Here is a 72,089-nt window from a genome sequence, read left to right as displayed (position 1 = left end):
GGTGTTTCTAGCATAGTTGCCAATTGACCTCATGAGTTGCAATTTGGTCCTCCAGCTGTTCCTTTTTTGTACCTTTAACTTTTCCAGCCTCTTATTGCCCCTGTCCCAACTTTTTTGAGATGTGTTGCTGTCATGAAATTTCAAATGAGCCAATATTTGGCATGAAATGTCAAAATGTCTCACTTTTGACATTTGATATGTTGTCTATGTTCTATTGTGAATACAATATCAGTTTTTGAGATTTGTAAATTATTGCATTCCATTTTTATTTACAATTTGTACTTTGTCCCAACTTTTTTGGAATTGGGGTTGTATATGAATCATTTTAATTGTAAAAATTACTATATTAGATTTATTGTTAATGCTTAAAACTATTCCTGTGTCATCCTTGAGGTGTCAAGGTGTTCATAAACAAAAAGTGAGGCCATGGTTCTCTGTATATGCTTTAAGAGCATTTGATTGGATAATTACTGCAGTGATTATGTTTCAGCTGTAACAATTCTTTTAACTCTAACTGATGCAGTGAGTAGCTTCTCATTTCTTACATAAACATGTCAGAAGGTGTATCCCACAATCATGGAAAAGATGTTCCTGTGTTTCAGAAGGTCAAATTATTGTCCTGCATCAAGCAAAGGATTTTTGAGCTGAAATGACTGGAATTGGGTGAAGAACTGACAAAGACATTAAATATGAGAAATATTTAAAAATGGAAATAAGAGACTGTTTTCTCTTTATTGCGTTTTTATCCTGCAACTATATTTTAAAATATCAATGACATTACATTAATTTTCATGTACTGGCTGAAAGGTGGAATCACTGCACCAGCTTCCAGGGATGATGTGGTGGTCTTCGTCCTCTGTGCCTCCCACAGCTGTAGGTGTCTGTGGCCTGGACTCACAGGTGATTGTGCAGGGACAGAGCAGTCAGGGTTATTCATTAATAGCACTGTTACAAGGGCTTGATTGTTACATAACGTCACTGTTTACCACTGTAGTGTTGCAGATGGAGAACACACACTTTTAATGGTTTATTCTTGTATATTGACTTGTCATAGCCCATGATGCAGTAGTCTCATCATCGTACAGTCTATACACATCAAACATGATGTACTCGAGTTTATTAGATCCATGTCACAGTTTAGCTTGCAATAAATGTATACGATTACTAAAATCTGTAGGAACCATAAAGATGTTAGCCAATCAGACTGACGCTATTTACATACAGTGGGGCAAAAAGTATTTAGTCAGTCACCAATTGTTCCAGTTCTCCCACTTAAAAAGATGAGAGAGGCCTGTAATTTTCATCATAGGTATACCTCAACTATGAGAGACAAAATGAGAAAAAAAATCCAGAAAATCACATTGTCTCATTTTTAAAGAATTTATTTGCAAATTATGGTGGAAAATAAGTATTTGGTCAATCACAAAAGTTCATCTCAATGCTTTGTTATATACCCTTTGTTGGCAATGACAGAGGTCAAACGTTTTCTGTAAGTCTTCACAAGGTTTCACACACTGTTGCTGGTATTTTGGCCCATTCCTCCATGCAGATCTCCTCTAGAGCAGTGATGTTTTGGGGCTGTCGCTGGGCAACACGGACTTTCAACTCCGTCCAAAGATTTTCTATGGGGTTGAGATCTGGAGACTGGCTAGGCCACTCCAGGACCTTGAAATGCTTCTTACGGGAGACCGCTAGGGGCGCATGATGAGGTAGATGTGCGAATCACGAGGTCCCGACATTTTTGTAAAAAATACTGAATAATTTGCACAACTGACGCAAGACAATACGTGCTTGGCGTGTGGAAGAGGAACCCGGTTATTTTTGAAAGTCCGTGGATTTTTCTCCAGTAAAATGACTCCAAAAATCGCCAAAACTCAAACTAGCCTCTCGGATGCTAGCAAAACAGCTACACAAGCTAATGCTCCAGGGCTAGAAGCTACTATGACTAGTAAGGTTGCTATTGATACGAGCACTCTTCAAGCCTTCCGTGACATTGTAAAGGAGGTTATTAAAGAGGAAAACGATGGTTTACGGCAAGAAATCATACTGGCTGTTGCGCCTATTAACAACAGGCTTGATGAGTATGGAGAAAAGTTGAACGACCATGACAACGGCTTGACCGAGCTGGACACTCGCGTGGTAACCATGGAGACCAACTATACGGAGTTGAGCAACAAGTATGAAAAAGTTTTGGCTAAGATGGATGATCTGGAGAATAGAGCAAGGAGAAGCAATCTTCGCATTTTAGGCGTACCTGAGGGAATGGAGCAAGGGAATCCAACAAGATTCGTCGCTGGTCTGCTACACGAGGTGTTCGGTGGTTCTGATGGCCTGGACAAACCCCCAGTCCTGGACAGAGCTCACCGGACCCTGGGTCCTATACCATCCGAGGGGGGAAGACCACGTCCATTCATCATTTGTTTTCACTATTACCAGGAGAAAGAGCGGATACAATGTCTCGCCAGAGAGAAGCACCGACTGGACTACCGCGGAAAACAGCTGCTCATCTTTCTGGATTTCAGCGCGGACCTAACCAGACGCCGTGCTGCCTTTAACGAGGTGAAAGGGGTGCTTCGGAAGCAAGAAGGTGTCCGCTATGGTCTTCTTTACCCGGCTAGGCTTCGTGTCTCCTACGAAGGGGAAACGAGGGTGTTTGACAATCCTAAGAGCGTGAAAGACTTTATTGATGCCAGGTTTGGTAAAGACAAGTGAAAGTAATGGTGCTTGTGTTACCTGGGCTGGCGGGTCCACGGTGTAGTTGCTAAGGGTAAAGTACATATTACAACTGTGCAAATTGTTTTAGACCCATCTTCAGCAAGGGACTGGTTGATACTGGTGTGTTGGAGTCTCATTGGAAGTGGGCAAGCTTCGGGTATCTTGTGTCTGTCAGTTGGGGACAACACAGGGGTGGGGGAGGAGGGTGGGGGGGATTTGTTTGCCTTTTTTTTGTTCTTGTTTTTAGTCAGTATTTTTGCTTTTATTTTTTATGTGCAATATTTCAAACAGCAGCTAACTTTCTTTTCTTTTTTTATGCCCAGTATGACAGGAAAGCGGATTCTCATGTGAAAAATTTACAAATTTGGATAGTTTGATGGCAACATCCTCTGATAACACAACTTCCCTTGTAGGTAATGGCTGTCATGTTAATTTTGTATCTTGGAATGTGAAAGGATTGAATAATCCAATTAAATGTAATAAGGTATATTCTCATTTGCATCACCTTAGAGCTAATATAGCCTTTCTGCAGGAAACGCACCTCAAAACTTCACATCATTTAAAATTAAAAAGAAACTGGGTTGGGCAAGTATTTCATTCAAATTTAAATGCCAAAGCAAGAGGCACAGCTATTCTTATCGATAAAACCACTCCATTTATTGTTTCTAACACAATATCTGATTCTAACGGTAGATATATAATTGTAGTTGGCTCATTGTTCAATATTCCTCTTATTTTGGTGAATGTGTATGCCCCTAACTGGGATAATTGGAAGTTTTTTGATTATTTTCTTCACGCTCTACCTCAAGTTGACACCCACCATATACTACTTGGAAGTGACATGAATATGGTTATGGACCCAATGATAGATCGTTCCTCTGCCAAAAACATCTCAATTTCTAAATCTACCCAAACTTTAAAGTCTTATCTGCATACGTATGGCATTGTAGATATTTGGCGACATCTTAATCCTTCCACCAAACATTACTCCTTCTTCTCTCCGGTGCACCAAACATACTCGCGCATAGACTATTATTTCTTAGATAAAAAACTTATTCCATTTGTTAAATCTTGTAGGTATGACGGCATAGTCATATCTGATCATAGTACGTTAACTTTGAGTTTATGTTTTCCTAATGAACCGTTTACGTATTCTTGGAGACTTGATCCTTTGCTATTGTCAGATGAGTTATTTGTCCAACATATTACCACACAAATTGATGTTTTCCTAGAACTAAATATTACCCCTGATGTGACCTATGCAACAATTTGGGAAAGTTTAAAAGCGTATTTGCGAGGGCATATAATATCATACTGTTCTTACAAAAAAAAGCAGAAACAAAACCGTATTAGTGAATTGGCTAACTTAATATCGCATGTGGATAATCAGCATTCAATAGCCCTATCCCCAGAGTTATATCAAAAACGTCTGATCCTACAAACGGAGTTTAATTTGATCTCTACACAGCAGGCTGAACATATGATTAATAAATCTAGAATGATGTGGTATGAGCATGGGGAAAAGGCGTCTAAACTTTTAGCACATCAGTTGCGCAAATCGGAATCTGCTCAGTTAATATCCGAAATAAAGATCCAAAACGGACAGGTTTCCACTGATCCTACTAAAATAAATCAGTGTTTTCAATCATTTTATTCTGATCTCTATCAGTCTGAATCTTTACAATCACCCGAACTATTTGAGCAGTTTTTTGAGAATATACATGTCCCAACCTTGAAACCAGCGTCCAAGGCTCAGCTCGATGAATTAATAACTGTTGAGGAGGTCAAGACAGCCATTGGTTCGATGCAGAGTGGGAAGTCTCCAGGACCAGATGGCTTCCCAGTTGAATTTTTTAAGGTTTTTAAAGATAACCTCTCCCCTTTCTTGAGGGACATGTATCTAGAGTCTTTAAATTTGAAATCTCTCCCCCCTATGCTTCGGCAGGCAACTATTTCTTTGTTGTTGAAACCGAATAAAGGACCCACGCGAATGCTCCTCATATCGACCAATATCTCTATTAAATGTGGACTTTAAGATTCTATCCAAACTACTTGCTCTACGTCTTGAGGGATGTTTGCCAACCTTGATCTCATCTGACCAAACTGGGTTTATTAGGGGGAGATATGTTTTTTTCAATTTACGTAAATTTTTCAATATTTTACATACCCAGTCAACATCTACTCCAGAGGTGGCACTATCACTTGATGCCGAAAAGGCCTTTGACCGGGTGTAGTGGGACTATTTGTTTTATGTTCTTGAAAAATTTGGCTTTGGACCTACATTTATTTCATGGGTGCAATTACTTTATTCCTCGCCCATGGCACGTGTTAGGACAAACTCATTGTTTTCCTCCTACTTCCTGCTCCACCGTGGCACACGGCAAGGCTGTCCTCTGTCGCCTCTTCTCTTTGTCCTATCCATTGAACCTCTGGCAATCAAGTTACGGGCAGAGAGGCGAATTATGGGTGTTCATAGGGCAGGTCAGGAACACAAATTATCTTTATACGCGGATGACCTTTTGTTGTATCTGTCTGACCCTTTGGGTTCTCTTCCTTATGCTTTTAACATATTCAATCTTTTTGGTAGGATCTCGGGGTACAAAATAAATATACATAAGAGTGAGTTGTTAAGAATTAACTCAAAAGCAGATAGTATCTCCTTTACAAATTTTGATTTTAGAGTGAAAACTGATTATTTGACTTACCTAGGTGTCAGGGTTACTCGAGAATATAAACTACTCTATGAAGAAAACTTCTTGTCAATGCTTGATAATATAAAAACCGACTTGCAGAGATGGAACACTTTACCACTATCGTTGGTTGGTCGTGTCAATTCTGTAAAAATGAGCATACTGCCAAAGTTTCTTTACCTTTTTCAGTGCATCCCACTGTTCATACCCAAAAAGTTTTTTATGGATCTTGACAAAACAATTTCAATGTTTGTTTGGAATGGTAAACCCCCACGGATCCACAAAGAATTCATGCAAAGATTGAGGTCATCAGGTGGTCTTGCCTTACCAAATTTTCAGTTTTATTACTGGGCAGCAAATATGCGCAACATTCTCTATTGGCTTAAGAACTCAACTTCTGAGACTGCTTCATGGATTCATATTGAATCATCCTCCTGTGGGAAAACATCCTTATCAGCTCTGTTGAGTACGGCACTTCCCCTGGAATTACAGCAATATAAAAGTAATCCTGTACTGTATGACTCTCTTAAAATATTAGTGCAGTGTAGGAAAAAGTTTGGTTTACACACAATGTCGAGTTGCACCCCACTGTATTCAAATCACATGTTTCCGCCATCTATGGTTGACTCTGCCTTTAAGATTTGGAGCAACAATAGCTTAAATACGGTGAAGGATCTCTTTGTTGATGGAATCTTTGCCTCATTCTCTCAACTAAAGGAACCCTATAATATTCCCAGAACACATTTTTTTCCGATATCTACAAATCCGGCATTTCATAAGTAGTAGATACCCTTCATTTCCAAATATTCCAGAAGTAACAACTTTGGATGTCTGTGAAGATTCTCAATCATCCAGGTCATAGTAAACTGTGGGTGGTAGAAATGGGCAACTGGACTTGCTTGAAAATTCTTGAAAATGTTTCACCTCTCGTCCAAAAGGCTTCCTCAGTTCTGTCTGACTAATAGGGAGTATCAGATATTTATCTTCTCCTGGATCAGAATCAGAATTCTGATGACCAGCTCATCTAAGGTGTCATTGAGGCATCATGTTGGTGTGGGTCACTGGAGGCTGGGTGTGAATGGCGAGTCATTAGGGTGATCAAAGGATTGCCCGTTAGGGTGATCAATGGCAATCTGACTCCCTCTGTCCTCCTGTGAGTCACCGAAAACAGCTGGGTCCGTTCACACCCAGCCTCCAGTGACCCAGATGGCTGGGTGTACGCCAGGACCCAGCTGTTTACGGTGACTCACAGGAGGACAGAGGGAGTCAGATTGCCATTGATCACCTTAACGGGCAATCCTTTGATCACCCTAATGACTCGCCGTTCACACCCAGCCTCCAGTGACCCACACCAACATGATGCCTCAATGACACCTTAGGCCAAGTTTACATTAGACCATATCTGTCTTGTTTTCTTCGCGGATGCACTGTCCGTTTACATTAAAACGCCTGGAAACGCCGGGAAACGGGAATCCGCCAGGGTCCACGTATTCAATCCAGATCGTGTCTGGTCCGGTGCTGTGTAAACATTGAGAATACGCGGATACGCTGTGCTGAGCTCTAGCTGGCGTCGTCATTGGACAACGTCACTGTGACATCCACCTTCCTGATTTGCTGGCGTTGGTCATGTGACGCGACTGCTGAAAAACGGCGCGGACTTCCGCCTTGTATCACCTTTCATTAAAGAGTATAAAAGTATGAAAATACTGCAAATATTGATGCAAATACTGCCCATTGTGTAGTTATGATTGTCTTTAGGCTTGCCATCCTTCCACTTGCAAGTGGTAAGTGACGCGCATGCCCGATATGCACTGAGATCACACACACAGCGGCTCAGTCCCAAATCACTGCTTGTGCGCTTCACTCGCGCTGTTGTAAAATAGATTAATGCATGTCCAGTAGGATGCTGTGTACGCGGGTGTGGGCGGGGCTGGAGTAGGTTAGCGGAAGGAAGATAAAAGAAAGAAAAAGGAAAAAAAAAGGATATGTAGTCAGCGCGGCAACCGGAGCAGTTGTTGTATTGCGAGTTCCTCCCAATAAATCCTCGGAAAGAAGCCATCGTGTGAAGCCTTGTATATAAGCTTATATAAGTTTATCCAGAGGGAAGTTAACCCCGGAGTAGGTCATTACTCCGGCCCTGGAGACCCAACGCACCAGTAAACTGAGATTTCTCTCCCCTGATCTCCTAACTACGGTTGGGAAAACATCAGGAAAGGTTAACACTGGCGACCATGAAGGGACCGTTACACATACAACACCGGTGAGCATATTTATACCTCATGGGACCGGAGATATTGGCAAAATAGTAAAGTGGCATTTATTTTTCTTAACGACGAAAACAAGATGGCGGCCCCCAGTCAGATACACCTGAATAAAAGTAAACACGAACTCGGCAACGTAACCAGCCACTCTAACCCTGCGATGTCGCTGACTATGGCGAATGAAGGAGAAATAATGAATGTAGACAAACATTATGGTCGCAAGACACAAAATAACCCTTTTTCATGTGATGAGAGGATGTTACATGCAAGTGCCACGAGCTATATACCCATCCAATCTCTGAAATTATCCGATTCTAATCCGTTTAAGACTGATGTGGAGAGAGACTATAAAGCTGAAGTGCAATGCAAACCACCCTGCACTCACATGCATAACATTGATAGTTATGGGCAGGTAGAAATGCCATCCACAGCTACTGTTGCAACCCCCAGCACAAATCCCTTTGCCACTGTTCACTCAGGGAGTTTTATTCATAGCACTCCTGTTTTCAGTCATGCCCCTCAGTCAAAGCCATTGCCCCACTCTGCCCATCTTAAAGCATCTAAAGACTCTTATCAAGCACACTTATCGCAAGATGGCAATACAGTTATGCAATTAATGTCTCATTCCCCAAAATGCGAGCAACGCCAACTCCGTAGACATAGCCGCCGCCCCTGCTCCGTACGCTACCAACCCTCATCAGAGAGTGAGGATGATAGCGATGCTAGGGAAAGAATCCCCACCCTCCGTCCTGGCCAGTATGATGGCACCACGCCGTGGACAGAGTTCCTGCACCGGTTTGAGAGCTGTGCCAAGGCAAATCATTGGACTGAAAAGACTAAAGCTGTCCAGTTGAAGTTTTGTCTGGTTGGCGCAGCAGGGGCAATCGTGCATAAGAGCCCTCGGTCCACTCAGTGGGACTATAGCCGCCTAGTGGAGGAAGTCGAAAATGCATATGGCTCTTCATCAGAGCATGCAGCTGCCATTGCCATCGAACTAAGACAACGTGTTCGCAAGTCAGGCGAAGCTCTCCATTCATTAAGGGATGACATATATGGTAAAGTGTCGGTGGCATACAGTGATAGGACTGAGAAAGAGCAAGATGCAATAGGCGTTGAAGTTTTCACTCATGCCATAGGAGATGCAGAAGTTGTACAAAAGCTGTTAGAAAAGCGACCGCAGACCCTAGCTCAAGCCTATGACATTGCTCACCGTTACGAAACCACCAAGCGAGCAGCGTCACATGTCACCACCCTTATGCACTCAGGGGCACGGGGTCTTTCTGAATGCAAACCCCGCACTGCAGCTATGGTGAGGGAAAGGACTGAAGGGGGGGAAATGGATATTCTCACCACCATCCCGGGGGTCAACAACAAACCTGCTAGCCCTGAATTTCAACAAACACTCCCCCGAAAAACATATAAAAACACTAAGTGGGAGGAAATTCGCTGCCACAACTGCTCAGGTATTGGGCACATGAATTGCCCCTCTCCCAGGAAAACGAACAGGACAGTTCATCAGTACCCGAACACCTCTCGCGAGAGCTCCGGGCCCACCGTCCTTCATTTCAAAACCCACGGTCATGAAATGAGCATCCATCTGATGGTTTATGAGTTGGATGTCTGTGATGTGCTGGACAGTGGAGCACGGCGGAGTGTGTTTCCCCTGCGCTGTTACAACACCATTCACCCCGATGTTAGGCCTGTACTTCAGCCATCTACGGTGAAGACGCTGCTGGGGGTCGGGCTGGGTGATGTTCTGGTGATAGGGGAGGTCCAGCTCCTTGTCCAGATTAACAACCGGCAGGTGAGCGTGAATTTCCTGGTGGCCGATATTGCTGGTGAAGAGGCACTCCTAGGCCACCCATTCCTCACTCAAGCCCAAGCGCGGCTTGACTTTGGCACTAATCGCATCATCCTGTTTGGTGAGGAAGTGCCTTATTTTAGCACTGTGAGCCAGTCAAAGATCCAGGCTGTAAGGGTTTCTCGGACGGTGGTGGTGGAGGCCGGGGCAGAGTATGTCATAAGAGGCAAAGTCCCTGTTAAAAGGTGCCTGGAAGGGGAGGTGATGCTAACTCCTACCAGGGGTTTCGTAGGGAGACACAAAGTGCTAGTTGCTCGCGTGCTGCTTGAAGCCCAGCCCTTTAAGGGTGTGCCCCTCCGTGTATTTAACCCTGGCAATACTTCTGTCACCATCAGGAGAGGCACTATTGCAGGTGTCCTCCAGCCTGCGCAAGCTCTGCCGCCCAGCAGCACCACGGATATGGCCGAACCACTAGAGCACCATGAGGTCCCCCAGCATCTGCAAGAGCTTTACCAGCGGAGCGCTGCTGAGCTTGAACATGAGCAGCAGTTTCAGCTCACCCAGCTTCTATGCAGGTATGGAGCGGTGTTCTCGACAGGGCCTAATGACCTCGGCCGTACCAGCCTTGTGCAACATGACATCATGGTCCGGCCAGGTGCCGCCGTGAAGCAGCAACCGCGTCGCATGGCCTGGGAGAAACAACGGGATGCTGACCAGCAAATAGAGCAGGCCCTGGAGGCTGGAGTGGCCCGTCGCAGCAACAGCAGCTGGGCCTCGCCCATCATGATGGTCCGTAAGAAAGATGGAACGTACCGCCTCTGCATTGACTATCGGGCACTGAACGACTGCACTATCAAGGATGCCTACCCGCTGCCCCGTATCCAGGACACGTTGGACACTCTTTCCACTGCCAAGTGGTTCAGCACACTGGACCTCGCGTCTGGATACTGGCAAGTGGAGCTGACACCACGAGCCCACCGAGCTGCCGCTTTCTGCACCAGAAACGGATTGTTTGAATGGAATGTCATGCCATTCGGGTTATGCAATGCCCCGGCAATGTTCCAATGTTTAATGGACCGGGTGTTAGCTGGCATGCAGTGGGAAACGTGTCTTGTATATTTAGACGACATCATAGTGCTAGGCCGAGACGTGTCCGAGATGTTACACCGTCTCAGTCAAGTGTTTGACAGGCTACAAAAAGCAAACTTGAAACTGAAGCCAGCGAAATGTTGCCTCTTCTGACGACAGATAGCTTACTTGGGGCACGTCGTCTCCGAGGAAGGAGTGGCTTCAGACCCTGCCAAGATACAGAAGGTACAGGATTGGCCTACGCCCACTTTGGTTCAAGAAATTCGCCAGTTCATCGGGTTGGCATCGTACTACCGAAGATTTGTCAAGGATTTTGCAACAGTAGCTGGCCCCCTCCACGCTTTAACTAAGAAATACGCTCGGTTCCAGTGGACTGTGGAATGTCAACAGGCTTTCGACCAACTCAAACACCTGCTGACCGCCTCCCCAATCCTGGGCTACCCATTAGACGAAGGGAATATGGTACTGGACACTGATGCAAGTGATGTCGGCATTGGTGCCGTACTTTCTCAAGTGCAGCTAGGCAGAGAACGTGTGCTGGCCTATGGGAGTCGCTGACTGTCCAAAACTGAGCAGAATTATTGCACCACCTGGCGAGAATTGTTAGCGGTGGTTGAGTTCACATCGCATTTCCGACAGTACCTCCTTGGATGGTCATTCACTGTCCGCACCAACCACAGCAGTCTCCGTTGGCTGACAAAGATGAGGGAGCCTGAGGGTCAGCTGGCCAGGTGGCTCGAGAGACTCGGTGAGTATAACTTCAACATTGTCCATCGTCCTGGCTGGCTACATGCTAATGCCGACAGCCTCTCCCGACAGCCTTGTAGACAGTCATGCCCATGTCAACTGCCAGGGCCATCTCCTTACCCGAGGAAGGTCTGCCATCAGGCCGTGCAGTGCGATCTGGACTCTGTTCAAAGTCTGATGGTGCAAACTCCAGTGGGGGTGGGCGGACACCTAACCATGATAAGAGCAAGTTCAGTGGGGGTAAATGCTCCACCTCATGACTCCCCACCATTCAGTGGTTGGTCTACCCAAGAGTTATGACAGGCACAGGTGGCTGACCCAGACATTTCACCTGTCAAGGCATGGCTAGAGGCTGGTGGAGAGCGGCCTTTGTGGACCACCATCTCATCCCATAGTCCAGCCACCAAGGCCTATTGGAGCCAGTGGAAGCGCCTCTTTGTCCGAGATGGCATTTTGTTTAGGCAGTTTTACTGCCTGGATGGTGCCCAGTTTTATCCCCAAGTGATATTACCACGTGTATTTCGTTCGGATGTCCTAGGGCAGATGCATGAAGGTCCCGTTGGAGGGCACTTTGGAACGGAGCGCATGGTGTCACGGCTTCAGACACGATACTACTGGTATCGAATGCGAGAAGACGTTAGTCTATGGTGTCAGACATGCACCAGCTGTGCATCCAAGGCAAGGCCCCATAAAACACCCCAGGCTCCTATGGGAACTGTCCGAGTTGGAGCACCGATGGAGCGGGTAGCACTAGACATTATGGGTCCGCTGAATGAGACCAAGCGCAGAAACTGCTATGTGCTCGTGATTCAGGACTATTTCACGAAGTGGGTGGAGGCTTTTCCTCTGCCCAACGAAAAGACAGAGACGGTGGCGGAAGTGCTTGCCTCCGAGTGGGTGAGCCGTTTTGGTGCTCCACATACTTTACACAGTGACCAAGGTAGAAATTTCGAATCTGAAGTGTTCCAGAAGATGTGCGCTCTGTTCGGTGTCGAGAAGACACATACTACCCCATTCCGACCGCAGTCGGACGGCCAGGTCGAGCATTTCAACTCTACCTTGCAGAAGATCCTGGCCATGACCGCTGAGCATTGCCACTGGGATTGGGACCTTATGATTCCCTATGCAGTTATGGCCTACAGATCAACCAGGCACAGTGCAACCGGCCTCACTCCCAATTTCATGATGTTTGGCCGGGAAGTGTGTGAGCCAGCAGACCTGGTGACCAGCCTTCCTCCTGACTCAGAGGACGCTCCTACTGCTCCTGAGTATGTCCAGCGCCTCCGTGAACGACTGGAGCTAGCTCATCAGATTGCTAGGGACGCACTTGGGGAGTCAGTGGAGCGCGCAAAGAGACAATATGACAAAAATTGCTGTCGTACACAATATCGTGTTGGAGATGCTGTGTGGTACCTCATCAAGGGCGCACGGAAAGTCAAGAACAAGGTCAAGAAGTTCCTTCCATCATATGAGGGACCTTTCTTCGTCTTGGGGCAACTTGATGATCTGGTGTATCGCATACAGAAGAGCCCAAAGACCAAAGTGAAAGTGGTTCACCATGACCAGCTGAAGCCCTATCGGAGTCGTGATCCACTGGATAACGCCTGGGTTGTGGTGCAAGCCCAGGCATGGGCACCAGTGGAGGTACCCTCCCCAGCCTTGACTGCAGATCCTGTGGACCCCGACCTTGCCAACCTGTTCTCCAGCGCGGACCAGGAGGAGGTCCTGGATGCAGCTGGAGGTGACTCTGAGGCAGCTGCACCGCTGTCTGGTCATCGCTCTCAAAGGCCGAGACGTCAGCGAAGATCCCCAGTCAGGTTTGGGGATTGGGTAAATTAGATAGAAAGCTGTGGTTCCACAGGGCAGAATAATCCCTGCACGGCTTGGGGACCCGGGCAGTCTACCCCGACCCCTAGAGTAGGAAAGTTATGACTGAAAAAAAAAAATTTATTGTTTACTGTTAACAATGTCTGCTGTTCACTTGCTCTTATGCTCCGGTTGCTCAGGTAGTATAGGGACTGTACCTTGTTGCTGTAGGCCAGCACTCATGTAACTGTAATGCCCTGTTTATTATGAATGACCTGCAAGGACTATGCCTCCCTATTGGGGTATTTTGCTTTTGTTTCCATGTATTTAAAAAAAAATGAAGTAAAGAGATGTTTGGTTATGCTGTTGTACTGGATTAGAATTAGTTGTAATTGCTATCCAGAGTGGGGGTAGTGTTGTAAAATAGATTAATGCATGTCCAGTAGGATGCTGTGTGCGCGGGTGGGGGCGGGGCTGGAGTAGGTTAGCAGAAGGAAGATAAAAGAAAGAAAAAGGAAAAAAAAAGGATATGTAGTCAGCGCGGCAACCGGAGCAGTTGTTGTATTGCGAGTTCCTCCCAATAAATCCTCGGAAAGAAGCCATCGTGTGAAGCCTTGTATATAAGCTTATATAAGTTTATCCAGAGGGAAGTTAACCCTGGAGTAGGTCATTACTCCGGCCCTGGAGACCCAACGCACCAGTAAACTGAGATTTCTCTCCCCTGATCTCCTAACTATGGTTGGGAAAACATCAGGAAAGGTTAACAGCGCGCTCTGTGAGCTGCGCAGGGTCGGAGTGCGCACCCTCCAGAGGGCACTCGCTGTTCAGGGCGGAGTGATTTGGAGCGCAGGATGCCTGCGGAGCCGAGCGTATCCGTGTATTGGCGTTGCTGTGTGCACGCGAATCGTGTATTGGCATTGCTGTGTGCATGCTAATCATTTTAAAAACGTTAATCTGATGATCCACTGATATGGTCTAATGTAAACCCCACCTTAGATGAGCTGGTCATCAGAATTCTGATTCTGATCCAGGAGAAGATAAATATCCGATACTCCCTATTAGTCAGACAGAACTGAGGAAGCCTTTTGGACGAGAGGTGAAACGTTTTCAAGAATTTTCAAGCAAGTCCAGTTGCCCATTTCTACCACCCACAGTTAACAACTTTGGATAAAATTTTGAAAATAAATATACATAAGAGAGGGGCCATTAGAGAAATTTACAACATGTTGCTAGATTTGCAGTCCACGTCCCTAAATATAATAAAATCTCACTGGGAAAATGATCTGGCATTGAATATTACTGATGACCTTTGGGAAAATATACTTCGAAGGGTGCACTCATCTTCCATCTGTGCTAGGCATGGACTTATTCAATTTAAAATTCTTCATCGTCTGCACTTTTCAAAGGAAAAATTAGCAAAGATTTACCCAGGAACTGACCCACTGTGCAATCGTTGTAAATCTGATATTGGTTCACTAGTGCATACTTTCTGGTCATGCCCTAATCTTAATAATTATTGGTCATCAATCTTTCAGACATTCTCAAAGGTATTTACAGTCAATCTTGCTCCCAATGCATTGACCGCCCTATTTGGGGTGCTACCACCTGAAATTTCCCTTTCAAAAAATTATTCTCAGGCGGTGGCCTTTGCGTCCCTGCTAGCAAGGCGCCTCATCCTCTTGAGGTGGAAACAAGAGTGTCCTCCCTCTCATGATCAGTGGTTAACGGAGTTGATGAAGTTTTTACATATAGAAAAAATGAGGTGCACACTTGCTGGGTCGACTATAACATTTGATAAAACATGGCAGCCGTTTCTTAAATTTATGGATCAGTATAAATTGTCCATCAGTGCATGAATGAAAGAGGGCTGTTGCTGTCTACTACTGATAGTGTTGGTCTGCTGTCTTGTTTAATTTTAATTTAATTTTTTTTAAAATTACTATTACTTAATTTAATTGTATAATTATTCATTTATTATTTGTTTTTTTGTTATAATTAATGTCTGTTATTTTTAAAAGGGGTGAAAAATGGTCAGCCAAGAATGTATCGTGAACATTGCCTTTTGTGTACAGTGCTGCCGCAAAATCATAAATAAAGTTGGAAATGCTTCTTATGAAGCCACTCCTTCGTTGCCCAGGCGGTGTGTTTGGGATCACTGTCATGCTGAAAGACCCAGCCATGTTTCATCTTCAATGCCCTTGCTGATGGAAGGTGGTTTCCACTCAAAATCTCACAATACATGGCCCCATTCATTCTTTCCTTTACACAGATCAGCCGTCCTGGTCCCTTTGCAGAAAAACAGCCCCAAAGCATGTTTCCACCCCCATGCTTCACAGTAGGTATGGTGTTCTTTGGATGCAACTCAGCATTCTTTCTCCTCCAAACACGACAAGTTGAGTTTTTACCAAAAAGTTCTATTTTGGTTTCATCTGACCATATGACATTCTCCCAGTCCTCTTCTGGATCATCCAAATGCTCTCTAGCAAACTTCAGATGGGCCTGGACATGTACTGGCTTAAGCAGGGGGACACGTCTGGCACTGCAGGATTTGAGTCCCTGGCAGCGTAGTGTGTTACTGCTGGTAGCCTTTGTTACTTTGGTCCCAGCTCTCTGCAGGTCATTCACTAGGTCCCCCCATGTGGTTCTGGGATTTTTGCTCACCGTTCTTGTGATCATTTTGACCCCATGGGGTGAGATCTTGCGTGGAGCCCCAGATCAAGGGATATCAGTGGTCTTGTATGTCTTCCATTTTCTAATAATTGCTCCCACAGTTGATTTCTTCATACCAAGCTGCTTACCTATTGCAGATTCAGTCTTCCCAGCCTGGTGCAGGTCTACAATTTTGTTTCTGGTGTCCTTTGACAGCTCTTTGGTCTTGGCCATAGTGAAGTTGGAGTGTGACTGTTTGAGGTTGTGGACAGGTGTCTTTTATAGTGATAACGAGTTCAAACAGGTGCCATTAATACAGGTAACGAGTGGAGGACAGAGGAGCCTCTTAAAGTTGTTGTTACAGGTCTGTGAGAGCCAGAAATCTTGCTTGTTTGTAGGTGACCAAATACTTATTTTACCGAGGAATTTACCAATTAGTTCATTAAAAATCCTACAATGTGATTTCCTGGATTCTTTCCCCGCCATTCTGTCTCTCATAGTTGAAGTGTACCTATGATGAAAATTACAGGCCTCTCTCATCTTTTTAAGTGGGAGAACTTGCACAATTGGTGACTAAATACTTTTTTGCCCCACTGTACAGTGGTGCTTGAAAGTTTGTGAACCCTTTAGAATTTTCTATATTTCTGCATAAATATGATCTAAAGCATCATCAGATTTTCACACAAGTCTTAAAAGTAGATAAAGAGAACCCAGTTAAACAAGAGACAAATATTATACTTGGTCATTTATTTATTTAGGAAAATGATCCAATATTACATATCTGTGAGTGGCAAAAGTATGTGAACCTCTAGGATTAGCAGTTCATTTGAAGGTGAAATTCGAGTCAAGTGTTTTCAATCAATGAGATGACAATCTGGTGTGAGTGGGCACCCTGTTTCATTTAAAGAACAAGGATCTATCAAATTCTGATCTTCACAACACATGCTTGTGGAAGTGCATCATGGTACGAACAAAGGAGATTTCTGAGGAGCTCAGAAAAAGCGTTGTTGATGCTCATCAGGCTGGAAAAGGTTACAAAACCATCTCTAAAGAGTTTGGACTCCACCAATCCACAGTCAGACAGATTGTGTACAAATAGAGGGAATTCAAGACCATTGTTACCCTCCCCAGGAGTGGTCAACCAACAAAGATCACTCCAAGAGCAAGGCGTGTAATAGTCGGCAAGGTCACAAGGGACCCCAGGGTAACTTCTAAGCAACTGAACACATTGGCTAATGTTAATGTACATGAGTCCACCATCAGGAGAACACTGAACAACAATGGTGTGCATGGCAGGGTTGCAAGGAGAAAGCCATTGCTCTCCAAAAAGAACATTGCTGCTCGTCTGCAGTTTGCTAAAGATCACATGGACAAGCCAGAAGGCTATTGGAAAAATGTTTTGTGGACGGATGAGACCAAAATAGAACTTTTGGTTTAAAATGAGAAGCGTTATGTTTGGAGAAAGGAAAACACTGCATTCCAGCATAAGAACCTTATCCCATCTGTGAAACATGGTGGTGGTAGTATCATGGTTTGGGCCTGTTTTGCTGCATCTGGGCCAGGACGGCTTGCCATCATTGATGGAACAATGAATTCTGAATTATACAAGCGAATTCTAAAGGAAAATGTCAGGACATCTGTCCATGAACTGAATCTCAAGAGAAGGTGGGTCATGCAGCAAGACAACGAGCCTAAGCACACAAGTCGTTCTACCAAAGAATGGTTAAAGAAGAATAAAGTTAATTTTTTGGAATGGCCAAGTCAAAGTCCTGACCTTAATCCAATGGAAATGTTGTGGAAAGACCTGAAGCGAGCAGTTCATGTGAGGAAACCCACCAACATCCCAGAGTTGAAGCTGTTCTGTACGGAGGAACGGGCTAAAATTCCTCCAAGCCGGTGTGCAGGACTGATCAATAGTTACCGCAAATGTTTAGTTGCAGTTATTGCTGCACAAGGGGGTCACACCAGATACTGAAAGCAAAGGTTCACATACTTTTGCCACTCACAGATATGTAATATTGGGTTACTTTCCTCAATAAAAAAAATGACCAAATATAATATTTTTGTCTCATTTGTTTAACCAGGTTCTTTTTATCTACTTTTAGGACTTGTGTGAAAATCTGATGTTTTAGGTCATATTTATACACAAATTCTGAAGGGTTCACAAACTTTCAAGCATCACTGTATTTAATATTTAAAGGCACAGCTGCAAAATCAGTCCATCTTATCCTGTAGGGTTCCATACCATGCGGGCGGCACGGTGGTATAGTGGTTAGCACTGTTGCCTCACAGCAAGAAGGTTCTGGGTTCGAACCCAGCGGCCGACGAGGGCCTTTCTGTGTGGAGTTTGCATGTTCTCCCCGTGTCTGCGTGGGTTTGCTCCAGTTTCCCCCACAGTCCAAAGACATGCAGTTGGGTTGACGTGGGGCAGCCTTGGGCTGAGGCGCCCTTGAGCAAGGTACCCAACCCCTGACTGCTCCCTGGGCGCTGTAGTGTGGCTGCCCACTGCTCTGGGTGTGTGCGTGTTTTCACTGCTTCAGATGGGTTAAATGCAGAGGATGAATTGAAGTGTGCATGTGACGAATAGGTTTCTTCTTTCTTCGAACAGCATGAGCCCAAACAACCCCCCCCCCCAAAACTTTACAAATGGATCTCAGGCAATAAAATAATCAAAAAGTGTTTGCATGTCTCCTTTAATGGTCAAATTTATTTTCAGAGGTCGTCATGGTAACACAAGACCTGCCAGGAAGAATACTTGCTAACTTGTGACTCAGTACCTAGCATTATTCATACAATTATAACTTTCCTACAAGTGCGCATGTAAATTAACGCTACTTTCAAAGAGACAGCACATTTTCATTTCATGTTATTTTAATTTAAAGGTCATCCTCACACTGGGACAAAATATCACCACAGAAAAAAACAATCCAGCCCATGTTTACAACTTTCACAGCCCTTTAAACTCAAGACCCTTCACAGCGTCCATGTTGGCTTATCTGGAGGTACTTTGAGTGGATGAAGAGGGTTATAAAGAAGCAGAAGAGAGAAACAAAAACAGCCGTACATGCGTTAAATAAAATACTCCAGAAACTGCATGAACAGAAACACTCTGCTTTAGACCTCCACCAGTTAGTATATTCCAGACATCATATTGTTCCATTTTGGAGTGATGAAATGCCGTAAACATTTACAATGTCACAGCTGTGTTAGCTGTCACTTCCACAACCATTAGCATTAATCAAACAGCCAATCTGAGCACAGTCATTAACACTGGTATTAACTTTTGGGAATTAAATGTTAACGAGCATGTGCAAGACGTGACTAAAGCAAGTCCACTAATGTGTAACAGTGGGATTCAGGTGATTTATTTTGCTCACAAGTGGGTTAATGTAACATAATTAAGATGTTTATTATGTAACAGACATCAAGTGTCACTGCATACAGGTGTTAATTCCCAACATCACTGCTTCAGAGCAGCAACAAAACCACAGCAGATCATGTACATGATGGGACACGTTCTCCTACATGCATCACGCATCGCCACAGCTGTACTGATGTTAAGAAGTGTTCATAAGTTGATAATGTGATCACCCTAGTCTCTGTAGCCCAGACGAACAGGTCCAGCATCTAACATCTCAAATTATACAAAGCTGAAACCCAAAAGAACTTCACATAGACCAAGCTGAACATTTACAGATGTTCAGCAAGACTGAATTATTCATATTCTGTGGTAAGCTTGAGATGAGGTGTATTCTGGGGGGGGGGGGGGGGGGAAGCAAGCGAGCTCATGCTGACATTACATTTGTGTTAGAGGTCGAAATCAGTGAAACTGGGACTCTCAGACAGTTCGGCAGCATTACGCAGCTGTTTACTGCGAGACGAGGTGACTGCTTGGGTGAAAGTGTACCTGCTGAAAAAGGTGTCATGTCTTTAGCTGTACACGTTGGACCAATCCATGTGCGACTAATGCCAAAGGGTCCAAAAGAGATGATGATACATGAGCCAACGTGAACACGGAGGTTCAAATCTTGGCTGCGTTTTCAATAAAACTAGACACACTGTCTCAAGCAGCATGATTTTGCTAAACCTACTTGATATTTTGGTCAGGAAAAAAAAAATAAAAAAATAAAGGGGTGGGACTAGCTGCTGTCAATCAATCCAGATTTATTTTCTAAACTGGGCAAGAAGTGTGACTCAACCCATTCGATTCTGGCTCTGGATCTGATCTAGCTCAGGGTGCAATACTGTGTTCTACTTTTTAAATGCGTCATGTCTGTAACGCTCTCATTCTCCTCTCAAGCGTTTTAATGAGCTAGCATGACAGCTGGCTCATCCATTTATAATGTAGCTTACAGGTCTACAGTGACACTGATTCAATCCTCAACTAACAAACTGCAACTGGAACTAATGAAGTTATGAATCAGCTGCTATTATTATTCTTATTCTTATTATTAATAATTATTTTTTATTATTGCAGCAATTAACAAGATTACAAAAGAAGCACAGATCTACTGAGGTTCAGGGGTTGATGGAGTTAAAAGTAAAAAAAAAAAAAAAAAGTTTCCAACACACGCCAACAGAAACGGCACCAGAAACCATAAACAAGCCAACTAATCACCAGATAAATAAAGCAAATAAAGAAAAGGTTTGGTTAAATAAGAAACAACACAGTAAAAGGAACATTTAACAAAAAATTAAACATCTACCACTTCCTCTTGAACAATTTTTTGTGCTGCTGCAAGGCTAATCAAAACAATAATTAGTTGAAGCTTTTAGCCTCCAGTTGAGCACTGTGCAAAGTGCACGTGCAAATGATCACACATTCGCCTTATAGAGCCTGTGAGAAATAACGAGGCAACGGTGAGACACCACACTTGGATGATCGATTGCTTTTGGATGACTAGAGTTTCATTTTTGACTAAAAAGTTCCTTTAAGCAAAAGTTTTTTTTTTTTTGGTAAATGATTGTAAATCTTTGGATAAGGAGAGAAAGAAAGACAAGAAAAAGAGAGGGTGAGACAGATCAGATTAAAGGTGTACAAGTGAAGAAAATAAATTTGTGAAACCGGTGTGTCCCTTGGCTCTGGCCTAGGTCCCCCTTTTTTTTTTAAAGGGGAAATACGATTTCCTTATAAGGAAAGAGTTCAGAACTTCCTTTCTTTTGCATACACACACACACACCCACGCTGTTCCTCCCCCCTCTCTTGCATAGCTGATTGCTTCTGTTTGACATCTTGGAAGCAACTATAGGTGGAATGGCTGAATAAAGGGGGTGGAGTTTAACAGTCCAGGCTCCTCCCCCTGGAGCGTCATCATCACAAGGCAGGCTCTCGATGTCTCTCGCGGCCGTTGGACGTCTTCTTCACCTTTGAGACGCCCTGCAACATTCCGGAATCTGTCACACTGCAGACACAGAGATGATTTTACACACACAGGGACGAGGACGCTTGATATAAACAGGACTTATTATTTAAAAAAAAAAAGGGTATCATTATTAATACAGCACCCTTTTCTGTAAGGACATGTTTATTTAACATTTATGGAAGGAGTCTCCATTGTCAGCGCTTTATAACCATCACAAGTAAAGCTGGACGTTTAGGTTTCCATGGTATTTAACATGAACGCTCGGTGAAATTTCATTAGTTTGGGCATTTTGGGAGATGTTATGCAATGGGCGGGGCTTGTGTATTAATATATAATAATATAAAATGATTACCTTTGATTAATCTGACAAAGATTAGAGCAAATCGATTCAAAATGGAGAGCTAAGGGAAGAAAGAAAGCTCAACGAGCTGCAGATACCAGGAGAACTAGAGGAGTTCTGGGAGAGGAACGACAGGAACTAAAAGACCATGGAGAACTCGGAGGACTAGGCACTGAGAGGAACGAGGAAAAGTAAGGGATCAAAGTCAACTAGGAAATGAATGGGAACAAGTGAGAAGGGATTAAACGAAATGAAACGAGGGAACTCTACAGGATCTCCAGAGGAAGTGAGGAGCTGGTAAGAGCAGGAGAAAATCAAGAAAGAATGAGAACTGTATGGCTGCTGAGCCACAAAGGACACTGGAGGAAGGTATGGGAATCTGGAAAACTAAAAGCCTCAGGAGAACTCTCTCTCTACAAGCTGTGTGTCTTACACTTCATCCATCTCCAGGTCCTCCTCGTCCTGAGGCAGCTGCAGGTACGGGTTATTAGACGCAGGGCGGAACTTAAAGCCCGTTAACACGAAGAACACCAGAGTGGACACCTCAATCAGGAACTACAGAGAGACAGGATGAGGATAAGACTACTATCAGAAACAAACAAGTGATGACATCATTAAAGGGGGACAGAAGATCCCACCTCTTGGCACCACTGCCACTGGAAGGGTACGGTGACTCGCAGCAGGATGGCGATGATCCTCGTGAAGTAGATATAACACACGATCTACACACACACACACAGCTTTCGTTTTTCAATCAACAGATTAATATATAATCATTAAGTTACAAATAAACAAATACATGACTGTAACTGCTAGAGCAGCAGACCTTCTGATTAAATGTCTGGACACTATGGTACACTATTTTTATTACACAGTGATCAGAGCTCCACTCACCATCACATAGTAATGCCTGAAGAGCTTCAGCTTCTCCAGATTCATTGCCGCTACAGGACAGACACACACACACACACTCTTACTTAAAGACGGAAATACCACAGACTGTTTTTGGTCAGATTTATGTTTTGTAATAAATGATACACACCTTTACCATCTGTAGTTGAGGCCTCCTGCAGGTGTCGAATGGACCTGCAACAATATAATTATTAAAACAGTGCAGATACACACTATAGAGAAAACCAGGGTACCCCCAGGATTGTTAAACCAAAATTTAAGACTTTTTTAATGCCATTTCAAGTGAAATTTAATACCTTTGTCGCACTCATTAGGGAAGAATAAATCATATTGAGCACCAGATTAAACCTCAAATAATTACTATTTACGAGTGTTTGAAATAACAAAATTACATTTATTAAAATAATCAATCAGAATTCATTCTACTCACACCCCCTAGACACCATGCAGAGGAGAGCACCCCCATGTAAGTCCAGACAATCACCCCTCATACACACACACACACACACACACACGCCAGAGAAGCATTCAAAAGACAAAAAGAATAGTATAGCTATAATAGTATAGTATAGCTGCCTGCTTCCGAATTGTGGATGCAAACGAAATATGTTTACCACTTTTCGTGTGAGAATCCAGAGCTGTAAGCCCCATTGTCCCTAGTTGAAAGGTTTTTTTTTTTTACACAAAGTGCATAATGCCTCACGGTCATTATTTGGAACCCCCTTAACCCAGGCGTATTTAGGCCCCGGTCACACCGCCCGAACTTTGCTGGAGTGTTCCTGGAGCGGTGAAAAAAATTCATCACCGCTCGTAACCGTTCACCACCGTTTAACAAAAGTTGGCCCCCGTTAAAGCAACGCCGTATACGCTCGGCCACCGCTGATGTTTCTCGAGGGGCCCTCCTACCGCTCCGAAAGTTTTGAGCTGCACAAAATATTGCGAGCGGTGAGGAGGGGGCAATTTTCCACCCCGGCAAAGTTCACCCCCGCTCCACCAACGCCCAGTCAAAGTTTGGCACCGCTAGACGCAAGTTCGTGGACGCTTGGGTCCGCTAGGCCAACGCAGAAATCTTGAACGCTGGACCACCGCTGCTTCGCCAGCGTTGCCCGGGCGGCGATTAAACGTTGCACAAACTTCGGTGGAGCGGTTGTAAGCGTTTTACGAGCAGACACGGGGTTGCTGGAACGGTGTTGGGCGTTGAAGCAGCTATCCATGGCGGCGATGAACTTTGGTTTGGCGTTGGTACAGAGGTGTTGGAGTGGGACCAGAATTTGGCTATAAATACGGGGAGAAATGGACCAGGAGCTCATTTGGAATCGAGCTGCCGTTGAGTTCAGACCTCATCTATATCGAATTTGCTCAAAGTTACAGTAAAACTGTAACACCATGGATGCTGAGAGACTTGCTATGATTGGTGCTAAACCAACTTTATACCCCTGCCGAGCCAAAGCCCGCATGCGCAGAACGCCGCTATACCAACGCTCGCTACCGCTAAACCAACGCTAAAGCAACGCCGGCTTCAGCGGTGCACCGCTAAGCCAACGCCCGTGTTTTCGATTTTTTTTCCCATTTTGTGCGCGGTGACGAGCGTTGTCGAAATTCGGCCCCCCCCCCACCGTTCAAGGAACGCTCCAGCAAAATTCAGGCGGTGTGACCGGGGCCTTAGGGTCGAGCGGCCACTTCGGGTTGAATCTGCACTTCCCCATGCTCTCTCCCCCTCACCCTCTCTGCTCTATGCGCCTGCTGCTCTCGTTTCGTGTGAACCCTTTACGGCGCGACGTGAATTTCCCGCTGTTTGCGTGTGAACGCCAGGGCAGCGCAAAACATTTTAGATTTTGCTTCATTTTCATCACAGAGAATTTAATCTAGGTTACGCAACGATGTTAGACTTTCTTTGGAAAATTAAGACCTCCGTGGAAAAAATTAAGACTTTCAAGATGAAATTTAATACTTTTAATGCCTTAATTCTGGAAAATGAAATTCAGTACTTTTTTAATACTTTTAAGACTCCGCGGGTACCCTGAAAACACACACACACACACCAGACAACAGGGAAGAGGATGGCGCCGCAGCAGATGAGGTCTACGAGGAATAGGACCTCCCTCCACAGCGTGTACTCGCTAGAGCCTTCCTCAGTCTCTTCGATGATGATGTATGCCACGTTAGCCAACACCTGCACATCAAATCAGACATTCAATCAGTAAACCAACTGATTAAACAAATCAGGAAAGCAACAAAAACACAAACCCCCCCAACCAATTAAGCAAACAATAACCCAATTAATTAGCCAAATCAATACCAATCAAAAAGCAACAAAAAAAAAAAAACCCAAAATAATTAACCAACCCTCCCTCAATCAGAGCATCAGTGATGCAGTAGTTCACATGGCTGTACCACGAGAAACCAGACTCGTTTATAATTAGCCAAGTTGCTCTTCATGAGAACAATAAGATCTTCCAAACAAAACAATCAAAATCCAATGAAAACTCAGGGAGGAGTAGCGATTTTTGTGAATTGTGGACGGATGGACGCCACGTGATGGCAAGAGCTCACCAGCCTATGGCCGTGTGAGCCAAATATAAAATAAACAAGCGTTGCCAGGCAAAACAAACCTCACCCGGTAGCACTTATGATGAATATGAAGGAAGATATCAAATCAAATCGGTCCCCTATGGGTCCATGTGGCTCCTGCTTATAAATAAAAGAGTTTTCTGATCCCATGTCAATACAGTAAATACAGCATATATATTTACTGAGGCAGTAGCCACAAAATTAAGCGCAATCCAAAAATGAACAATTAAAAATAAATAATAAATAATCACCACAGAAGTAAAATAAACCAAGTGTCTGTACTTTATATTATTCTACTCTTACAGTTTTCAAAACTGAAACCTCCGAACCAAGGCTGACATGCACACGCTGTCACCACGACCCAAACTCTTATTTCCCGGAAATGGCCCGGCGCTAGAGCTCAGTGGAACGCACTTTCCCTCTGGAATAAGCATAAACATGTCTGAAAGCGATTGCTTTAGTCTAGTCCATTTATTTCAGACAGTGAATCGAATTGTATACACTCACCGGCCATTTTAAATCCGAACATGCGTATGTGCAGTGTGCGACTGTTACACTCTTACAGCGCGATGACGTAGTGGCTAGCGCCTCTATTATGAGGCAGTAGACACAACAAAAACGATTTGACCTTTTTGGTGACCTTGACTGGATGACCCTCAAAATGTTGGAAGTTCTATTTGAGACCAATGACCATCTATCCTGAAAGTTTCATGAAGATTGATCCAGCTGTTTTCCCATAATATTGTTAACAAAAAAACTCAACTGAAAACAATACCTTGCCCCGCTTACTCCATAGCGGGTGAGAATAGAATAGAAATAGAATAGAAACACTTTTATTGCCAGGTGTGTGGACACACACGAGGAATTTGACTCCGGTTCACTTAGCTCTCATAGTACAAAAACAGATAAAGCGTAAAACACAAAACAAACAAGCAAACAACAACAAAAATAGGTGCATAGTGCAAAGTAATCCAGGTAAGTCAAGTATGGAATAGTTAAATAAATATAAAGTATACAGTGAGCACAGAATGATGGTATAAGTGTTCAGATATTTTACAAGTGATATCACTGATATATGAATCTGGATTTCCCTTTTGGTGCAATATGGTGCATAGTGCAAAGATGAATAGTAAATTTAAATAAGTAAAAAAAAAAAATAGGTAACTACCAATTAAGCAATCAATAACCCAATAAATTAATTAATTAGCCAAATCAATACCAACCAATCAAAAATCAATTAACCACCCCCCATCAGAAAAGCAAAAATAATCAACCAAACATTTAATCTGTTCATCAATCAATAACCCAAGAAACCAAATTAATCAATCATCCAATCAATACCAACCATTCAAAAATCTAATCAAATCAGTTTCATGCTTTAAAGGACCAGTCTGCATAAAAATCAACCAGCCAATCAAATGCAAACAATTCTTCCAACAGACCGATCAACTCAACCCATATGTTGATTAGCTCGTGCTAACTTATCTGTCAGCCAACTGAATACATGAATTAACAAATGCCTAATTAAAAAAAAAAAATTTACACACACCTGTAAAGGAATGACGATCATGAAGATCTTCTTCTCCTTGTCAGAGAGGATGTATTTGATGAAGGCGAAGCCTGTTCCTATCAGAGCCAGGGTTATGAACAGCAGCGCCCCCTTCAGGCTGTGCATAGAAATGACACGCACGATTCACACAATCGCAGCTTCACAACCAATTTTTATTCTGTCCATCTCCAACACACACACACACACTTACAGGTGAGTGATGTAGTACATTACAGCCCAGCCTTCGATAGGATGCCCCTCCATGTTGATGAAGTGATAGTTAATCTGAATGATAGATATGTATAAAAACAAACAAAAAACAAAAACACAACAAAAAACACTCAATTCTTTGGGTACATCATTAAGGTGAGTTTTCTATTCATTTCTTAAAAGAAAAGAAAAACAAAGATCAGGAAAGGTTCATTTCACTGCAGCGCTGAGGAGAAATCATTCTGCTGTTGAATGCAATGAGCATGAAGATGGGAGATGGGTTTTAACCAATCAGAGGACAGAGAATATCACAGGGTGATGTTATACTCACACTGTGGAAAACCAAGGACACGGATTTGGTGTAGGTGAGAGCTGCCATCAGCCAGTGGATCTTAAACACACTGTACCTGTAACACACACACACACACACACACACACACACACACACACACACACACACACACACACACACACACCTGTTCAGAGAATGATTACAAGACTGTGCTTTAAATGAACATATACCCTGTCCACACTAGGGATTTTGTACCGATACGAAACTACTTTCGTACCGCAACACCTGTCCACACTAGCAACTATACCGGTACTGTAGCGGTATGAAATCCACAAATGTATGGGTTTCGTACCGGTACAGTATCAGTACTGTAGCGCTTCGCTGTAGTGTGGACAGATGAAGCGGCTCTGTATCGATACAAATACAATGCGCAAAGTCACACACCTCAATCGATGTCTTCGCTGAATAAAATAGTGAAGAACGGAGATTCGTTTGTTTCTTTCTCAACTGCCTCGCGCGTTTTATATGAGTCGACTGAATAAATGACCACCAGAAATACAGACTGTACATTGACAACAAAAAGCACACACACGTTGTTTCATCCGCCATATATTCTCGGAAGGAAGTTACTCGGTAACCACGGAAACATTTCACGCACGCGCATTTCAACTACCGTGAAAGAAAACCGCAAACATTTCTCGCTAGTGTGGACAGATGCACTACACTGTGCCGGTATACTTTGTATTGAGACAGTTATACCACTATCGTACCGGTATAAGTGTGAACACAGCAATGATGTAGTTAAAAAATTGCTTTGACTCTTCTGACAATGTGTTTGCAGTGTGTGTGCGTGCGCATGTGTGTGTACTTGTGTTTGAGCAGTGTTGATGTCCAGATGATGGCCGCTGTTAGGAACAGGGCAGCCATGCTAATGTAGAGACGGGGTAGAGGAATCTCAGAAGCAGAAAGAAAGCCATCTGGGTTCTTCTCTTTGATCTCCACCTACACACACACACACACAAGTTGCTGAGGTGTTCTGGTGTTGTGTCTCGAGGTTGTTTAGCTGTGCTGAGGCGGCGTTCTTACACTGAGGGAGTACGGTCTGATGGCACCAGGCCTGGACTTGGAGCAGTAATGGAAGTTCAGATTGTACAGACCCTGATCCTCAGCACCCAGAGTGATACGAAACTGAGAAAGCGACACAGTGAGGTATTTATTACATCAGTTTACACACAGCACTGGGCAAGAAGATGATCTCTGTTCTTAATATGCCATCAATGGACATCTAAATCTGATGTCAAACACAGACTTCTGTGGATCAGCTCTGGAGACCAAGAAGCTCATAAACTTTAGTTCACTATGTTGGAGTGGTATATTTACATGGAACACACCCTTTTAACTTATTGAGATTCTACTCGGTTTGTAAATATGTTGCAGAAACGGCATTACACTTTGTTTTTTAAAAACTTTCCCATCATGGCATGGGCAATGCAAACTTTTTCCCTTCAGCTGTAGATGCCATGAAATTCCTTAATCACATTTACCTCTAGATATCACACCAACACTACAGGTGTATTACTAATGTACATTCACATTTTAATCAGCATGATCAGACTCACTGTGAAGTTGTAGGTGTCGTCGTACTGATTCAGAACCAGGTTCACTCCGTTCATGCTCTGCACCTGATCAGGAGTGAAGGTCATAGGTTACACAGGGAACTGAAGTGAAAAAGCTTGGATATCTTCAGCACTGACTGATACACACCACGCTAAAGGATTTGGTCTTCTCCACTTTGCCAGCATCATCTCCTTTTGGCACATTTTTGTTATTCTTGTCCATGTCATTGTCGTTAGTCCCAGCACCTTCTGACACTTTGGTGTCAGTCCCAGTGCCTGCTGACCCTTTATCCTTGCTTGCTGTATGCACGGACTCTTTATCTTTAGTCCCAGCACCTTCTGACACTTTGGTGTCAGTCCCAGTGCCTGCTGACCCTTTATCCTTGCTTGCTGTATGCACGGACTCTTTATCTTTAGTCCCAGCACCTTCTGACACTTTCTCATGAATCCCTGACTCTGCATTATTGCTTTGAGCATTCTGTCCATTAGCAGGCTTTTGATCTGAACCAGCGTCTGAAGGATCGCCTCTTTTCTTCCGAGAAACTGAAGGAACAAAATGAAAGAACAAAATTTCAAATAAACATCTTGAAATAGTCAAGCTCCCCGACCCCACTCCCCAAAAACCCGACCCCACTAGTCACACCAGTGGTAGCTCTCTAACTGCTGGTCATTACTTTACCCTCTCAGGCACCAAAAACCCCAGTCGTACTGCACATGCTACCATAACTCACACTATAAAGAAACAGGTTACACAAAGCCTAGCTTTCCCTGAATATTCATTTGCATTTTCTACAATCTGGCTTCTCAATCATTGACCTGCTTGTCAAGAAGAGCAGTGATCCAATCTTAGTGCAGGAGGCTTGATTCACTGTTGAGCAACATGCGTAATTTGTCACAATGCAAATGAGTAGAAGACTCTAACAGACTGTCAGTGTATTGGAGGGTCATGGCTTAGGTGTATAGCACCACCTAGGGTATGGATGTCCCAATCAAATCCCACGCATGGTTTCATTAACAGCCAGCAGACAATAAAAAACACCTCTCTGAGCCCCACCTACTCAGTCTCTACATCAAACTCAGTTAAAACACAAATTAGAAGGTCACATCATGGGATTCTTAAATAGGAAGTGTTCTTATAAAGTTCAGGGAACCCTCTCTGAGCTCTGTACCAACTGAGTGAAGGTGAACTTTTTTCACTTGAACAGAACAGAATGATAGCTACAATAACATAATTAACAGATCTTGCTGATCAGAAAGTTATTTTTACTCCTTTGAATAAAATCTGGATCATTTTCAAAAACTAGCCAGGCAACACAGGTTCAGTTTTTCACCCTTTTGTGAAGCTCATTAACTGCAATGTGTAAAAGTGAAACTGAAATTTTAAAAGGTAAAAATAAGAGAATGACTTAAATCTTTAGAATGGAGTATAGTCATGGTTTCCCCCCTTAGAAATTTGAGACTGTTAATCTTGAATAGTCGAGTTTTTTTTCCTCAAACATTCTTCATTCTCCTCTTCCTCAATTTTTTTTTTAAACCTATAAAATAGCCCTAAAACGCCACTGTAAATCTTCGTGTTGAGTGTACAAATGAATTTGTCAGGACAATGTCCATACCTCTCCCAAATTATACATGTTAAGCTCTATTGCAGGATTCAACCAAAATAAGGACTCTAATAACTGTCCTTTTGTGGCTTCTTCCCAAACGGGAGGGGAATCACATTCCAAAGTGTGTTGTGTTGAATACTGATGGGATGTGACACATAACCTGCTATCTGCAAAAATAACAACCTTCACATATGACTGGCTGGTGTTAATAAGAGCTGAAGATTTGGATTGTTAGAATTAATCTGCACAAAATTGTGACAATCTCTGATTGGTTGGTTGTGTGCACTGTGTGTGTGTGTGTGTGTGTGTCTGGTGTGTGCGCGTGCATCTGCAATGAAGAGACTTACCTTTTGTTTCACTGTACACCTGAGCATGTAAGGTACTGTCCTTCTCACCAAATGACCTCACAGTGACACTGTACACACACACACACACATGTTTCTTAAGAGCCGGCAGAACTGACAACACCTGATCTCGCTCCCTCTCTCACACACCCTACCTCAAGTTGCCTGGGGTGATGATAAACAGAAACAGAACATCCTCACTCTTGTCTTTGGACAGAGTGCACTGGTCCGTGTCCTCAGTCTGTGACGGTAGAAAACACACCATAAACATATACACACTTTCACACAATTCTGTTTTTCATTAAGCTAATTGTAGCCAACTGAAAATAATAAACGACTAAGTATGGGGCATATTTTGGTCTGGACAGCTACACACACATTTTATATTACACACACACACACACACACACACACACACACACACACACACACACACACACATACTCACAGTGTACGAAAGCACTCCATTTACCCGGGACCTGGCCAGACTGAAGCCCACCTGCGCGCGCACAAACATTTGAATCATTTAACACCACAAATAAACAACTTTCAAGTGTTGTGCGATTTAAATATCTGGGTCTGTCTCAGAAACTGGGTACTGTGGTGGTACCCCACCAAATATACTCTCAGTCAATAAACTATACAGTTTTGAATGGTGATGTTGGTTTTAATTTGAAATAAAATGATGAAAGAAATAATACAGATAAAACTAAATCTTTGATGTGAATATTCAGAATTTGGCAAAAAATTCTGCAAATTTGTGGAAAAATGGCGGCTTGATCTGGGACATGATAAACGGTCGACTACATCGCATTCCCTTAAAAAGGTTGTAGTCCACTGAAAAGTCTACAGTTATCACTAATTGTATTTTAAGTTTTAACTTTATACACCTAAGGATTGGTGTGCTCACAGAATAATCATAACCGTAATAAAACATCATGCAAAATATTTGATCACCGTCGTAACTCCATTTTCCGCAAACCCAAAACCAATACGATCGTGTGCTTTGATCTAAACGGAAAGCCTCAGGGTCAAGGTCACTACCTCACCAAAAGTAGTAACTTAAAATCACTCAGGTTTCATTTAAAAAAACAAAATCGCAGATTTATAACTAAATTTTTATATGGCGTGAAGTTAGGTATTCAATTTCCTTGTATGACCTGTGCATATGAAGAAACTGACAATAAAGCTGACTTGACTTGACTTACAGAATATGTTACAATGGTAGCTGGTCTTGTATGAATTTCTGAGCTATAAAATGAGTTGTGGTCTATTTTTTACCGTAGCGTGTTATTTGTGCGCGGGGAAAGACACACAACAATTTGCATGTGTAGAATGGAATTTTCCACTCCAACAGTTAGAAGTTGATCGCGCTTCCATTTGCGGTCTCTCTGTTACGCGGGTGATCTGTTCGGACGTTATCACTGAAAAGGTGAGTTTTGACAGTTTTATTTTGTTTTAGTCTTGCAGTATAAGGCAATAGAATGTTTTTCATCTTACTTTCATATTTCGTAGTGTTTGGGTATTTTTGGCCAATATTTTGCAACCAATTTAGATCGCACTTTTGATAGAATCTACGGCCAGTCATTTTGCCCCATCCCCGCCTCGCGCTCCGTCTGGTGCGGTAGTGATGTCCCGGTGCTCGCGCGCCGCAGCAGAGACCCGTGCGACCTTCAGCCGGTACAGTCCAGAGCCTAATCTAGGAATTTGAAAATAGGGGACAGATCCCTCACTAGTTGTAGAAACAGGGGACAGAAAATATTAACATGGGTAAAAATATCCCTCATTTGTTCCAGTTAGTGGGGACAGAAAAAATTGAACTTTCAACAAGAAAAATTAAACAAATTACTCAAAAAAAAAAAACCCTAGCAATCATGTAGAATGTGCAAGATTACCAGGACTACAAAAATGCAGAAAAATAGGCTTTACTTATCCAAATGCACCTGTTGGTTCAAAAGTTAAAGTGCAGAGAACCTCACAGCACAACATGAAGTTACCTTAAAATATAATATAAATGCCTCAGCTTTCATGTAAGAAAAAAAAAACTATTAATACTAGTACTGTGTGCAGGCAGTCTCTCCTGAAGACTAAATTAAACAATAATTGAGCAATTCCAGCGTTATGGATGTGACATTTGGACTCAAAATGGCAACAACTGACCTAGTTAATTTTTATTCCTTTCCAGTATTTTAAAATTTGTTGTATATTTTTAAGACCTCTCATATTGGAGAAGTCATGGGAAAAAAAGAATTCCCATAGTACATTTAGAACTCTAGAAAATGCCAAAAAAGGCATGCGTTATGGATGTGACGGAAAAAAATACCCCATTTCCAGGGTGACTACACATATTCATCAAACTCTGTGAAATTGCAAACATAATATCCAAATGCAGGCATGCATTTAATAAAGGAGTCTTAGCAGAAAATAAAAAAGCCTTTGTTTAAAATATTTTCTATTTCAAGCAGAATCTAGGAAGAAAAAAATCAGCGTTATGGATGTGACATAATTCCGTTATGGATGTGACGCGTCTGAAATAGACATGGCATATGTTTAGAAAATCAGCAATTTAACCACCATAACCCTTTGAAAAACTCTCTAAATATCAGCTAAAACTATCAAAGTTCTTAAATAATATTTAAGATGGCTATTGTTTTGCTGTTTTGTGGATTTTAGCATACATTTCTGTGGCTTGTGGGAATAATATAGAATTGTACATGATCAAAGTTGATTTTAGCTTGGGGTTTACATTATAAGAAAGAAAGACTGACAGTGACATATTAGGTTGGTTACAAATTGGTTCAACTTATTCACATCTGTAAAATACAGGCCTAGGTGAGATCTCTGGGAGTGGTTTTGATGTATTACATGTTGCTTTATTTTTGCATGGTGAGGTTGACATTTACATGGAATTGCCCAATTATAAACTAATAAAATAAATGGCTCAGGCTTCATAGAAGGAAAAAAGCAATTTGAACAGAATCTCACAGTATGATGCTGAAGCTGCCTAAACAATGGAAAATAAAATACCATTTTGGCAAAAATGTTGGCATCCATTAATTTCTTGTATTAAGTAAAAAAAATAAAAATAAAGTGCACACAGTGCTTCACTGTAAACATAACACACTTTCAGTAACAGAATTTAAGCCTACAGAAACACTAACTGACAGATACAGATACTGCTGACGTTTTCCAGCCTAAATATTTTCAAAACCCGCAAAAATGCACTTAAAACTGCCCAATCTGGCAACACTGCGCACATGTGATTGGATAGAATTGCAACACCGCCCTGAATTCGCGGGGATTGGTTGAATTTGCATTGATGTTGCAAACCGCAAAATCCTGGAGGGTCTGAATGTTGTTTGGATGAGACTGAACGATATGCCATGTGCTTTTGGGTATTTTTAAAACACTTCACACAATTGGTTGAGATACACTGTCTTCCAGTTCAGTGACCAATGATATAATAGTTCACAAAACTGTTTTACCCGCTAAATAAACCATTTCGGAATACTTCGGTCCTTTCCGATTGGTGTGTAAACAACGCTATATTTACCACAGTGCTTGCCAGCGGGTGCTGACAAATTGATACGCACAAGATTCAGTAAAACACGACTACACGCTCTCCACTTATAAATGCGCAACAAAATGAATAGATACGCGATATCACTCTCGCGCCCAAAAAGTGGATGTGCGACAGACAGATTAAAAACGCGTATTATCGCGTATTACGTGCCCTAGATTAGGCTCTGCAGTCGCTGTTCTTTTACCACCGCTGTTATTCTCATCTTTCCAGTGTGTTCTTGATTTTTCCATTGTGTCCTATTTCGCCATATCAAATACCCAAAATGTATCATGTTATTCATATTTAAGTGAATAATCAATTCAGTCATCATTGCTTGGGTTAAAAATGCCAAGTTATCAAAAAGAGGAAATTTATTCAATATTTTCACTCATCTGTGAAGGAGGGGCTTTAATTCTTCATGATGTAGTTATTTTATATGTAAATCAATTTTACAAAAGCATTTCAAATGTAATCAAAAACATTTTCCACAGTGGAGGCCAGATAAAGCAAGATACTATCTTTATTCTTATTAAACATGACAAAAGAAACATTGAGTGTTAGGCAAATGCAAAAAAAGTAAAATTAGAAAATTAATTTTTTGACCATAATGTCCAAAATGAGAGAGCAGTTTCTGAGACGGACCCATAGACGTATTACACAACATTGTGTTATGCGCGCACACACAGCTCACCTGATGAGAGTTGGATGTGTCCTCATCTTTAGGGAGGTATAGAGACAGCAGATTGACATCCAGAGTGCCGTTATAGAAGTATCCGAAGGTATTGAGGTGGACGAGGAAGCGCGTTTCATTCTGAAACAGACAGAAAAGTGAGCAGTTTTAAGTTTACCCCGCATGCCTTGCACCATGTTCACCCCAGCGTGCAACAAAGCAGCAGCTGTTAACTTCCTCCATAATACTGTTTTTTCTTTGGGTTGGAATTTCAGAAATGACAAGCGTCCGTTGTGTTCACAGACCTCGTATGTTTTCCGGAAAGCTCCGATTCAGCAGCATGTGACGTCACATCACACAAACAAACATAACCGAAACAGTGGAGCGGCTTTCACAGTTAAAAGCAATAAGGAGAGCAACAGAACACCTCATAAATCAGTGGCTCATAAGGAGGTGTCTCGGACATCAGTGCTTCAGAAACCAAAGTCCCATTGACTGCTATGATCATACTCTAACACACTGCCTCTTCCACATCCATGAACTCAGAGGCATGCGCTTGGCTAATCCTCACTGTGATTGACAGGGGGTGGTATGCCCCTCACATACAGCTTTCCCACCAAGGCAGTTCCAGGGCCGGTTCAGAGCCGATGCCTCATCTCAATCCAGTTCTTCATGTTTCAACAGCCAAAGAACTGGCTCAGCCAAGAAAACTGGTTCCAGAGCAGCACAAACACTTCCCTGGACTAGCACCAAGAACTGCATACATCATGGGGTGTGAGCTGGGGGCGGGATTATTGTAATCCAACAAGACCAACTAAAACTTTGTTCCCACCATTTTAAAATACATATACAGATGTACACAGTGATGTAATGATGTGGCTCTATGGTGGCTCTCTAACCTGCAGAAAAGCAAACTGGTTCTCAGAAAGGTTCACAAGCTCAACCGGCACTAGCACCAGTCCAGAACTAGGACCTAGTTCACACTGAATCGGACAAGACATACCGTCTCACACCTGAGAGAAGAAAAATTATATTTTACGATGAATATTATACAGTTTGACTTCTCATGGAAGACCACGCTGTGGATGGCTGCCTCAGTGTGTTGGTGCACATTGTTTTGTCTAATTTTGTTTGTAAATTCAGTTCAAACACATGCAGTAGGTTAACATGGGGTGGCCTTGGGCTGAAGTGCCCTTGAGCGAGGTACCCAACCCCTGACTGCTCCCCAGGCGCTGTAGTGTGGCTGCCCACTGCTCTGGGTATGTGTGTGCGTGTGTTCACTGCTTCAGATGGGTTAAATGCAGAGGATGAATTTCACTGTGTTTGAGTGTGCATGTGACAAATAAAGGCTTCTTCTTCACTGCTGCAATATCCAAATCTCTTTCACCAGAGAAGAGCTCTTGAACATCAGGGGAACAACTCCAGCAGATTTATTACCAACTTTTCTGGTGTCATCCTTGGAATTACTGGACATTCTGGTCAAAGGAGCACTCACCTTTGCTCACTCAGCAAGACACGGGAGGAGAAAAAAACAAAAACAAAAAAAACGCGTGGGTGCGCCTCAGTCAGCACGGCTTTTACACTCCATTACCTACAACATTTCTCTCCAATGTGCGCTCATTGTGCAACAAACTGGATAAACTCCAGTTACTGATGGGGAGAAACAGGGATTTTTCTATATCTTACGTTTTATGCTTCACGGACACGTGGCTATGCGGACTCATACCGGACCGTAACATGGGTCTCTCCAGTAAAACAAAAGGGTGGCATAATCTGTTTTTATGTAAACAGCACCTGGTGTAGTGATGGGTCAGTGATCCTGCAGCCTCAATCACGAACCACGCAAATACAAACAGTTTATTAAATGCCTGACCAGAGAAGAGAATATTTTAGATCACAGCTACACTCTTAGTCAACAACACCCATCACGCTGTCCCCTGCACTACACTGAGCCACCCTGACCACATCATGGTCCACCTGATTCCTGTATACAGGCAGAAATTAAAGCTGAGGAAACCTGTAGTGAGGACATCCAAGATGTGGAGCAATGAGGCTGTGGAGAACCTTCAGGCGTGCTTGGTCTGTACAAACTGGGATGTGTTCAGGACTGCTACCAACAGTCTGGAGGAGTACACAGAGGTTGTGACGTCCTACATCAGTTTCTGTGAGGACTGCTGCATTCCATCACGCACCAGAGTGAGTTATAGTGATGACCAACCCTGGTTCACATAAGCTCAGACAGTTAAGGGTGCAAAAGGAAGACACGTTCAGAAGTGGGGACAGGAACAGGTTTAGCAAGGCGGTGAGAGAAGCTAAACGACTGCACTCTGAGGCCCTGTCCACACAGCAACGGATTCAGGTGAATTTGATAAAATTGTTTATCGTTTCCGCCTGGCATCCACATGGCACCGGCGTTTTGGGTGCCCCAAAACAAAATCATTTGAGAACGGGTTCCAGAGTGGAAAAATCTGGCAATGGAGCCATTGCGAAGTCATCTGGATGAGAAGAACGGATTTGTTTACGATGACGTCACAACCACGTGCTTCACGCCGGGTAGAAGTGTAACGAACTCGATGCGAGTTGTCAACAAATCCTATAACTTGGTTCATGAAACGCACTTACAAAATATTTTCACTGTGAATATTTATTGTGTAATGGTGCAAAGTGAGAGAGAGAGAGAGAGAGAGAGAGAGAGAGAATAGCCCTTAGGGCAAAGTCAATCCCGACAGCAAAAATAGGGGAAAAAAAAGGAGCGATCTCACCTCTTCAGATGTTGGTTTAAGTCCGACAATACATTCCTCAAAAAGGGCATAGAAGAATAAAGTAATCCATCAACGTGTAGCATTCAATTTATTCCGAACCATTAAAGAATTCTGGAGGATATCAATGTTGGCGTACCGGCTTCCATCTACGCCCGTTCATTCCTCTTTCTGCGTCTCCATTCAAAAAACGACCACGTGATTTAAAGGGACTATATCCATAGGATAGGGAGTGAGAAAGTGTGTGCGTGTGACAGTGACAGGGATAGTCACTGTGCGCATGCGCAGTTATGCGCATGTGTTTACTTCTATTGTTCTGGTGTCTCCGATGGGACCGTCTTACAGCGCACCTAGAGGTGTGGCATGTGTATTGCATCGTTTTCAGCAAGCGCTGCATTACCATATGGACCTGAAATTTAACTGATCCGTTGCCCATGTGGACGCGATATTTAAAAAAAAAAATCTCGTTGCCGTTGTTGTGTGGATGTAGCCTCAGAAACTCCAACACCAGTTCTCAGCCAACAACTCTACGACTGCCTGGAAAGGGCTCAAACAGATCACTAACTACAAACCTGCAGCCCCCCCCGTTAACGACTTGCGCCTGGCCAACCAACTGAAGGAGTTCCACTGCCACTTTGAAAGACAATGGGATTATCCTGATAACATCCCCTGTGGCTCCACACTCCAGCTCCTGCCCACCACCTCCACCCCCTACCTCAGCCTCTCTACAACCCCTTCCCCTGGAGACCCACCCTTACCTCCACAGCCTCAACTCTCTCCATTCTGGAGAGAGACATTAACAGGATCTTAAGAAGCTGAACCCCCGCAAAGCAGCAGGTCCCTACTCTGCTTTACCATTTACCCTGAAGCACTGTGCTGATCAGCTGTCTCCAGTGTTCACAGACATCTTCAACACCTCACTGGAGACATGCCCTGTGCCAGTTTGCGTCAAGGCTTCCACTGTTATCCCCATCCCCAAAAAGCTAAAGATCACAAGATTAAATGACTACAGACCCATTGCCCTGACTTCTGTGGTTATGCAATCCTTCAAGCACCTTATGCATTACCACCTTAAAGCCATCACTGACCCACTCCTGGAACCCATCCAGTTCGCCTACAGACCTAACAGATCTGCAGACAATGCCATCAGCATGGCTCTCCATTTCATCCTCCAGTACCTGGACTCCACAGGAACCCATGCTAGGATCCTGTCTGTGGATTTCAGTTCCGCCTTCAACACAATCATCCCGGCTCTTCTGCAGGACAAGCTCTCCCAACTGAGCATGCCTAACTCCACCTGCAGGTGGATCATGGACTTCCTGTCTGACAGGATAGCTGGGGAAATACATCTTGGACTCCTGAACCATCAGCACCAGATCCCCCACCCCCATGGCTGCGTCCTTTCTCCTTGACTCTTCTCCCTATTGAGGTATTTCACCCACATGACCAAGTCATGTGATGCTGCCATTTTGGACGGCACGGCTCGAATCAGTTTGAATGCGAGGAAGACGACAAATGAAAAACATAAAAGAAAAAGGAGCGAGATGCAGAAAACACCTTCACTATCCAGCGACGTAGGGCATTTACAGGGTGAGCAGAGGGAGAGGTATTTGCAAAAATTGAGGTTAGCAGGCTTAGAGAACGACGTTTACCTGCTTCCACCAGGATTGCTCACTGACGTACGGAAGTACACGAAGCCCTCGTCTTTACCTGACTTCGGTCCAAATGATCTGTATACCTATGTCGTTAAAAACCCATCGCCATACACAGGTATTGATCTGAAAGCGTATAAGAGTTTGGATGCCTACAAATATTTTGTGTCAGGCTGGGTAACATGCCTACATCAGCGGGTCGTCCCTGGAGCCGGTGGTCGCCATCTGATTACAGCTAAGGTTTGTTCACATTTTCATTTACTTTCAGTCCTTAGGATAAACAAAATGTTATTAAATGTCATTGAAATAACTTCTTAATCTGTTGAGACATGGCCCGTTATAAATTTGCTGTTACCAGGCAATGACCAAGAACTGTATTATTAGGGTCGGTGTAGTTGTAGCAGTGCACTAGCAGCTAGCTGTTAGCACTAGCTAATGTCAACAACAGTAGCTGGTATGTTAATGTAGCAATGTTTACGTTCAGTCATTTGGATGACTGTTAAAACCTTTCAGTCTCAAGTTTTTCCTTTACTGGATTTACTAGTTTACTGAGCTAGCGTGCTCGGGCAAGCTGGGAGCTAGTGCACGCTAGCTCCCCGGCGGCCGGCGCGCGCTAGCTCCCCGGCGGCCGGCGCGCGCTAGCTCCCCGGCGGCCGGCGCGCGCTAGCTCCCCGGCGGCCGGCGCGCGCTAGCTCAGTAAACTAGTAAATCCAGTAAAGGAAAAACTTGAGACTGAAAGGTTTTAACAGTCATCCAAATGACTGAACATAAACATTGCTACAGTAACATACTAGCTATTGTTGTTGACATTAGCTAGCTTGACGTTCAAAATGGCGGACACCGGGGCGTCACGTGACCCTGTGACGTCAGGTGAAATACCTCAATAACCCAACAGCTGCACCTCTAGTCATCAGTCTGTCAAGTTCCTAAAATTTGCAGACACCCCAACCTCAATGGACTCATCTCTGATGAGGAGGAGTCTGCCTACAGGTGTGAGATTGACCATCTGGTGTCCTGATGCAGGCAAAACAACTTGGAGCCCAATGATCTAAAGACAGTGGAGATGATTGTAAACTTCAGGAGGAGCGCACCCTCCCTCTCCCATCACCCTGTTTGACTTCCCAGTGGGAGTAATTCTGCTTCCTGGGCACTATAATCACCTAGGACCTTAAAGGAACAGTCCACCGTACTTCCATAATGAAATATGCTCTTATCTGAATTGAGACGAGCTGCTCCGTACCTCTCCGAGCTTTGCGCGACCTCCCAGTCAGTCAGACGCGCTGTCACTCCTGTTAGCAATGTAGCTAGGCTCAGCATGGCCAATGGTATTTTTTGGGGCTGTAGTTAGATGCGACCAAACTCTTCTGCATTTTTCCTGTTTACATAGGTTTATATGACCAGTGATATGAAACAAGTTCAGTTACACAAATTGAAACGTAGCATGGAAAGTCCGCACTATAATGACAGGCGTACTAACACCTTCTGCGTGCTTCGACAGCGCATTGATACCTGCACTCCTGAGTGCAGGAAGAGAAAACGCGGAAGAGTTTGGTCGCATCTAACTACAGCCCCAAAAAATACCATTGGCCATGCTGAGCCTAGCTACATTGCTAACAGGAGTGACAGCGAGTCTGACTGACTGGGAGGTCGCGCAAAGCTCGGAGAGGTACGGAGCAGCTCGTCTCAATTCAGATAAGAGCATATTTCATTATGGAAGTACGGTGGACTGTTCCTTTAAGTGGGAGATGAATACCCGCTCTCTCATCAAGAAAGCACAGCAGAGGATGTTCTTCTTGCGGCAGTTGAAGAAGTTTGAGCTGCCAAAGACAATAATGGAGCACTTTTACACTGCCATCATTAAGTCCATCTGCACCTTCTCCATCACCATCTGGTACGTTGCTGCCACTGCCAGGGATGAGGGCAGACTGCAGAGCATCATTTGCTCTGCTGAGAGGACGATCGGCAGCAACCTTCTGTCTCTTTAGGACCTGTACGAGTCCAGGACCCTGAGGAGAGCAGAAAGGATTGTGGCCGACCCCTCTCATCCTGGACACAAACTTTTTGAAATCACTCCCCTCTGGTAGGAAGTTGGAGTCCATTAGAACCAAAACCTCATGCCTTAAGGCCAGCTTTTTCCCCCCACTGCAGCTGCCTCATCAATAAGGTCAGACACCCCATTGACTCTAAACCCTCACTTGCAATCTGTGACATTAATGCACTGTCTCTAAACTGTGATTTTGCACATTTCATGGTCATCTTCATCCTGTGACCTGCCTTTTTTTTTTTTTTTTGCACACTCCAGGACATATTGGACAAGTTGGACTTCAAAACAACTTGTACACATACCCCTTAAATATGTCCGCATTTCAAATTTGTACGTTTTAGATTCTTATTTTTTAAATTCTATTTATACAACTTTTTTTTTTAATTCTCCTATCTTCACTGTTCAAGCACTAACTACCAAAGCAAATTTATTGTATACATGTTATACAGATGTGAAAACGGACTTGGCAATAAACCCGATTCTGGTTCAGATTCTGATTCTGAATGCAGACATGTCGAACCGAGGGTCGAGCATCAGTTTCCCCAGTACTAGTCAGGCCACGCACACAAGCCACAACAGTAACAGTAGTATATTATTTTATTGTAAAACAGAAATCATGAAGTTGCATCATTAGCTATACACTAAACTGTAAACAACAATCACTCAGAAAGAGAAGCACCCCACTGGTACTGGCCATCATCTGCCACAAGCCCCACCCCTTTCAACCTGTCATGCATGATTAGATAAAAAGTGTCCATCACAACATTGTTTATTTCAATTATTCCATTTTAATCTATTGCCAGGCCTTTAGATTACATTAATTTGGGCACATCAAAGGAGCGAAGCGACTGCGTGAATGAGCGTAGCGGGGGGGATGCGGGAGGGGGGTTTCCCCCCTTCCGCGCGCGGAAGAAGATTTCTGATTGCAGGTCAAATTTCCTCTCTCACAGAGGTTTCAGATGTCTAAACTGATCAGAACGATAGTATGTGTCTAATAAGTGTTGCTTTGCTTGTTGTGCGAGCGTCCTGTAGTAATGGGCCGTCCATGCGGCAATGTGGCTTCCAGAAAATCAAAGCAGAAACGCTAGCATATGAGTCAATGGCAGATGCCTTAACCAATCAAACCTCGGGAATCCAACTTCCGCCGATCAGGAAAGAGACTGGTACCTTTCTGAGTGGGTTATAGGTAAAGTTCTGTCGCTTGCTTGACATTTTCGGTCGATTTTGGAATTAACTTAATTGTTTTGATCGGAAATTGGAACGATCAATGTGTGATAAAGATGCGCATCATCCCTTTTTTTCTTGATTAATTTGGGGACGCTAATTTGGGTGCATTTAATTTGGGCACACCGTTAAACGGCCTGGCCAAGGTGTAATATAAAGGCCTGATTACATTGCCTGTTTGCACCGTGGGTCAGAGAGGACTGAAATTTCATCTGTGCTGTATGTCAAGCATGTATAGCATATTTGAAAAATAAAGTTGACTTGACTTAGAACCCTGCCCCCTCCCCTCTCTGGGTTCTCTGTCCATGAAATGTTCTACAATGGGTAAAACCAATCAGGGGTCGACAGCCAATCTTTCCACAACTGTTAATCGCCCACACACAGACAGCTATATATTAACCCCCCACACACAGACAGACAGCTAGATATTAACCCCCCACACACAGACAGACAGCTAGATATTAACCCCCCACACACAGACAGATAGATATTAAACCTGCACATACAGACAGATATTAAACCCCCCGCACACAGACAGACAGAAAACCCCCACACAGACAGACATTAACCCCCCCACACACAGACATTAACCCCCCCACACACAGAGACATATATTAACCCCCCACAAAGACACAAATATTAACCCCCCACACACAAACAGATATTAAGCCCTACACAGACATATATTAACCCTAACACAGACAGACATTAACCCCCCCATACAGAAATACAGATATTAACCCCCACACACAGACAGACAGATGTTAACCCCCCACACACAGACAGATATTAACCCCCCACACACAGAGAGACAGATATTACCCCCCACAAACAGACAGACAGATATTACCCCCCCACACACAGACAGACATTACCCCCCCCCACACACAGACAGACATTACCCCCCCCACACACAGACAGACAGACATTACCCCCCCACACACACAGACAGACATTACCCCCCCCACACACAGACAGACAGACAGACATTACCCCCCCACACACAGACAGACAGACATTACCCCCACACACACAGACAGACAGACATTACCCCCCCACACACAGACAGACAGACATTACCCCCCCACACACAGACAGACAGACATTACCCCCACACACACAGACAGACAGACAGACATTACCCCCCCACACACAGACAGATATTAACCCCCCACACACAGACATACAGAGATTAACCCCCCCCACACAGACAGACAGATATGGCCCTTTTCCACTACCCTTTTTCAGCTCACTTCAGCTCACTTCAGCCCGACACGGCTCGCGTTTCGACTACCAAAAACCAGCACGACTCAGCTCGTTTCAGCCCTGCTTAGCCCCTAAAACTCGCACCGTTTTGGAGTGGGGCTGAAGCGAGCCAAGCCGTGCCGAGTGAGGTTGGGGGCGTGAGCAGACACTCCCCTGTGCACTGATTGGTGAGGAGGAGTGTCCTCACATGCCCACACACGCCCCGCGAGCGCGCTGGGATCTGTAAACACCGCAAACCCGGAAGAAGAATAATTACGAATTACGAGAATTTCTGAAGCCTTATGCGCCTCGCCTCATCTATACGCTCTTGCCAGTATCTGTTGGCGTTGTCGGTGACAACAAGCCACAGCACCAAGACCAGCAACACTAACGACTCCATGTCCTCCATGTTTATTGTTTACTATTCGGGTCGTGAGACTACTGCTTAAAAGCTCACTGAATCAGTGACATACAGAGCATCGTGCACGAGTTCGCGGAGCGCAAGGCTCGTCGTATGCCCTTCAAATAATGCGCGCAGTAGGCTATTGATGTTTTATTATGAGCCATGTACAGTATGTCGCCTAATGTTTTTTTGTTTCTGAGTTACATGTTCGTTTGAAGGACTTAATGTACAAAATAACATAGTTGCACCCCGTAGTGTTGAAATTGGTAAACACAGTGCATTCAGTGAGGTTTGCACCGCCCTCCTTTTATTTCTGACTCTTCCTGTCACCACTCTGAGCGCTCATTCGTATGCCCTTCAAATAATGTGCGCAGTATAGGCTATTGATGTTTTATTATGAGCCATGTACAGTATCCTAATGTTTTTTGTTTCTGAGTTACATGTTCGTTTGAAGGACTTGATGTACTAAATAATATAGTTGCACCCGGTAGTGTTGAAATTGGTAAACACCGCAGTTGCGGACATTTTGTAGCCTAAAATGATGTTATGATAAGCTTTAATAAAGGGCCCGGTCATTTGCCCCGCCCCCGGCCCGGCTCTGACTTGTTCCGCCACTGTCACTGATGTCACTGTTTGCGCTGCTTAACGACATCACGTGACGTCCACCCACTTTCGCTAACTCCACCCAATGTGTCCACCCACTTCCAGCCAGCACGGTTCAGCGCGGTTGTAGTCGAAATGCAACTCCAACAGCCCCGCTCAGCTCGACTCCGCTCGACTCGGCACGGCACGGCTCAGCCGCGTTTGTAGTGGAAAAGCGGCATTATTAACACCCCACACACAGACAGACAGATATTAACACCCCACACACAGACAGACAGATATTAACCCACCACACACAGACATACAGACATTAACCCCCACACACAGACAGACAGACATTAACCCCCACACACAGACAGACAGACATTAACCCCCACACACAGACAGACAGACAGACATTAACCCCCACACACAGACAGACAGACAGACAGACAGACATTAACCCCCACACACAGACAGACAGACAGACAGACAGACAGACATTAACCCCCACACACAGACAGACAGACAGACAGACAGACATTAACCCCCACACACAGACAGACAGACAGACAGACAGACATTAACCCCCACACACAGACAGACAGACAGACATTAACCCCCACACACAGACAGACAGACATTAACCCCCACACACAGACAGACAGACAGACATTAACCCCCACACACAGACAGACAGACATTAACCCCCACACACAGACAGACAGACATTAACCCCCACACACAGACAGACAGACATTAACCCCCACACACAGACAGACAGACATTAACCCCCACACACAGACAGACAGACATTAACCCCCACACACAGACAGACAGACATTAACCCCCACACACAGACAGGCAGACAGACAGACATTAACCCCCACACACAGACAGACAGACAGACATTAACCCCCACACACAGACAGACAGACAGACATTAACCCCCACACACAGACAGACATTAACCCCCACACACAGACAGACATTAACCCCCACAGACAGACAGACAGAGAGACAGACATTAACCCCCACACACAGACAGACAGACATTAACCCCCACACACAGACAGACAGACAGACATTAACCCCCACACACAGACAGACAGACAGACATTAACCCCCACACACAGACAGACAGACATTAACCCCCACACACAGACAGACAGACAGACATTAACCCCCACACACAGACAGACAGACAGACATTAACCCCCACACACAGACAGACAGACATTAACCCCCACAGACAGACAGACAGACAGACAGACAGACAGACAGACATTAACCCCCACACACAGACATTAACCCCCACACACAGACAGACATTAACCCCCACAGACAGACAGACAGAGAGACAGACATTAACCCCCACACACAGACAGACAGACAGACAGACATTAACCCCCACACACAGACAGACAGACATTAACCCCCACACACAGACAGACAGACAGACAGACATTAACCCCCACACACAGACAGACAGACAGACATTAACCCCCACACACAGACAGACAGACATTAACCCCCACACACAAACAGACATTAACCCCCACAGACAGACAGACAGAGAGACAGACATTAACCCCCACACACAGACAGACAGACAGACAGACATTAACCCCCACACACATACAGACAGACATTAACCCCCACACACATACAGACAGGCATTAACCCCCACACACATACAGACAGAGAGACAGACATTAACCCCCACACACAGACAGACAGAGACATTAACCCCCACACACATATAGACATTAACCCCCACACACATACAGACAGACATTAACCCCCACACACATACAGACAGACAGACATTAACCCCCACACACATACAGACAGACAGACATTAACCCCCACACACATACAGACAGACATTAACCCCCACACACATACAGACAGACATTAACCCCCACACACAGACAGACAGACAGACATTAACCCCCCCACACACAGACAGACATTAACCCCCACACACATACAGACAGACATTAACCCCCACACACAGACAGACATTAACCCCCACACACAGACAGACAGAGAGACAGACATTAACCCCCACACACAGACAGACAGAGACATTAACCCCCACACACATACAGACAGACATTAACCCCCACACACATACAGACAGACAGACATTAACCCCCACACACAGACAGACAGACATTAACCCCCACACACATACAGACAGACATTAACCCCCACACACATACAGACAGACATTAACCCACACACACATACAGACAGACATTAACCCCCACACACAGACAGACAGACAGACATTAACCCCCCCCCACACACAGACAGACATTAACCCCCACACACATACAGACAGACATTAACCCCCACACACAGACAGACAGACATTAACCCCCACACACAGACAGACATTAACCCCCACACACATACAGACAGACAGACAGAGACATTAACCCCCACACACATATAGACATTAACCCCCACACACATACAGACAGACATTAACCCCCACACACATACAGACAGACATTAACCCCCCCACACACAGACAGACAGACAGACATTAACCCCCCCACACACAGACAGACATTAACCCCCACACACAGACAGACAGACAGGCATTAACCCCCCCCCCACAGACAGACAGGCATTAACCCCCCCACGCACGCAGACAGACATTAACCCCCCCCCACGCACGCAGACAGACATTAACCCCCCCCCCCACGCACGCAGACAGACAGGCATTAACCCCCCCCACGCACGCAGACAGACAGGCATTAACCCCCCCCCCCACGCACGCAGACAGACAGGCATTAACCCCCCCCCACGCACGCAGACAGACAGGCATTAACCCCCCCCCACGCACGCAGACAGACAGGCATTAACCCCCCCCCACGCACGCAGACAGACAGGCATTAACCCCCCCCCACGCACGCAGACAGACAGGCATTAACCCCCCCCCCACGCACGCAGACAGACAGGCATTAACCCCCCCCACGCACGCAGACAGACAGGCATTAACCCCCCCCACGCACGCAGACAGACAGGCATTAACCCCCCCCACGCACGCAGACAGACAGGCATTAACCCCCCCCACGCACGCAGACAGACAGGCATTAACCCCCCCCACGCACGCAGACAGACAGGCATTAACCCCCCCCCACGCACGCAGACAGACAGGCATTAACCCCCCCCACGCACGCAGACAGACAGGCATTAACCCCCCCCCACGCACGCAGACAGACAGGCATTAACCCCCCCCCCCACGCACGCAGACAGACAGGCATTAACCCCCCCCACGAACGCAGACAGACAGGCATTAACCCCGCCCACGCACGCACGCAGACAGACAGGCATTAGGCCCCCCCCACGCACGCAGACAGACAGACAGGCATTAACCCCCCCCACGCACGCACGCAGACAGACAGACATTAACCCCCCCACGCACGCACGCAGACAGACAGGCATTAACCCCCCCACGCACGCACGCAGACAGACAGGCATTAGGCCCCCCCCACGCATGCTGACAGACAGGCATTAACCCCCCCCACGCACGCAGACAGACAGACAGGCATTAACCCCCCCCACGCACGCACGCAGACAGACATTTACCCCCCCACGCACGCACGCAGACAGGCATTAACCCCCCCACGCACGCACGCAGACAGACAGGCATTAACCCCCCCACGCACGCACGCAGACAGACAGGCATTAACCCCCCCACGCACGCACGCAGACAGACAGGCATTAACCCCCCCCACGCACGCACGCAGACAGACAGGCATTAACCCCCCCACGGACGCAGACAGACAGGCATTAACCCCCCCACGCTCGCAGACAGACAGACAGGCATTAACCCCCCCACGCTCGCAGACAGACAGACAGGCATTAACCCCCCCACGCTCGCAGACAGACAGACAGGCATTAACCCCCCCCACGCACGCAGACATACAGGCATTAACCCCCCCCCACGCACGCAGACATACAGGCATTAACCCCCCCACGCACGCAGACAGACAGGCATTAACCCCCCCACGCACGCACGCAGACAGACAGGCATTAACCCCCCCACGCACGCACGCAGACAGACAGGCATTAACCCCCCCACGCACGCACGCAGACAGACAGGCATTAACCCCCCCACGCACGCACGCAGACAGACAGGCATTAACCCCCCCACGCACGCACGCAGACAGACAGGCATTAACCCCCCCACGCACGCACGCAGACAGACAGGCATTAACCCCCCCCACGCACGCAGACAGACAGGCATTAACCCCCCCACGCACGCAGACATACAGGCATTAACCCCCCCACGCACGCAGACATACAGGCATTAACCCCCCCACGCACGCAGACATACAGGCATTAACCCCCCCACGCACGCAGACATACAGGCATTAACCCCCCCACGCACGCAGACATACAGGCATTAACCCCCCCACGCACGCAGACATACAGGCATTAACCCCCCCCACGCACGCAGACATACAGGCATTAACCCCCCCACGCACGCAGACATACAGGCATTAACCCCCCCACGCACGCAGACATACAGGCATTAACCCCCCCACGCACGCAGACATACAGGCATTAACCCCCCCACGCACGCAGACATACAGGCATTAACCCCCCCACGCACGCAGACAGACAGGCATTAACCCCCCCACGCACGCAGACAGACAGGCATTAACCCCCCCACGCACGCAGACAGACAGGCATTAACCCCCCCACGCACGCAGACAGACAGGCATTAACCCCCCCACGCACGCACGCAGACAGACAGGCATTAACCCCCCCACGCACGCACGCAGACAGACAGGCATTAACCCCCCCACGCACGCACGCAGACAGACAGGCATTAACCCCCCCACGCACGCACGCAGACAGACAGGCATTAACCCCCCCACGCACGCACGCAGACAGACAGGCATTAACCCCCCCACGCACGCACGCAGACAGACAGGCATTAACCCCCCCCACGCACGCAGACAGACAGACAGGCATTAACCCCCCCCCACGCACGCAGACAGACAGACAGGCATTAACCCCCCCCACGCACGCAGACAGACAGACAGGCATTAACCCCCCCCACGCACGAAACGCAGACAGACAGACAGGCATTAACCCCCCCCACGCACGAAACGCAGACAGACAGACAGGCATTAACCCCCCCCACGCACGAAACGCAGACAGACAGACAGGCATTAACCCCCCCACGCACGAAACGCAGACAGACAGACAGGCATTAACCCCCCCACGCACGCAGACAGATATTAACCCCCCCACGCACGCAGACAGATATTCACCCCCCCACGCACGCAGACAGATATTCACCCCCCCACGCACGCAGACAGATATTCACCCCCCCACGCACGCAGACAGATATTAACCCCCCCACGCACGCAGACAGATATTAACCCCCCCACGCACACAGACAGACAGACAGGCATTAACCCCCCCACGCACGCAGACAGATATTAACCCCCCCACGCACACAGACAGATATTAACCCCCCCACGCACGCAGACAGATATTAACCCCCCCACGCACGCAGACAGATATTAACCCCCCCACGCACGCAGACAGATATTAACCCCCCCACGCACGCAGACAGATATTAACCCCCCCACGCACGCAGACAGATATTAACCCCCCCACGCACGCAGACAGATATTAACCCCCCCACGCACGCAGACAGATATTAACCCCCCCACGCACACAGACAGATATTAACCCCCCATACACACAGATATTAAGCCCCCCCATACACACAGACAGATATTAAGCCCCCCCATACACACAGACAGATATTAAGCCCCCCCATACACACAGACAGATATTACCCCCCCATACACACAGACAGATATTACCCCCCCACACACACAGACAGATATTACCCCCCCACACACAGACAGACAGACAGATATTAACCCCCCATACACACAGACAGATATTAACCCCCCATACACACAGACAGATATTACCCCCACAGACAGACAGAAATTAACCCCCCCAGACAGACAGATATTAACCCCCACACAGACAGACATATATTAACCCCCCAGACAGACAGATATTAACCCCCCCAGACAGACAGATATTAACCCCCCAGACAGACAGACAGATATTAACCCCCACATAGACAGACAGATATTAACCCCCCCCAGACAGACAGATATTAACCCCCCCCCAGACAGACAGATATTACCCCCCAGACAGACAGATATTACCCCCCCAGACAGACAGATATTAACCCCCCCCAGACAGACAGATATTAACCCCCCACAGACAGACAGATATTAACCCCCCACAGACAGACAGATATTAACCCCCCACAGACAGACAGATATTAACCCCCCACAGACAGACAGATATTAACCCCCCACAGACAGACAGATATTAACCCCCCCAGACAGACAGATATTAACCCCCCACAGACAGACAGATATTAACCCCCCCACAGACAGACAGACAGACATTAACCCCCCCACAAACAGACATTAACCCCCCACAGACAGACAGACAGATATTAACCCCCCATACACACAGACAGATATTAACCCCCCATACACACAGACAGATATTAACCCCCCATACACACAGACAGATATTAACCCCCCCATACACACAGACAGATATTAACCCCCCCATACACACAGACAGATATTAACCCCCCATACACACAGACAGATATTAACCCCCCATACACACAGACAGATATTACCCCCACAGACAGACAGAAATTAACCCCCCCAGACAGACAGACATTAACCCCCACACAGACAGACATATATTAACCCCCCAGACAGACAGATATTAACCCCCCCAGACAGACAGACAGACATTAACCCCCACATAGACAGACAGATATTAACCCCCCCAGACAGACAGATATTAACCCCCCATACACACAGACAGATATTACCCCCACAGACAGACAGAAATTAACCCCCCCAGACAGACAGACATTAACCCCCACACAGACAGACAGATATTAACCCCCCCAGACAGACAGATATTAACCCCCCCAGACAGACAGACATTAACCCCCCCAGACAGACAGACATTAACCCCCCAGACAGACAGACAGACATTAACCCCCCACAGACAGACAGACAGACAGACAGACATTAACCCCCCACAGACAGACAGACATTAACCCCCCACAGACAGATAGATATTAACCCCCCTCCACACACAGACAGATATTAACCCCCCCACACACGTATACATCACTTCCAGTCTGAAAATTTATAACGTCTTTTAATGCATTTTAAAGTATGATTTTATATAGTAGTGTATATGACTGAGTGTTAAGATCATCAGTAACAGAACAACCAAGCATCACTGTTTTACAGAAACGATTGTAATCCAACAAACGTCTAATTAATTAATTAATCCTGTTTAATAAACTCCATGTTTTCATGGCTGGCGTCACTACTTGTTTAGCTTAGCATACTTTAGCTAACAACAAAAACTTACCCTCAAAGTAAGGTGATGTATTCTGGCCTCGCTTAAACACACCAACACCGGGAATAACACGTAAACGACATGGTATAAAATCATCGTAGATAATCCGCTGATTTTACCTCAACTGCTTTAAATAAATTAAGTGTTTGTAGCTACTTTGCTAACTACCTGTTTGCAAACTTCCCACTTCTAACCAGGCACTCACTTCCTCGACGCCGTCATTTTTCCCCACAATCACTTTCAGACAAACCCCGCCCCCCGCACTACGATTGGCTGGTATGTTCCCGGTTTCTGTGCGAGGATTTGTTCAAAAACTTCAGTCTTCTGTCTCATTGGTTCGTACATACAAACAGAACACGGAAGTAAGAAGTAAGAGAATGGATATATCAGAATGCGGGTGGAAATAAAGAAAGAAAGAAAAAACGAACGTTTCCTGGAATCGTAACAGTTTACACGTCATCGCTAGCATTAGCTAGCTAGACACGCCAACAGTGCCGCCATCTTGAATGGGAATTTTTTAAATTTTACATTGATTGCTTTTTTCTTAGTTTAAATCTAATTTGATGATAAATAAATAAATACTGGCACTCAGTACAGAATTATATACGTTTAACCTCACCCCATCTTTTTGAGGTACTTTGTCCAGGAGGTAGCACAGCTGGTGGAGCGAGTTTTACAGTTTAGCTTTAATTTTTCCTTCTTTTTACCTCAGTTAAAAAAACCATAATGCTATTAACATTTGGGGAAATGTGCCAAATTCAGTATGATTAGTTACTTGAACTATGTTTAAGTACGGTTTCTTTGGTTCGTGTGGTGTAACTTTATCATGACATAACTATGATGTAGCTAAGGTTAGCTGAAGGGTAATGTCTGTCAGGTTAGCTTTAGCGACTTGCTGTATATTGAATAGATGCAGCATTGCTATTTGTGGGGTCTCTGTACATTTGATCGTTTGTTTTTCATTTTCAAAATGAATACAAGAAAATAAAAAAGAGATCTTGTTTTGTTTGTAATTCAATTTTGAATTTTGAAATTACATAACACATAATACATAAAACATTTTTAAATTGCCCCAACAATCAAATAATTAAATAATATGGTGGGTGAGGCTAAATAATAATAATAATAAATACAACTTATTTCGGGCGGCACGGTGGTGTAGTGGTTAGCGCTGTCGCCTCACAGCAAGAAGGTCCGGGTTCGAGCCCCGTGGCCGGCGAGGGCCTTTCTGTGCGGAGTTTGCATGTTCTCCCCGTGTCCACGTGGGTTTCCTCCGGGTGCTCCGGTTTCCCCCACAGTCCAAAGACATGCAGGTTAGGTTAACTGGTGACTCTAAATTGACCGTGGGTGTGAATGTGAGTGTGAATGGCTGTCTGTGTCTATGTGTCAGCCCTGTGATGACCTGGTGACTTGTCCAGGGTGTACCCTGCCTTTCACCCGTAGTCAGCTGGGATAGGCTCCAGCTTGCCTGCGACCCTGTAGAACAGGATAAAGCGGCTAGAGATAATGAGATGAGATGAGACAACTTATTTCTTGGTTATAGACTTCTGCTGGGGAATTTGTCATCAGCTCAGTCATCACCACTGTTGAAGTGTGTTGTAGAGGCCATAGGTGTACAGTGTTGTGCAACAAGAGCAAGCTTAAAGTTCAATTCGCGCAAATTAAAATGTTCTAGTTCACATTCAGAGTTCACAGTCCCGTCCCCAAAATGCACTAGTTCATGTTAATTTCTTCTGAAATTTGTTTAATAAGTTACTCCAAGCTATTCTTTTTCAGTAGAGCTTCTTCCTACCCATCAGTTCACCATTCACCAAAAATATGAGTCTAGATTCGCCCAAACTATCTGAGATACATAGCCTAATGGTTAGAGAAGCAGCTTTCGGACCAAAAGCTGCTTTTCTAACCATTAGGCTATGTATCTTAGATGTTTTGGCGAATCTAGACTCAGCAAACAAACCCTGTCACAAAACAAGTCAAACTCTGGAGCCCAGAGACTGAGAGCACCCTTCAGGACTGTTTTGCTCGGACAAACTGGGATGCGTTTAAAGCTGCAGCCACTTTGGAGGACTCTTCTGTCAGTATACAGGACTATGCTGAGTATGTGACTGGGTACATTAGCACACGTGGCTGCAACATTGTGCCCACCATACAGATCAGGAAGTTCCCCAACCAAAAGCCCTGGGTAACCAGTCAGGTACGACACATGCTGTGTGCTCACTCTCTTGCATTTAGATCAGGCAATGAGACTGAGTACAAAGCGGTGAGGTAGGGACTGAGGAAAGCCATTACAGCAGCCAAGAGGCAATACAGAGGAAGCTGGATGGCTTCTATTCTACTGCTGACCCCGGGCGAATGTGGCAAGGCCTGCAACACATCACAGACTACAGGACCACTACCAGCACCATCAGCTCCACAGACAGCCTGCCGGATGACCTCAACACTTTCTACACCCACTTTGAGATGTCCAGCTACAGCACAGAGAGGAGGCACACACACATCTTGACCACCCAACCCCTCCCCCCCCCACCAACAGTCTCATCAGGCCAGGTACACAAAGCTCTGAGGAAGATCAACCCCAGGAAGGCAGCAGAACCAGACAACATCCCTGGGTGGCCCCTCAGAGTATGTGCCAATGAGCTGGCTGATGTTTTCACCACTATCTTCAACCTTTCCCTCAGCCAGAGCACCGTTCCCTCCTGCTTCAAGACCACAACCATCGTCCCTCTTCCCAAGAAGAGCCCACCCACCTGCCTGAATGATTACAGGCCAATAGCACTCACTCCAATCATCTCAAAGTGCTTTGAGAGAGTGGTACTGGACAACATTCAGAACAGCATACCGGAAACGCTGGACCCCCTGCAGTATGCCTACAGGCCCAACAGGTCCACCTCAGATGCCATCACTGCTGCCCTCCATTATGCCCTCTCCCACCTGGAAAACAAAGACTCTTACATCAGGATGCTCTTTGTTGACTACAGTTCTGCCTTCAACACGGTCATCCCCCACAAACTCACCAATAAACTCTCCACACTTGGTTTGCACCCCACCCTCTGTGACTGGCTCTTCGACTTCCTGACTGGCAGGCCCCAGACTGTCAGGATTGGTAATAGGACTTCATCCAGCATCATCACAAACATTGGCACCCCACAGGGATGCATCCTCAGCCCCATCCTCTACAGTCTGTTCACCCATGACTGTGTTGCCTCCCACAAGGACAACATCGTCCTGAAGTCTGCGGACGACACCGCAGTGATAGGATGCATCACTGGCGGTGACGAAACGGCCTACAGGAGGGAGGTGGCCAGTCTGGTGTCGTGGTATGAGGACAACAACCTCACCCTCAACATGGACAAGACAAAGGAGATGAGGAAGGAGAGGAGACCTCATCGGCCACTGTTCACCCAGGAGCTTGAGGTGGAGAGGGTGAGCAGCTTCAAATACCTGGGTGTTCACATCAGTGAGGACCTCACATGGACACTCAACACCACACAGCTGGTTAGGAAGGCTCAACAGCAGCTGTACTTTCTGAGGAGGCTGGGGAAGTTTGGTATGTCGCTCAAGATCCTCAGCAACTTCTACAGCTGCGTGATTGAGAGCATCCTGACCAAATGCATCACTGTGTGAAACGGCAGCACTACAGCAATGGATTGCAAACGCCTGCAAAGGGTGGTGAAGACTGCTGAGAGGATCACCAAAACTCCACTGCCCTCTCTGCAGAACATCTACCACCGCAGAGTCCACAGGAGAGCTGCCTCCATCCTCAAGGACCCCACCCACCCCCAGCATGGACTGTTCACACTCCTGCCCTCAGGCCAGAGGTACAGAAGTGTGAAATGTAAAAGTGTAAGACTAAAGAACTCTTTCTTTCCCACCACCATCAGACTCCTAAACAGCTGACAGGAGTCTATAACCTTGGACTACTTCCCTGTAAACTGTCCTTGACTGTTTACATCTGGTTAAATTGTTTGCACATTACTGACATTTTGCTGCTGTTTCCTTGACCGGTTACATTGTTTGCACATTTGCACATTACTACCCTTTTGCTGCTACGTCGGATCATCGCCTTATTTTTTGTATTACACTACCTATTTTGCACTACATTTACCTTTATTTTTTTCTATACTGGGTGTTTTGTTTTTGTTGCTTTTTGCTTTCTTTGCTTTTTTTTTGCACTATATTGCCTTTTTCTTCTTCCGCCTATTTATTTATTTGTAATTGGCATTCATGGTGGACAGCAAACGAAAAAAGAATTTAAGAAAATAATTTAATTGTGCAAGTGGACATGTCCTAACTGTGCATATGACAATGAATACTTTGAACTTTGAAAAGGTTGCTGGTTCGAGTCCCTGGACTAACAGGAATGGCTGAAGTGCCCCTGAGCAAGGCACCTAAACCCCAACTGCTCTGGCAGGAGTGGTGGTGTACCTTGTGTCTGATTAGCCAAAGAAAAACCGATGATGTGGTTATCAGTTTGGGCAGTGCCTGGCCAAAACTAACCTAATCGATGAACATGGCTCAAAGGAAAATTGAATGGTATTGCATCTTGTGAATTCTCTGTTCATAGTCTGGGGTTCTACTGCAGTTTGACATATCCACCAAAACTTGAGGTTTGAGTGATTTAATGTTGTGTTTTTAATGTGTCGAATTATAATTATATTTACATTATATCTACAGAATTGGGGCGGCACAGTGGTGTAGTGGTTAGCGCTGTCGCCTCACAGCAAGAAGGTCCGGGTTCGAACCCCGTGGCCGGCGAGGGCCTTTCTGTGTGGAGTTTGCATGTTCTCCCCGTGTCCGCGTGGGTTTCCTCCGGGTGCTCCGGTTTCCCCCACAGTCCAAAGACATGCAGGTTAGGTTAACTGGTGACTCTAAATTGACCGTAGGTGTGAATGTGAGTGTGAATGGTTGTCTGTGTCTATGTGTCAGCCCTGTGATGACCTGGCGACTTGTCCAGGGTGTACCATGCCTTTCGCCCGTAGTCAGCTGGGATAGGCTCTAGCTTGCCTGTGACCCTGTAGAAGGATAAAGCGGCTAGAGATAATGAGATGAGATGAGATCTACAGAATTATGGCATACATTTCCAATATTATTCAGAGCTATCAGAGTAATAATTCTTAAAGAAATGTTTTTTGGGGAAAAAGTCAATTCACCAACAGAAAAGCATCTGCTCTAACATTGGGACAGTTGAGTCCTGATGATACCACAGTCAGCCAAGTTTGGTGTGCAAAATTTTGCTGATGTACTAACTACAAGGCTGATGGAAAATATTAAATGTTTGTGCCATGCATACATTATTTGTAAATTGTTAAGTAAAGAAACAAATTTGTTAAAATGCAATGGGAAGTCCATATTTACCAGTTAAACTTAAAGCATAACTATTGTCATATGCATCATTCTTACATAATTCAACCTTCCACCAAACCATGGGAGGCATGGCCAAGGAGGCAGAGCGATACAAAAAATGCACTGGTTATGGAGATGGACATCTTTGACAAATACAATGTTCAGCTGCATGGTGAAGTTTTATTCATGTTTCTAGATTACAGTAAATACTAGGCATATAACACTTCCCTTCGATTCATGATATTGGGTTCATAATTTGATTTTCCCATTATATTAAAAAAGAGAGAGAGAGAGTATGCCCTTCCTACCCAGAGAGCATGGTCAGTTATGCTCTTTTGGACTCCTGGCCATAGATGGCTGTGGTATCATCAGTATTCAAACAGATCACTGCCTTTAAACACAAACATTACCTTTAAAACCCTGAAAAGTCAGGGGGATAAAATGCAGACTGAAGAAGGAAATATAAATTTTTTTTCTGTCAAATATGATATGGTGTCGCAAAAAAGCAAGAGACAATTTAAAAGAGAAAAATAAAAAAAATGATGCCGTATGAATGAGAATACGGTGAGTGCCCCTGCAATTATCATTACAACAATGACGTGTTTTATTTTAACAAAATGGCTTCCTTACTTATTTCAGCCAAAACATAAATTTCTATACTTAACATTTTGTGGTTACAGTGGCGCTGAACTGTCAGGGCTGCTTAAGTCTGTCATTACATCTGAGGTTTGAATACTGATGTGTATTATTTCAGTATTAGATACTGATTACATGTACGTAATTCTTCTAGTCATGGTAACATCCTTAATCAAATGCAGAGCTTCAAAAAGAAAAGCATCAAAGACGAAGGAGGAGTTTAAAAAGTGTCTAAACTCATGATCTAAATAGAGACAAAACTGATTTTCAGACAGATATAAAAAATACAAAGTGGTTTTATAATGTTTATAAAATAAATTAATGTTTATATCATAATGACACGGGGCGGCACGGTGGTGTAGTGGTTAGCGCTGTCGCCTCACAGCAAGAAGGTCCTGGGTTCGAGCCCCGGGGCCGGCGAGGGCCTTTCTGTGTGGAGTTTGCATGTTCTCCCCGTGTCCGCGTGGGTTTCCTCCGGGTGCTCCGGTTTCCCCCACAGTCCAAAGACATGCAGGTTAGGTTAACTGGTGACTCTAAATTGACCGTAGGTGTGAATGTGTGAATGGTTGTCTGTGTCTATGTGTCAGCCCTGTGATGACCTGGCGACTTGTCCAGGGTGTACCCCGCCTTTCGCCCGTAGTCAGCTGGGATAGGCTCCAGCTTGCCTGCGACCCTGTAGAAGGATAAAGCGGCTACAGATAATGAGATGAGATGAGATCATAATGACACAACACAAATTCACACACACACACACCTCTGGAAGAAAAAAAAAATCAAGAGACCACTGTAAAATTATCAGTTTCTCTGGTTTTACTATTTATAGGCATGTGCTTGAGGAACATGAAAATTTTTGTTTTATTCCACAAACTACTGACAACATTTCCCCCAAATTACACATGAAAATTATTGTCACTTAGAGCATTTAATTACAGAAAGTGACAAATGGTCAAAATAACAAAAAAGATGAAGTGTTCTCAGACCTTGAATAATGCATAGAAATCAAGATCATATTCAATTTTAAACAACACAATACTAATGTTTGAATGATGAGTTCAGAAATCAATATTTGGTAGAATAACCCTGAGATTTAATCACAGCTTTCATGCGTCTTGGCATGCTCTCCACCAGTCCATCATGTTGCTCTTGGGTGACTTTATGCCCTCCTGGCGCAAAAACTCAATCAGCTCAGCTTTGTTTGATGGCTTGTGACCATCCATCTTCCTCTTGATCACATTCCAGAGGTTTTCACTGGGGTTTAGGTCTGGAGATTGGGCTGGCCATGATAGGGTTTTGATCTTGTGCTCCTCCATCCACACCTTGATTTTGTTGATGGTGTAGTGGCTGCTGCTTTATGTCCCAGGACACCCTCATGTCTGTGTGACCTTCTGGCTCTCCCCTTTTAATTATGCTGTCATAGTTAGTTTTGCTGGAGTCCCTGCTTGCACTAAGTGCAAAATGTATACTGTTCTTACTCATAAGGTGACACTGGGCATACCAAACAACCTGCCCCCCCCCCCCCCCCCCCGTCTGTCCCTTTGAGTTACATGTCAATCCTGAGATCGAGATGCTGAACCTCTTCTGCTCCTCGGACCTGCCTGATCCATCCTGATGCCTTATGTCTGGTTGGAGTCTCATCACATCGCTCCTGTGGAGGACGGCCCCATATAGAGTGTTAAACGTCGCACTTGAAAGACGCTCTGGACTCTTACAGTAATGCTTTTATGGCTGAGGACTACAGGTAACTTGCTAACTTTTGGACTGCAGTTGTTATGAACAGTTTTGCACTCAAGTTTCCATCAATGAACAGTTTATAACTTCAACAAAACAGACTTCATGTTAAAACTGTTAAAATGTTATAATCACGCTATCTGTTATCACTCAAATGAGGATGAGTTCCCTTTTGAGTCTGGTTCCTCTCGAGATTTCTTCCTAATGTCATCTGAGGAAGTTTTACCATGCCACTGTTGCCACAGGCTTGCTCATTGGCAATAGATTAGGGATAAAATTATCTCATGTTTAAAGTCACTAAAATTCTGTAAAGCTGCTTTGTGACAATGTCTATTGTTAAAAGTGCTATAAAAATAAACTTGACTTGACTTGATTTGATTGACCTGGCTGTGTGGTATGGAGCACTGTCCTGTTGGAAAACCCAATCCTGCTGAGACATTTTGGACGTCTTGGCACATCTGAATTAATAATCTAAGTGAGTGTATGTAAATATTTGACCAGGTATGTATAATATTGACCCTGTGTTGATTTCAGAAAACCCAAAATAAATTATAACTTCTGCACCAAATTCATGGTTTTTTTTCTATGAAAGAAATATGTTGTACAATCATTTTGCCACAGAAAACAAATAGTTCACAGCAATAATTGAACGTCCAATACAGTGTTAGTCAAAATTATGTTAACACTTAAGTGGTAGAACCCATTTATTCACAAAACATACATCATATATGCAAGATGATTTACAGGATGGGCTCAACCTGTTTGAGCGACAGTACCATTTAAAGCCCGGACATACATTTCATGGTCATGGTGCACCACACATTCAGGAGAAAAATAATCCATGAGTGTGAACATAATTTTGACAAACCCTGTATTGCTATGCCATTCATATCCAAGATTACATTCATGTCACTGTATGTAAACTTCTGACCACAACTGGAAACAGTGGTGCTTGAAAGTTTGTGAACCCTTTAGAATTTTCTATATTTCTGCATAAATATGACCTAAAACATTAACAGATTTTCACACAAGTCCTAAAAGTAGATAAAGAGAACCCGGTTAAACAAATGAGACAAAAACATAATACTTGGTCATTTATTTATTGAGGAAAATGATCCAATATTACATATCTGTGAGTGGCAAAAGTATGTGAACCTTTGCTGGTGTGACCCCCTTGTGCAGCAATAACTGCAACTAAATGTTTGCGGTAACTGTTGATCAGTCCTGCACACCAGCTTGGAGGAATTTTAGCCCGTTCCTCCGTACAGAACAGCTTCAACTCTGGGATATTGGTGGGTTTCCTCACATGAACTGCTCGCTTCAGGTCCTTCCACAACATTTCCATTGGATTAAGGTCAGGACTTTGACTTGGCCATTCCAAAACATTCATTTTATTCTTCTTTAACCATTCTTTGGTAGAACGACTTGTGTGCTTAGGGTCGTTGTCTTACTGCATGACCCACCTTCTCTTGAGATTCAGTTCATGGACAGATGTCCTGACATTGTCCTTTAGAATTCACTGGTATAATTCAGAATTCATTGTTCCATCAATGATGGCAAGCCATCCTGGCCAAGATGCAGCAAAACAGGCCCAAAACATGATACTACCACCACCATGTTTCACAGATGGGATAAGGTTCTTATGCTGGAATGCAGTGTTTTCCTTTCACCAAACATAACGCTTCTCATTGAAACCAAAAAGTTCTATTTTGGTCTCATTTGTCCACAAAACATTTTTCCAATAGCCTTCTGGCTTGTCCATGTGATCTTTAGCAAATTGTGATGAGCAGCAATGTTCTATTTGGAGAGCAGTGGCTTTCTCCTTGCAACCCTGCCATGCACACCATTGTTGCTCAGTGTTCTCCTGATGGTGGACTCATAAACATTAGCCAATGTGAGAGAGGCCTTCAGTTGCTTAGAAGTTATTCTGGGGTCCTTTGCGACCTTGCTGACGATTACACACCTTGCTCTTGGAGTGATCTTTGTTGGTTGACCACTCCTGGGGAGGGTAACAATGGTCTTTGTTTGTGAAGATTCTCAGTCATCCAGGTCATAGTAAACTGTGGGTGATAAAAGAGAGCAACTGGACTTGCTTGAAGATTCTTGAAGATGTTTCACCTCTCATCCGAAAGGCTTCTTCAGTTCTGTCTGACTAATAGGGAGTATCAGGTATTTATCCTCTCATGGATGAAAAGCAATCCTAAGGTGTCGTTGAGTCTTCCTGTTGGAGCGGGTCACTGGGGGCTGGGTGTGAACGGCCTAGAGAGTCGTTGGGGTGATCAGTGGGTTGTTGGTGCTCTCTGTCCTTCTGTGAGTCACTGAAAACAGCTGGGTTTTGCTGTGCATTCAGTTGTCTGGGAAGTGTGCCAAGGACTGCATTGTAGGTGGCTAATAAATGATATCTTAGACCAGTGGTTCCCAAAGTGAGGGGCGCACCCCCCGGGGGGGCACAGAGCCATTGCAGGGGGGGCACGGGGTGCGGATGGAATGAATGAATGAATGAATGAATTACACTGCTAGCATAACATGGAGAAGTTTTTGGCGGGGGGGTGGGGGGCTCCCACGTAAACACAAATCAGAGGATGAAGCATCGCCAAATGTGCTTCCAAAGCAAGTTCATTCCAAGGCAAAGACAAGAAAATATGATGACACATATCTTGTCTTTGGCTTCACCTGTACAACCGTGGGTAATGAGGAGAGACCGCAGTGTGTTGTCTGTCTTAAAGTGCTAGCTTGTGACAGCTTGAAGCCTAACAAGCTAAGACGCCACTTGGAGACAAAACATCCAGAGCACAAAGACAAGCCAGTTGAGTTTTTCAGACAAAAATCGTAAACTGCCATGCTCAACAGTCCCTACGGTATTTACTAAAGCTGCATCCGTGCTGGTAAATGCTCAACTCGCCTCATGTAAAGTTGCCTACCGAGTGGCACAGTGTAAAAAGCCACACACAATAGCGGAGGAATTAGTACTTTCCTGTGCTATGGACATGGTATCAACTATGCTTGATGACACTGCAGCCAGCAAACTAAGGGCTATTCCTCTGTCCAACAACACCATCAGCAGGCGCATTTATGACATGTCAGAGGACATAGAGGAGCAGCTTAATGACAAAGTGCGTGACAGCCGCTTTTCTCATCAGATGGATGAAGCCACTGACAGTAACAAAGACTGTTTATTAATTACTTACGTCAGATTCATAGATGGGGCGGCACGGTGGTGTAGTGGTTAGCGCTGTCGCCTCACAGCAAGAAGGTCCTGGGTTTGAGCCCCGGGGCCGGCAAGGGCCTTTCTGTGTGGAGTTTGCATGTTCTCCCCGTGTCTGCGTGGGTTTCCTCCGGGTGCTCCGGTTTCCCCCACAGTCCAAAGACATGCAGGTTAGGTTAACTGGTGACTCTAAATTGACCGTAGGTGTGAATGTGAGTGTGAATGGTTGTCTGTGTCTATGTGTCAGCCCTGTGATGACCTGGCGACTTGTCCAGGGTGTACCCCGCCTTTCGCCCATAGTCAGCTGGGATTGGCTCCAGCTTGCCTGCGACCCTGTAGAAGGATAAAGCGGCTAGAGATAATGAGATGAGATTCATAGATGGAGATGACATGAGGGAGGAATTGTTTTTCTGCAAAAAAGTTACTGGCAGAGCCACAGCAGAAGAACTGTTTAAAATCATTGACTCTTACTTGAAAGAGGCCAACCTGAAATGGGAGGACTGTGTGGGAATCTGCACTGACGGGGCGCAGGCTATGGCTGGGAAATGGGCAGGGCTGCAAGCGCTCATCAAGCGCATCTCCCCCAATGTGCAGTGGACGCACTGCATGATACACCGCAAAGCACTGGCATCTAAACAGCTGAGTCCTGAGCTGAATGATGTAATGACCAACGTTATTGCCACCATCAACTACATCAAAACACGACCTGTCAAAGCCCGGATTTTTTCGGCACTGTGCGAGGAAATGGGCTCCGACCACACAGCTGTTCTGTTTCACAGCGAGTCCCAATGGCTGTCACGTGGGAAGGTGCTGTCCAGGGTCTTTGAACTGCGAGATGAAATCCGCATCTTTTTGAAGGAAGAGGACAATGATCTTGCCCACAAATTTTACTGTAACAAGTTCCTCATGAAACTTGCATACCTCAGTGACATGTTTCTGAAACTCAATGAAGTGAATTTGCAGTTGCAGGGCACAAATACACACCTCCCACATCTGGCAGATAAAATCACATTATTCACCAGAAAACTTGAGATGTGGCTGCAGCGAGTGAAGGTTGGAAATGTGGACTCATTTGAGAACCTGAAATCATTCATTGAAGACAACAAACTGCAGAACACAGTGATCCCATGCATGAAAGCACACATCTCTGCCCTTCAGAACCATTTCCAGAAATATTTCCTGATGTAGGATCCCAAAGAATATGACTGGATCCGTGACCCCTTCAGTGCAACACCACCTGCCGACTCCAGCACATCAGAGGAGGAACAGTTCTTTGATGTCACCTCTGATTTAACAATGAGACTGTAGTTTCAGTCAAAGACACTGGCTGCATTTTGGATTGGGGTGGAGAAAGATTACCCACTGTTAGGTAAGAGAGCCCTGGCCATACTTCTTCCCTTTGCCACATCCTACCTATGTGAGAGAGGTTTTTCTGCTGTGGCCTCAATCAAGACAAAATACAGATCAAAGCTGGACATTGAAAATGAACTCAGAGTGGCAAGCTCAAAACTGCAACCCAGATTTGAGAAGATCTGCAGCATGAAGCAGGCCCACACCAGTTTATGGCAGTTTACTTTTATTTGTTCAAAAAAGGTTGAGGTTTGTGTTAATAAACTGTAATGGAGTCTGAAAACAAAATATGTGTATGTCTAAGACTTAAGGCCTCTGCATGCTCTTGCAACAAGATAGCTTTTCGCAGACAGTTGTAATTTATCGTTTAGCGGGGAGTAATAGGCGTGCGCGATGTTATTCACCGGCACAACGCAAGGGGGCGCAAAGTCACTAGGAGTAGTTGGTGGGTGTGGTTAGTGGAGTGTTTATCCTCCACTTATAATGACTAGAACTTTTTTTTTATAATGACTAGAACTGGAGTCGTATAGATGTACGTACTTCCTCAATCAACCGCTCTTCGTGCTGCTCCACCTTCGCTCGTGTTTTTAAAAATGCCGGTCGTGAAAACAAAACAAACCGGGAAAGTAGGGAAGCGGAAGTGCGTGTACAGTGGATGTAGAGTGGACCAATCAGAGCCCTCTTGTCTGCGACGCTGTCTGCGAGGCTTCTGCGGTGGTCACAATTTTTGGGAGGTGCGCGCAGAGCGTCTGCGAAGGTGGGGGGGCTACGCAGACGCTATCTGCGACACCGTCTGCGAGGACTGGGTTGTCAGCATAAATTGGCCTTTAGACCACCACCTCTGTTCGGTGATGGCCGTTCCACGTTGACAAAAATGGCTTCTTTAACTCCTCGCTCATACCAACGATCCTCTTTGGCTAAAATGCATACATTGCAAACCTGAAATGAGTGTCCTTTGTTATTAAGATGAAGATAGACAGCAGAGTCCTGGCCTGAGGAACTGGCTTTCCTGTGTTGAGCCATGCGCCTGTGAAGTGGTTGTTTTGTTTACCCAGGGTTCACAAACTTTCAAACACCATGGGATATCTACCTCATTTTACTTCAAACCAAGATTTCTCTGTAGCAAGATTGCTATAATTGGGGTGATGATTTTTCAATATGGTTTTCTGTTAGGACTAGGACTGTTTTGGCCTCTAGAGGCCGCTGTTATTTCCTTTTCGTGTCATGTTTATTTTGGCCTCTAGAGGCCGCCACTGTTCCTGTGTTTTGTGTTTTTGTTAATTGCCTGTTTAGTCCTGATTATTTTCACCTGTGTTCAATTTAGTTTGTGTATTTATACCCCCTGAGTTCAGTCCTCTTGTCACGGAGTCTTTGTGCTGTTATGTTTATCTCCAGTTTCTTCTGTACTGTGTTCTTTGTTTTGCACTTTGCTTTGCTTTTGGATTTAGTAGTGACTGTGTTTTTTGGATCTTCTGAGCTGTTGCATTTTTGCCTTTTCCTTTTTGGACTTTAAACTTTTGATATTTTATTTTTCCCTTTTTCTTCCCAGTGTTGGATTATACTCTTTGTTTTTTTTTTGTTTTGCCCTGTATATAGTGTATATAGTATAAATAAACCTTTTGATTCTTTTTCTACTTCCGCCTCACGCCTCTGCATTTGAGTCATCCCCCTGGTGGCCTAGTGGGGGTTTGCTGGATTATCACACCAATGAACCAGGTTCTAATCCCAGCAAAACCCTAACGGTTTTCAGTATATTTTGCCTTGGATTCGATACTTTAGCAATATTGCTGAGCTGACAAATTAAGGCACTCTTAATAATTTCATAATTTTGGCTTCTTTGCTGAAGAATTATTTATATATATATACACACACACAGTGGTGCTTGAAAGTTTGTGAACCCTTTAGAATTTTCTATATTTCTGCATAAATATGCCCTAAAACATCATCAGAGTTTCACACAAGTCCTAAAAGTAAATAAAGAGAACCCAGTTAAACAAATGGGAAAAAATTATACTTGGTCATTTATTTATTGAGGAAAACGATCCAATATTACATATCTGTGAGTGGCAAAAGTATGTGAACCTCTCGGATTAGCAGTTAATTTGAAGGTGAGATTAGAGTCAGGTGTTTTCAATCAATGCGATTCACAATCAGGTGTGAGTGGGCACCCTGTTTTATTTAAAGAACAGGGATCTACCAAAGTCTGGTCTTTACAACACATGTTTGTGGAAGTGTATCATGGCACGAACAAAGGAGATTTCTGAGGACCTCAGAAAAAGCATTGTTGATGCTCATCAGGCTGGAAAAGGTTACAAAACCATCTTTAAAGAGTTTGGACTCCACCAATCCACAGTCAGACAGATTGTGTATGTGGCGAGATGCACTGAGTTAAGTGCTCCTTAGCAATTGGGGCAGCCTTAACCAATGGCGTGCGTCGCCAGCCTATTTATGGTAGAGTGATTTTGAACTCTGGAGGCGCAATGACCTGTCCCCCCCCTCGCTGTTTCCTGTCACACCCCTTCCCATTTACCTGTGGCCGGTAAGCATGCTGGCTTTGAACTCTCTGTTATTCTGGCTAACTTTCGTTTGTTTCAGTTGTGACCGGCTCTGGTTGTTTTCTCAGTGCTCCCACCGCTTGGCTTTGTCTACTTCTTGTCAGCAGTGTACCTTCCTGCGACATGATTTTTTGTCTGCCGGTGACTGGTATGTATGCTTGCTCGAGCATGCTATTACTTTTGTTTACCTTGCTCAATTCAGTGCTGATCCGTTTTTGGTCGCTTTTTAGTGCATCCACCGTTTGGCTTTCCTCCGGTCTTGCCCAGCTGTGCATTTTGTGTACGGTGATTTCCGAATGTTCTCTTGGCATCTGTTACCAAGTGCAGATGACCCATGGAATTCTGTGAGCCTCGCTGGGATTAGGAGAGAAGTCTTGGATCGAGTGGTGTTGCTGGTTTTGGTCCGGGTTTGCTGCTGTTCTTGCCAACGTGTTTCTATGAAGTGCTGCTTTTTCTGATTGGTGCAGCTGCCTGCATGAGGAGGGCTGCGAAATCACCAACCACCACAGCACTTTAACACTAGTTTTAACCTTTGTAGTGTGTGTGTGTGTGTGTGTGTGACTGTTTGTGTGTCTGATCATCATTCATCTATAATCAGTGTGCGTGTATGTGTGCTTGTAGTGTGGTGTGAGGGATATTTTCTTTTCTGTTAAATTGGGTATTTTTGGCAATATAGTTCTGCCCTCTTCAGGCTCTCCTCTGTTGTACAGGCCCCCAGTGCTGTCGTCGAGGCTTTACAACAGTGTCACTATGTGGACACTCACCCCGTACGGACAGGTCGGGTTAAGGTCCGTGGGAGGCGGGCCCATCGCATCCCAGGAGGGACTATGGTTCTGGTAGCTGCTACGTGTTCTGCACATTTCTCTGACACCTCTGTGCTGTTTGAACCTGTTGATGGGGGGCTTCCTGCTGGCTTGTTGGCTTCGCCATCGATTGTCCGGGTGACCCGTAACACGAGCTACATACCAGTAGTGAATGTTGGCATGGAAGATGTACTGTTGTATCCCCAGACTGACTTGGGTAGTTTGTGTTCAGCGCAAGTGGTGAGTTTGCCAGCAAATGTCACCGAGGTTAGCACTGTGACCGCTTCTGTTGCCTCCCAGCTGGTGGCGCCGCCTGTGTCTGCACAAATTGAGGAACTTGACCTTGCCATTTTGTCGTCCTCTGACCAACAGCAGGCTTGGGACTTGCTGCAGCGTTTCCATGGAGTCTTTGCCTCCCATGACGGGGACTTGGGGTGTACTGACCTCATCTCTCATCAGATCCCACTGGTTGATGACGTACCAATTTGACAGCACTATCGGCGCATCCCTCCATCAGAATATGAGATGGCTAAGGCTCATATTAATCAGTTGATGGAGGCCCAAATTATAAAGGAGAGTTGTAGCCCATATGCGTCCCCTATAGTACTGTTCAGGAAGAAGGATGGTAGTCTCCGCATGTGCGTTGACTACCACCAACTTAATGCCAGAACCCGCAAAGACGCCTTCCCTCTTCCTCGCATTGAGGAGTCCCTTGACTCACTGGCCAGAGCCCGCTGGTTTTCAATGCTGGATTTAGTCAGCGGGTACCACCAGGTCCCTGTGGCAGAAGGTGATGGTGCTAAGACGGCCTTCTGTACACCGTTTGGCCTCTTTGAGTGGCAGAGAATGCCATTTGGCCTTTGTAATGCCCCAGTGACATTTCAAAGGTTAATGGAGAGAATTTTCGGAGACCAGCAATGTCAAACCCTGTTGTTGTACCTGGATGACATTGTGGTGTTTTCGTCCTCCGTTACCCAACATCTGGAAAGACTGGAGCTTGTCCTGGGTCGCTTACAACAGGAGGGCCTTAAGGCTAAACTTAGCAAATGTGCATTCTTTAAACAAGAGGTGAGTTATCTGGGACATGTCATCTCGAGTCAGGGGGTGGCAACTGACCCCAAGAAGATTGAGGCAGTGGCGAATTGGCCTCGTCCCCAGACTGTCTCCGAGGTGCGTTCATTTTTGGGCTTTGCCAGCTATTACTGCCGGTTTGTGGAGGGGTTTGCTAAGTTGGTGGCCCCCCTCCACAAGCTAGTGGCGGTGCTGGGATGTCCGAAAGCCAAGCGGAGTTCAGGTCAAAGTCTCCTGTCCCTGTGGTCCAAGGAGTGCCAGCAGAGTTTTGAGTCATTGAAGGGTAAGCTGATGATCGCCCCTGTACTCGCATATGCTGACTTCAGCCTGCCCTTCATTCTAGAAGTGGATGCAAATTACAGTGGGCTAGATGCAGTTTTATCTCAAGAAAAGGTTGGGTAGGTGTGCCCGATAGCATATGCCAGCCGGGGTCTTAAGCCCACTGAGCGCAACATGTCTAACTACAGTTCAATGAAACTGAAATTTTTAGCACTCAAGTGGGCTTTGACTGTGAAGTTTAGGGAGTACCTTCTGGGCCAGCGCTGTGTTGTTTTCACAGACAACAATCCCCTGAGTCACCTGCCGACTGCGAAGTTGGGTGCCTTAGAGCAGCGTTGGGTTGCCCAAATAGCCCCTTTTAACTATGAGATCAGGTACCGCTCTGGCAGGCAGAACCGCAATGCGGATGCTCTCTCAAGGCAGAGTCCTGATCCTTCTGTGTTACTGGATCAGGCCCTCGGCACCGCTCTCCCTACTTCCTTACAGCAGGCGCAGCAGATGCAGTCTGTAACCCCGGTGGTTCAAGCGGTGGTTACAGCCTTGCCGGGTAATAACATCGCTCACTTGCACGCTTGCCAGGAGCAAGACCCAGTCCTCCAGGAGGTAGTACCACACTGGAGGCGAGGGGTCAAGCCTGGGTCTAACGACCGAAGGCAGATGTCAAAGTCCACCCTGACCCTGTTGCGTCAGTGGGATCAGCTGGTGGACAAGGATGGTGTAATGTACCATAGGGTGTTTTGCCCAGATGGTGCCAAAGAATACTTTCAAGTATTACTTCCCACTAGCTTGAAATCTGATGTTTTTACTCAGCTACATCAGGAGCACGGCCACCAGGGGGTGGAGCGCACCTTGGAGTTGGCACGTAAGTGGTGCTATTGGCCTAGCATGTCTTCTGATGTGGCACAGTGGTGTCTGGAGTGTGAGCGCTGCCAGGTCACCAAAGACACCAGGCCCCCAGCCCGTAGTTTTATGGGACACCTATTGGCCTCAAGGCCTAATGAGGTATTGGCGGTGGATTTTACATCATTGGAGCCATCCTGGTCTGGGGTGGAAGATGTCCTGGTTGTAACTGACGTGTTCAGTAAGTATTCGTTGGCTATCCCCACTCAGGACCAGAGTGCGTCTACTGTGGCAAGGGTGCTTGTTAATGAATGGTTTTACAAGTTTGGCGTTCCGGCTCGCGTCCACTCTGACCAAGGTTGTTGTTTTGAGGCAACTCTCATCCAACAGCTTTGTAAGCTCTACGGGATTGAAAAATCTCGCACCACACCATATCATCCCGCTGGCAACGGCCAGTGCGAGTGATTTAATCGCACCTTACATAATCTTCTTCGTACTTTGCCTGTGTCCCGCAAAAGAGATTGGGTTGCGTGCCTGCCCCAACTGCTCTTTTGCTACAACACCACCCCACACTCAGCTACCGGGGAGTCTCCTTACTTTCTGTTGTTTGGTCAGGAACCATGCCTGCCGCTCGATTTCTTGCTAGGAACGGTGCCTGACCCTGTTGAAGGGACGGTGCATAACTGGATTGAGGAACATCATGCCAGGCTGCAAATTGCTTTCCAGGGCGCTAAAGATCGCCTTCGAGCAGCAGCCGCCAAGCGGAAAGAAGCTCACGACAGTCAGGTGAACGATGTGCCACTGGGGGTGGGCCAGCTAGTCTACTTCCATGACCTTAGTATGAGGGGCTGCCACAAAATCCAAGATCGGTGGAGCTCTGAGGTGTATGAAGCCATTAGAGCCCTTCCAGCCAATGGGGCTGTGTACACTATTGCTCCAGTGGCTGACTGGAGTAAAACCCAACAAGTGCATCGGTGTTATCTTAAAGCCTGTCTGGGTGGCCAGGCCCAAGCAGGCCCCCCGATTTCTAGCCCGCTGGGGGCAGAGGCCATTGCCAGACTGGAGGACGAACTAGATGCCGACCTGGCCCTTTTGCCCCTCATACCAGTGCCACCTTTAGTAGAGGTACCGGTGGGTGCTCCTGGGTGTATGGACCCACAAAGCGGGCCTGCTGATTCAACATCACCCATTGGACGGGGGTCGACCACGGCCAGTATTGAGAACCCAGCAGGCTCCACTCCACTGATTTCTAGCACCGACAGCCATACTGACCATATGGCTGCAGTCCCAGGGTTGGAGAACCTGGGCCTAGCAGACATCCCTGAGCCGGTGGTTAGCGAGACGGCCCTACGTCAGAGTAGCCGGCCCACAGCGGGTAGACATTCTAACATTCACCACCTACCTCAGGCAGTTAGCTAGAGGGCTGTGTGTTCCAGTGGCCTGGTGACGGGACCAGTTGGAGATGACCGTCAGCCTGAGAACCCTAACATGACCGCTGGCCAGTGCATCTTCGGGGCGCCGATCAAAAAGCTGGGGGCAGATTGTGGCGAGACGCACTGAGTTAAGTGCTCCTTAGCAATTGGGGCAGCCTTAACCAATGGTGTACGTCGCCAGCCTATTTATGGTAGAGTGATTTTGAACTCTGGAGGCGCGACGACCTGTCTCCCCCCTCGCTGTTTCCTGTCACACCCCTTCCCGTTTACCTGTGGCTGGTAAACATGCTGGCTTTGAACTCTCTGTTATTCTGGCTAACTTTCGTTTGTTTCAATTGTGACCGGCTCTGGTTGTTTTCTCAGTGCTCCCACCGCTTGGCTTTGTCTACTTCTTGTCAGCAGTGCACCTTCCTGCAACATGATTTTTTGTCTGCCGGTGACTGGTATGTATGCTTGCTCGAGCATGCTATTACTTTTGTTTACCTTGCTCAATTCAGTGCTGATCCGTTTTTGGTCACTTTTTAGTGCATCCACCGTTTGGCTTTCCTCCGGTCTTGCCCAGCTGTGCATTTTGTGTGCGGTGATTTCCGAATGTTCTCTTGGTGTCTGTTACCAAGTGCAGATGACCCATGGAATTCTGTGAGCCTCGCTGGGATTAGGAGAGAAGTCTTGGATCGAG

General features: G+C 45.3%; 1 protein-coding gene across 1 annotated transcript; it reads right to left on the bottom strand.

Annotated features, from left to right (window-relative positions):
• Positions 1-18,435: 18,435 nt before the first annotated feature.
• Positions 18,436-52,389, bottom strand: LOC132866504 (protein GPR108-like). Its single transcript, XM_060899312.1, has 18 exons — positions 52,180-52,389; positions 34,813-34,932; positions 31,008-31,058; positions 30,715-30,800; positions 30,563-30,630; positions 28,760-29,154; positions 28,615-28,677; positions 28,082-28,183; positions 27,864-27,997; positions 27,035-27,110; positions 26,705-26,778; positions 26,494-26,611; positions 24,416-24,546; positions 22,504-22,547; positions 22,356-22,405; positions 22,100-22,183; positions 21,895-22,016; positions 18,436-21,160 (listed from the first exon to the last, which is right to left on the bottom strand). The coding sequence occupies exons 1-18, from the start codon at positions 52,261-52,263 to the stop codon at positions 21,073-21,075; spliced, it is 1,890 nt and encodes a 629-aa protein (XP_060755295.1). The 5' UTR covers positions 52,264-52,389; the 3' UTR covers positions 18,436-21,072.
• Positions 52,390-72,089: the final 19,700 nt, after the last annotated feature.

The sequence above is a fragment of the Neoarius graeffei genome, chromosome 18 (assembly GCF_027579695.1).
Source record: "Neoarius graeffei isolate fNeoGra1 chromosome 18, fNeoGra1.pri, whole genome shotgun sequence".
In the NCBI taxonomy this organism is placed as follows: domain Eukaryota; kingdom Metazoa; phylum Chordata; class Actinopteri; order Siluriformes; family Ariidae; genus Neoarius; species Neoarius graeffei.
This window is presented reverse-complemented; position numbering and strand designations above follow the sequence as displayed.

Coding starts and splice junctions, on each gene's coding strand:
- LOC132866504 (XM_060899312.1), bottom strand. CDS start 52,263: ATGATTTTATACCATGTCGTTTACGTGTTATTCCCGGTGTTGGTGTGT. Junction 30,631..30,714: donor ATCACCCCAGGCAACTTGAG/GTAGGGTGTGTG, acceptor GTGTGTGTACAG/TGTCACTGTGAGGTCATTTG. Junction 29,155..30,562: donor GGTGTACAGTGAAACAAAAG/GTAAGTCTCTTC, acceptor TTGTTCCTTCAG/TTTCTCGGAAGAAAAGAGGC.